Here is a 72089-nt window from a genome sequence, read left to right as displayed (position 1 = left end):
TTTTACACAATTGCACCGCACTGAAATGTGTGTGTGTCTGTGTGTGTTTGCCTCCACATAAGTGCAGGCCAAGTTAGGCACAAGGTTTATTAATATAGAAGCCCTTAGCTCCCTTAAAAGGGGTTATGTCATTGTGCCACACTGTGTAGGGGTGGGATTTTGCTGCTTGTCGGGTTTGTCGGGGTTATTTACATCAAAGGGGTACAAGGGCTTGTACCTCGTCGGAACATCCACCATTTAAATACTGGTAGAACAGGCACAGGGATGCAACATTTCGTCTATGGGACAGAGGCTGAAGCTTAGATGACAGTTCAGGACCTAACAGGTTAGCGACTCTCTTTAGAACCCTGTCCAGGAATGAGAGACTAGTAACAGACGCACAGCCCAAATGTGACAATAATACTCCATACATGGGCGAATGGTGGCCTTGTAGAGAGTAACTTTCTAGCATGTTAAAAAGAGCCCACCTTCTTCACAGCAGCTTTGGTAATTTTCTCGATGTATCTGTTCCAACTCATGTTCCCTGTGAATGTTAAGCCTAGGAGTTTGAATGAAGTACTTTCAAGTAATGTATCATTAGCCATAACTATTGGCGGTTGAGAAGGTTTCTTGTCGAAGGAAACGAGCTTAAACTTGGCAGCATTTTTGTCCTCGTTTCAATACTTATTGGAAGTCTTTTTCTAGTATTTCTGCCATTTCGTTAGATTGAAAGAAAACAAAGGTAATCGCATCTCTACTAAAAAGTCACTGTGTGTGTGTGTGTGTGTGTGTGTGTGTGTGTGTGTGTGTGTGTGTGTGTGTGTGTGTGTGTGTGAAACGGCTGAACCTATCTTTTGCAGATTTTACACAAAGGTGATTTATATGTTTGCCAGTGTTCTTGGATATGTTTTGTATTCATCTGATAAGTATTGAAAATCGAAAAATTCTGATCTTAAAAATAGTCTCATTCTCTTATAGATAAAAAAAAAAAAAAGAATTTTTACAGGGGAATATTTTACGTTACACCGGTAAAGGGAAATTAAAAAAAAATCGCAGCAAATCATTTCTTCTTAAAAAAAAAAAAATTATTTATTGTTATCTGGAGATATAGCTTAGTAGTAGTTCATTCGACTACAGGTCGAATGATCCTCTGTTCAACATCATTTTATTTTTATTTTTAATATTAATGAGTTCAATTTACGGTAAAAGAAGAGGTACCATTTAAAATTGGTGCAAATCATTTCTTCGTTTGCCTATTTTAAAACTAAACATTAATCAGAAGTGACTTTTCCAGGGCATTCATCGTCAAGCCCAAATATCAGCTGACGTAGCAAACATAGATGGAATTTGATGAACGACATTATCGTTTTTTTTTTTTTTTTTTTTTTTTTAATTAGTCCACCGGGCAAATTATTCCTCGTAATATATAATAATCAATAGAGGATTGATTCTATACGCAACATACGCAATTTGCATGAATTAAAATATCATGTTTAGGCGTATTGTACGACCGGACAACGCCGGGTGACCAGCTAGTCTTTTTGTAATCCCTCGAAGTTGCGTTGATTCCAGTGTCCTAAGTTCTCGTATGAAATTAAAAATGATTTAATCTTAGTAAAATGGAGTTATCTCCCTTTGATCAATGGCGAGTTATAGAAAACCTTCCATCTTTGTTTTTCAACAAAAAAATTATTTCCTTTGCTTTCTTAACATTACACAAAATGAACTAGGAAAAAAAGGCCACTGATTAAAATTAAAAAAAAAAAAACAAAAGCAACTAAGGGAAACAACTTTTTTTACTTATTGAGTTACTTCCCTTGTACGTTAAATACAGAAGTTGTCAATTTTATTGAGAAAGTTTGTTACCTCCCCATAATTACACAGTCAGATACAAAATCGGTATTTAAAGTAGAGATACACAGCTGCCCCAAAAAAGGGATGGCCTGGATTATGGAGGAAATAGGCGCTTGAGTCAAAAAGGTGGCTAATAAGCATATTTTAAAGATAGAAGCTGAAAACGTACGCAATCTATTTAGACGAATAAATTGAACTTGAGGATTCTGGAGATCTTGTTTTTAAGGTTCCAGTTTGGGAGGAGAAATTTTGGTAAACATTTTTAGTGAATACTGATTTTAGGTTTATATACAAATATCAGAGCATGAAAGGGAAATATTATATGATAAAGCCAAGTAAAATACTGAATTTACAAGCATAAATTCACAAGGGGTAGGGGTGGGAGATCAGATATGCAGTTTAGGTTATAAAGATAGCCTCTAACGCTTGCATGACGAAAAGGGACAACTTTTAGATTACACCGTTGTGACGTCACTTAAATAAACGTAAATGATTGATTCATTATTTTCATTTTTTTTTTTTCATATTTTTTTTTTTCACTTAATGGTAACTAACAATATATTTTATTTCTAAACGCTGTTATTAAACATTAGCCAAATTTATAAATTTTAAAAATAATGCTTTATATTTTGCAACCCGTTATTTGATAAATAAAAAAATAGATAAATAAGAAAATGTCCACTTCCTTTTCTTAATTTATTGATTATTGATTACTCAATCCACAATATTGATTTTCATTTTAAGGGCCAAAAAAAAAAAAAAAAAAAAACTTGTGGTTGGTCAGCTAACCACTCCTATGTTTGTAAGCAAAAACATCTTATTGGCTGAAATCCGACATTCCTGGAAATATGCTACGATGTGTGCTAAAAATAGCAATGATCGTTTTAAAAAAAATAGCAATGATCGTTTTAAATAAATAAAACACAAAACTTCATCTTTCACAATCTAAACAAAAGCTAGGACTATTATTTCGAACAGAAATTAAAATAAATACAGTTAATAAACACCAAAGACACATTTAACTGTAAGTAATATGGTGTGTTATTAATCATAGCCTTTTGTTGTTTAGTGACACCATCACTGGCTGTGAAGCCTGTATTACGAATGGCTTTCCATAAAGCTAGTGGCTTTCACAGTAAATATAGAGTTCAGCTCAAAAGCTAGGAGCACTCCCATCTCATCAATTCAGCATTGTTGCCGTGGGGATCATGGGTGGCAGAACGCGATGCACACTCTACACTCTAATGCTGTCTGCCTCATAAAACTCCCTCTTACAACCTGCCACACTAGTGACTCCATCTTACCCCTGCAGCGTCTCCAGCTCACTCCTATGGCTCTAGTGCTTCCAGTCACTGGCTACCTGCTCCAGTGCCTACTGACATCCAGTTACCTGTTCCAGTGCCCAATGACGTCCAATCACCCGTTTCAGCATCCACTGACATACAGCTACCTGCTTCAGTGCCCACTGATGTCTGGCCACTGGCGTTTAGCCACCTACTACAGTGTCCGCTGATGTTTAGCTATTTACTACAGTGCCTACTAACGTCTAAATACCTGTACCAGTTGTCACTGACGTCCAGCGACCAGTTCTTACCCCAAGGACACACAGGTCGCAACCTTGCGAAATGCCCGTTCTCACTTCAGCTGATTCTGAATCCATTGCCATACATTTGACATTTTTCTTAGTAAAAAATAAAATACGATATCCTATTGCCTTAAACCGAACATCTGTGTTTGTTATGCTACTTTGCTATTGCCGTTAATTCTCGGCTTTATTAGTCGATTGGCATCTTCACACACATCCTGGACCTCTGCAACAAATTAAAAACAAATAAAATGTAGTAAAAAAAAAAATGAAAATCAATATCTCCTATATAATAAAATGACTGCAGAAATTCCCCTCTGCACCAAAGTATCATAGGTTTGCAACAAGAGATGTCACATACAAATTCAATAAATCTACGCTAATAGTCACTATCTTATGTAGCTTTCAACCACCATTTTAGACATATTGAGTCATGATAAAAAAATGTTACATTGCATCAGTGATGGGATTCAGCTGGTTCACATTGGTTCATGCAAACCGGTGCTCAAAATATTATGAGTTCGTCGAACCGGTTGTTAAATATTTAGGAGCTAAATATATTATATATATTAGCTCCTAAATATTTGCATCTTTTATATCAAGATTTCTCCTAAAAAAACACTATGTGTAGATTGGTGATGTTTCACACTGTCACATTTCATATATATTTATATATTGAAGAGTTTAGCTCCCAAATATTTGCGCCTTTTATATTAAAATTTCTCATAAAAAAATACCAACACAAATTAAACATACTACCTGTACATTGGTGATGTTTCACACCATCCCATTTATATATTGAAGACTTTAGCTTCCAAATATTTGCGCCTTTTATATTAAGATTTCTCCTAAAAAAAATACAAACGCAAATTTAATACACTACGTGTAGATTGGTGCTGTTTCAAACCGTCACATTTCATATGTACTTATATATTGAAGAGTTTAGCCTCCAAACATTTGCATCTTTTATATTAAGCTTTCTTCTTAAAAAAATACAAAAAAAAAAAACAATTAGCGAAATACGAAAGTGTATTTGTTAATTATTTTATCACGATGACGATCATAATAACATTGGCATTTTTTTAAATTATTATGCCGGAAAAGAAAAAAATACAGAAGTTTAATATGGCTCTATTGAAGATGTTAACTCGTGACTAAATTGAAGAGGTTAGCTCCCAAATAGTTGCGTTTTCTTTTAATTGTTATGCCGAAAAAGAAACAAATATGATACTTTATTGAACAAAATAAGGCAAACTTATTTTTTTGCCAACAATCTTATTTCTGCAACATATTTCTTTTTATAAAATTCCTTTATTTTTTTCAGAACAAATTATATTAAAAAATATGCTATTATTTGGAAGCTATACACTTCAATATGTAAATATATATGTAAAGCATCGGTACTTTGCCACGGTACATTCATTTTGGTCACGAGTGCAAGTGTGCACTATATTACTAGGCCAGCAGTGGCTCCCACTAACAACCGCAATTAAATTAGGTTTTTTTTTTTCATAAAATAAAGTTTTATTTTTATGAATTACTGAAGTAAAGTGTAACGCTACGTAACATTACACAATTCTACAAGCCTGCAGTCCTGTGGTAAAAAGAGACTTGCGTGTGTACCGCATGCAAAGATAGCCATGTTGATAGCGTTTTTTTTTTTTTGTGATTTTTAGGTTCAAACGCTGCTTGTAAATTTCTTAATTTTTTGTCATTAACTGCAAAGAATTTTATAAGACTTGAAAATTTATGTTCTTTTTTTTTTTTTTTTTTTTTTTTTTTTTTGCATGCTGTGTTTTTTAGGTTCAAACGCTGCTTGTAAATTTCTTAATTTTTTTTCTTTTGTTAACTGGAAAGAAGTTTATATAAAATAATTTTATAAAAGAAACAGTAGGTTCTTTAGAATGCATTGTAGAATAACATATTTTGGATTAAGTTATTGCATTGAAGCATGTGAAGCTTCCTCCCTGGCGATTTCACAGATTTCGATGACAATAAAAATATAGGAGTGTGAAATATCCGCATTGCTCATCATTCAATCCAGGGAGAAGATATCATTTTTTGAATAGACAGACAGGAATTTAATACGTTTATGAATCTGGTAAGAACGGTGTAACTTGTGTATAAATGTAAACAGTGTGGAATGGGGGGGGGAGTAAGAGGACTGGTCGAAGAGGCGGTGAAAATCTAGCTACTTCTTATTTAGGTTACTACGATGATCAACATGGTGCTCCTCAGAATATAAGTAATGTTATAATAATACGAAATAATGTGTATGTAAATGCGTTCTATAGGTAAATAAGGTAATGGCTAATGGTGTAAATGTGATCCTGTGAAGCAATCCCTCGCAAGTTATCTCAGTGTGGCAGGACCCGTGAATCGATTTGGTTGGTCTTAACTTCGCGATCGGGTGGATACGTCGCCTCTTTGTCGATCTGTCATGCTGGAAGGAATCAATCTCATGCACACAAAAGAAAGACAAACTCAATTCTCTATTCTACAGGTTAATTCTACGGATTAAATTCACGATAAGATATACAACATATATACTTATATACATTTATTGAAATTGTCAGACTGACTTCCTCATCTTAGTTGTTATAGTCACAATGTTTCGGCCGTTTTGCCCTCCGGCCTTCATCAGGTGTTTTGTATCGAACTGGGGAACCGTTTGTTAGGAGTCTCGAACACAACCCTTTATTATTATTTTGGGGGTACTGTGTTCGGACTCCAGCTAGGCTCTGGGACATAGTTGCTGATTCTCTGTTTGGAATGTTACTTTTCACTGCCTTCGTTTAGGATCGGGAAGATAGGCTGGCTATAAGAACCCTACAGAGTGACAGCAGTATAATAATTCTGCCAGCAGACAAAGGCAATGCTACTGTGGTGATGGACATGTCGGAGTACTCTAAAAAAATGGCAGGCCTAATCGCAGATGGTAGCTATGGTAAAATAAAGAAGGACCCAACTATGAAAACCGAAAGAAAGCTGTTACAAATCCTTACCAAAAACAAGAAACACATCGCTCCAATGAGATATAGACAGCTGGTCCAGCATTACAGTAAGCTACCACATATGTACGGTATCACCAAGATACACAAAGATGGTATTCCACTCAGACCCATAGTGAGCTGCCGAGGCTCAGCATGCCACCCACTGAGCAAGTACCTTGTGGATATAATAAACCCATTAGCAGGCAAGTCAGCAACACATGTAAAGAATTCTGCCCACTTCACGGAACTGATCAAGGGAGCACCCATCAGTACAAACCAAATGGTAAGCCTAGATGTAGTTAGCCTGTTTACTAAAGTCCCAACTAGTGAGGCACTAGCAGTAATTCAAGACAAACTAGCTGCGGACCTCTCCATAGAAGAGCGCACATGTGTACCATTGCCAAACTTAATGGAAATGCTGACATTCTGCATAGAAACAACCTACTTCAGAATGGGTACTGACCTATATCAACAAGAGGAGGGGCTAGCTATGGGCTCGCCATTATCACCAGTGATGGCGAACATATACATGGAATACTTCGAAGACATGGCCTTAGGTTCAGCTCCCTTAAAGCCCACCATGTGGCTAAGATACGTTGATGACACCTTCATACTCTGGCCCCATCAGGAAGACATCCAGGCTCTCCTAGAACATGTGAACTCAATAAGACCATCGATACAATTCACAATGGAGAAAGAAAAAGATAACCAACTGGCCTTCCTTGAAATACTCATATCACGCACAGAGCATGGGTTTAAGACATCCGTATATTGCAAGCCTACCTTACCGTCAACTCCCATCACCCATACAGTATCAAACATGGAATCGCACGCTGCCTACAACATCGAGCAGAGACAATAAGTAGCGACACCATAACATACCACCAAGAAATGGTCAGGTTGAAGAATATGCTCCATTGTAACAACTACCCCGATAGCATACTATCCACCAGACGTGTTAATAGTATAAGAGAGGAGAATGAAACTCAAAAACCACCAACGGTCTGCCTACCATACATACGAGGCATCTCCGAAAAGATTCAGAGAATATGTGCCCCCTACAACATCAGAACGGTATTCAAGAGCGAATCAACACTCAGACGACATCTGGTACAGGTGAAGCCCCGCATGGAGGAGAACATGACCAAGAACTGCATATACTCCATCCCATGCAGTTGCAGAAAGGTTTACAAGGGTGAAACATGCCACCCCCTTAAAGTAAGGGTGGAAGAACACCGAAAAGCGGTAACTAAAGGGGAGACGGAAAAATCGGGTATAGCCAACCATGTCTGGATGGAGAGGGGGGACCATCGCCCCCTATGGGATGAAGTAAAAATAATAAACAGAGACCCACTGGAAAGTGAGAAAACTTAAAGAAACAGCTCACATGCTCGGACATAACAACCTACTGAGCGAACCAAGCGTATAGCTGAATGCAATTTGGACACCTCTAAGAGAAAGAGAAAACCTTGAATAACAACATAGGTGAACAATAAGTGCACTCTTGGCCTTCGGGACAAGATCAAAGTGTAGTATCTGTTCCGGCAGATACTGCAAGCTATGACTAGCTATGACTAGCAAAGACCAGATGTGGGGGCAACCCCACATGCCTGACCTTTAACCAGCTCCCATTTCCCACCTCTCGGGAGCTGGTCCCCTTTTCCCCTTCCCCCCTCCCTTCACTCCTCACATTAAAAATCGGCCTTGTGCCTAATTTGCTCGGTGGGGGAGCAAATAAATACCATCTGTTCCGGCAGATACTGCAAGCTATGACTAGCTATGACTAGCAAAGACCAGATGTGGGGGCAACCCCACATGCCTGACCATTAACCAGCTCCCATTTCCCACCTCTCGGGAGCTGGTCCCCTTTTTCCCTTCCCCCTCCCTTCACTCCTCACATTAAAAATCGGCCTTGTGCCTAATTTGCTCGGTGGGGGAGCAAATAAATACCATCTGTTCCGGCAGATACTGCAAGCTATGACTAGCTAGGACTAGCTATGACTAGCAAAGACCAGGTGTGGGGGTAACCCCACATGCCTGACCTTTAACCAGCTCCCATTTCCCACCTCTCGGGAGCTGGTCCCCTTTTTCCCTTCCCCCTCCCTTCACTCCTCACATTAAAAATCGGCCTTGTGCCTAATTTGCTCGGTGGGGGAGCAAATAAATACCATCTGTTCCGGCAGATGCTGCACTTAAGATAATTTGTACCAGTCAATGGAGGGGAAACCCTCTATACCGGGACAATTATTATTTTTGGTAACCAGAGTGCCCCCTTTTTGCCTACTTTTAGGGGAGCTGGTTTTTACCTCACATTAAAAATAGCCTTGTGCCTAATTTGCTCAGTGGGGGAGCAAATAAATACCATCTGTTCCGGCAGATGCTGCACTTAAGATAATTTGTACCAGTCAATGGAGGGGAAACCCTCTATACTGGGACAATTATTATTTTTGGTAACCAGAGTGCCCCCTTTTTGCCTACTTTTAGGGGAGCTGGTTTTTACCTCACATTAAAAACGGCCTTGTGCCTAATTTGCTCAGTGGGGGAGCAAATAAATACCATCTGTTCCGGCAGATGCTGCAAGCTATGACTAGCTAAGACCAGATGTGGGGGCAACCCCACATGCCTGACCTTTAACCAGCTTCCATTTCCCACCTCTCGGGAGCTGGTCCCCTTTTTCCCTTCCCCCTCCCTTCACTCCTCACATTAAAAATTGGCCTTGTGCCTAATTTGCTCGGTGGGGGAGCAAATAAATACCATCTGTTCCGGCAGATGCTGCACTTCTATTTCTTGTTCTCTTTCGGTGGAGGAGAAATCCTTCACGACTGAGACAATTTTTATTTTTGTACCTTTTCTCCACGTTAAAAAACGACCCTGGTGTCTAACTATCCTGTGGGGAGGCATAGTAAATAGGAACAACATAGGTTTAACATTAACAAAAATCAACTAAGAATTGTCCTAGTGACATATGGTCGAGTGGTCCTAGACATTGTATCAAACTTTACAGTTACCCAAAGGTGCTGAGTTCAATCCTGAACGAAGGCAGTGAAAAGTAACATTCAAAACAGAGAATCAGCAACTATGTCCCAGAGCCTAGCTGGAGTCCGAACACAGTACCCCCGTAATAATAATAAAGGGTTGTGTTCAAGACTCCTAACAAACGGTTCCCCAGTTCGATACAAAACGTTGTGACTATAACAACCAAGATGAGGAAGTCAGTCCGACAATTTCAATAAATGAAAACACCTCATCTCAAAAATACAGACCATTACTTATATTCAATGTTGACTTTGACAGACTCTGTTGAGTCACAAATAGATTAATTTTTCTCTTGACAGTGGAATGATGCGGGAAGAGAGGGAGTGACAACTCTTCGATTGTGCTCGATTCTCTCAAAACCTCAGCTCGATTCTGCAGGTTTCACCAATCACAACTAGTTACATCACCTCAGGTCCCATCTTCCCCGATTGCACCTGTGGATTGTAGACACCATTCTTACGACTGAAAGGTTAAGCCCGTAACTTTGTCGGGCGAGTAACTGCACCCAAACGCCAAACAACCCTGTCATCGCTCGTTGGCATCAAAACGAAATTGTATTCATTATATCTCTCAAAGTGACATTAAGTCGTCGCTTTCATAAAACAATGAAATTTATAAATCCAATCTTTCTCTTAGTTGAGAAAAAAAACACCGAATATATATCAACCTATGTCACGGTAATATATATTGAGCGAGTTTCTAATAGTATTTTGTCTAGTTTTATATTTATAGCACCTTTTCCCAAACTTACCGTGTTAAAGAGAGAGTCGGGTGCCGTTTTGAATTTTCCAATACATCGGTAAACACAGTATGTTTTTCGAGCTGAATAAACATTTTACATTAAATAAAAACACTGAAAACATATTCAGTAAGGTAGAAAAGTAACTTATCTTGCCTTTGATAACATTTATTTGTTATATATTTGTTTTTTGACAACTTTTTCGAATCTATGTGTACAGTAATACAAACCCGGAAATTCCTTTAACAACGAACGAAAACAAACAAAAAAAAAACGATACAACAACAAAGACACTAAAAGCAAAAAGTGGAACAACCAGAAAGACTCCTTACTCGGTAGTAAGTGGTGTTCAAAATTGGCTCCTGATATTAAGGACTTCCTGTTTTTGTTCAAAAAAAAAAAAAAAAAAAAAAAAAAAAAAGTATCAAACGTATGTTAAAGAAAACCAGGAAAAGTTTTGCACTATTTTTTTATATTTCAAATAGGCACCGCCAAAAATGGCCGAAAAATCAAGTTGTTTTTTTAAAACGAAATTACATTTATTAAAATCCATTATTTCTGAGTAACTTTTTTTTCCAGAAAGATAAAACTCTGAATTTTATCATATAGAAAACAGAATAATGTAAAACTTTTTCTACTATTTTTAATTAAATTTTAAATGTTAAACTTTCCCAAAAGGTTAACAATTGACATTTTTTTGTCTTGCACAAAAACCGTACATAAATATTTTTAAAAAAAATAAAGAAAAAAAAAGAAAAAAAAAGAAAAAAAAAAGGTTTTTGAAATAATTTATTTATTTGTTGTCTAAGATTTAGGATGATTTTCTATGAGAATATGCAAAAATATTATAAGTACCTGGATTTCAAATAATTCCACTTATTCATATAGGCAACCAGTTACTTCGCGTCGATCTAGAGTCTAGATCGACAATGTTTACGTTTGTATTTGATAAAAAGCAAACTATGGAAGACCAAACAGGCCAAAAAAACTTATTTTTCAGTGACGAAAATTTCAATGTATTATTAACGCTGAGGTTGGCCAGTACCAGATGGGTGACCATTTGTATGAGTTCGGTTTTTAATGTGTATGTGTGTGGGGGCTAGGCTCCCCAAAATGGGGGGGGGGGGCAATTTAAAGCAGAATAAAAAAAAATTATTTCAGCGCGTTTGGTCCACCGTAGTCGAAAGGCGGCAAACGTTTTCAAACGGGATCGAAAAAAATGATGCTATTTTTAACACAAAGGGCACAATATTTATCGAATTTTTTTTGTATCGATTATTCAAAGCATGCCCTGTTTAATAACGGTCATGCATTATTTGGCTCGCTAAAAAAAAATTGTTAATTTATTTATCAAAAATTTTAAAATGGCTTTTTTCGTATAAATATAAAATTTTTATTTTTTATTTTTTTTTTTTTTTTGCTTAACTTAAATTAATTCTTTTACTTAACATATTCACCGAATTTCACACTTCCAAACTCAAAAGCGGGATAATTAAACACAATCGAAGTTCTGATATCCAGACGTCAAAATAAGGTATGCAAACAATTTTTTTTTTTTTTTAATCTATAATTCTGTCCCTTACAACAACACAATATGTTGTGTTCAGTTTCAGATGATTATTTTAAGCATATTTAGAACCCCCTCCAAACAAGGGGGGGGGGGGTGTAAGCAAAAAAAAAAATATATATATATATATATATATATATATATAAATATCGTTTATGAAAAATAAGTACACTGTTATAAAGTTCATTCTTCTCTTAATAATCGCTGAAAATTTCATATTGATCGGATAATTACCTGATTTTTGGTAGATTTTTAAAAAGACGGTCCGTCAAAAAGTACTTACCTGCCCCCCCCCCCAGTTTTGGCGGTGCCTAATTTCAAATAATTGGTATTTTTTTACGACCTGCCCCAGCGTAGTATAAACACCCCCAACCAGTTACCACCCATGTTAAGAACGGCTTTCGGATTAAACATTAAAGACTCTCCAACCTCCACATGTTACGAACGGCTTCCAAGGTTGGGGGTGTTTATTCCGAAAGCCGTTTTTCAAAATAGCTCTCAGCTATTAACCACAGTAGTCCGACTTTTCGGCATATCTCGTCGGTATATGACGTCACTTTCTAATTATTACGAAGGCCATGACTGGGCGCTAAAATCAAAAGGGGGGGGGCGAGACAAACATTCACAGCGGTTAGTAACGAAACTAAACAAGTATGTCTACCTTAATTTAAAACACACGTGCGGGTCACTTCCTGTTAAAAACCAGATTTGCGCATGTTCACTTATTAACTTCCGTTTTCGATATTTTTTTTTAAGTTTCGTTCTAATGGCTTTAGCAACAAGGAAATCTCGAGGCATGTTTGGATTTATCTCCGATGTGATGTAGACCTGATTTTTTTTTTTTGACATTTAAAGAATCTAAAAGAAAACAAATCTGTGTTTAATCGTATAAGACCAGAAAAAATGCCCGTTCAGGTTCGAACCATAAACTTACGACTGATAAAATGGAGCCAAACGAGGGTATCTTCCTTCACGACTCGTCGAGACACGAGAAACTTCGACAGAGGACATTGCACCGTAAGAATAAAAAAAAATGGTTTTATCCTTGTTTTTCTTCTGAGATAATCCACATGTAGATAATCTTAATCTGATCTTTAATCCTTTGCTTTGCGATTAGAATTGTAGATTTAGAATTTAATCATTTTTTTAATGATTATTTAAACACCGAATCTTTTAGGGCGGTCCCCCTCCTGGATAGAAAAACAAAAAAAAACTTGCGAATTTCTTGCGTAACCTTTGAAAGGTCACTTTAGTAAAAAGCGAAAAAAAACAAACTTTTAAAATTTGAAAAGACGAGTTAATTAATAAATTAGTAAAATCATATTAAATTAATTTTAAATCGTTGATCGGTATTTGAAAATTTTAATTTAAATCTAATACGAGTGAGTGTCAAAAAAAACAAAAACAAAGTAAGATTAAATGACTAACTTATTTGTTCAAGGTGTGATTAATAAATATATATAATGACAAAAGTGCAGAATAGTTAACAGGCAAGAAATCATAATGAACAAACAACAAATAATTTATACCAAATACAGTAAAATTTAAGAGCATTTTTAACAAAACAAAATGGGGTGAACAAATAATTGCTATCAAAGACGAGATATTCCTCTACCTACCTGAATAAGATTTTTTTTTTGTTTTTTTTTTTTGTGATTTAGCTTATTTTAAAGCATTTATTTGTTTAAAACAAAAGTAATGTCGGGTGCTTAAAACCGAAAATGACGATTTCGTTACAGACATTTTGACGCTTGATATGCGCTGAAAACCTTTGAAAATCTAAAAAAAAAAAAAAAAAAATTAAAAAAAACACGCATTAATAAATTAGGTGAATGGGCATTGCATTGGGGGGGGGGACCACCCGAAGAAGTTGAATACGGGGAGGTTGAAAATAAGAAAATGCCTTTCGGAATAAACACTCTTTAATTATTTGATGGACCTGTATTTTTTATTTTTATTTATTTATTTTTCAAAAAAATTTTCAGCGGATTATCAAAAAAAAAAAATAATGAAAAAAAAAATTCTATATTTAAAGATTTTTAGGGGATGCTATGCTCGCTCAGTTTATAAGACAACGTTCTAGTAAGTCGGTCCTCCCCCCTCATATTGGAACCAGTCAAATACGAAATCGGGAGAGATAGTTTTGATGTGCCTTTTCTTTTTCTTTTTTTTTTTTTTTTTTTTTTTTTTCTCAAAATTTTTGGAATTTAATGAATTATTTTCTGTGGGTATTCGGGTCTGTTTGGAACGGATATCACATTTAAAAGTGTTGCCAAGTAGTTTTCATGATATTAAGACCGTTATTATCCTATGTATTCCGTGTTGTTTTCACTGACTGCCATGTTTGTTTTTGCGCGCGCAACACAAAATTTATATTACATGGCAAAAAATTATATATATATATTAGATTAACTGCCCTAAAACGTTAGAATTATTGGAAATAGGGGGAATCATTTTTTTATGTTAAATTTATGCGCAAAACAAATTTCCGCTTTAAATTCTGGAATATGTTTTGACATTTTCTATTTTAAAACCATCTTTTTTTTTTCTTTATAAACAATGAATGGCATTTTTACAATAGCCAACAGAACGAGAATAAATAGTTAAAAAATAATATACAACAAATAAATGTTACCAAATGCAAGATAAGTTACTCTTCTACCTACCGGGATAATTTTTATTTATTTATTTTTTTTTTTTTTTTGGTAAATTTTTACTTTCTTTCCACCTTACCACTCACTTTTAAAATGACGACTTGCATATGTTTTCGGGTATGCTGAAAACGAATATCTAATACAGGTTTCGGACAGACAAGTAGTTTTCTTGATATTAAGACATTTTCTTCCAATGGAGTTTGCCATTCTTAACATGGGGAGGAGAGATGTTTTGTAACAAGCGTGTATACTAGTACTTTTCAGTTGGGAAAAACATGGACGTCAGTGAAAGCATAATTTATAACATTAGATAAAAAAAGTCTTAATATCCAGAAAACTAGTTGTCTGCACCAAATTTAAATGCAGGGAATCTTTCTGTCAAACTTTAGAAATCTGCACAGAATTTCGAGTGAAACTCTTTATTTAATCCACAAGAGTAGCATGCTCTCCTTCCGTCAGTCATGATTGGATAGAAGTCCTAAGTAATTCCCAGTTGTCTTTTGAGTGTCGCCCAGCACTGAGGATTGAGCCATCAACCTCTAGAAGAGTGTAACTTTACAACTGAATTTTACCAAGTACTTTATTCACTAGGCCATGGGTCTATAATGAATGAGAGCATGCTACTCCTGTAGGTTTCATTCAAAATTTTGTGCAGATTCTGGCGTTCGACAAGATACACCTGAAAAAGGTCAGATTACATCAGCTGAAACGCTGTGTGAATAGTAGAAATTGCTCTGAATTCTCAACCCAAACCTGAAGAACCAGAACGACAAGATATTATAAGAAGGCTGACTGGGAAGCCATCAGGGATCTCATCAGAGATGCCCCATGGGCAAATATCTTTTCTCTTCCCGCTGAACAGTGTGCAAATGAGACCACTGAATGATTCAAAACAGCAATTGAAACATATGTTCCCACACAAAAATTCTATAGCAAACCTCACTCACCCCAATGGTTAACTTCTATTTGTGCAGCTGCCATTACTCAAAGGCAGTATACCGCAGATTTAACCGACATAAGTCTAGTACGAACAGACAGAAGTTTATAGAAGCTAGAATAATTGTAAGAAAAAAAATAGTGACAGCTAAGAAAGAATATACCAAAAACACCAGAAAACGCATCGAAGCACAGAAATTAGGAACCCGTGATTTCTGGAAAATCTTCAACAGTGTAGTAAATAATGGGCAATCAACAATTCCCCTACTATTCAACAATCATGAGATTGTTTGCACAGCAACCGAGAAGGCAAACCATTCCCTCCCTGACTTTTCTTTGCAAACAGATGCCACACTAGATGATCTGAAAATCACCCGTTTTCAGGTGCATGATATCATAAAAAACCTAGACACCTCATAAGTATGTGGACCCGATCTCATCCAGACTGTACTATTAAAAAAATGCTCCACTGAGGTTGGTCCAGTCCTCTCCAAACTTTACAATAAATGCCTTAACAAATCTTGCTTTCTTGACTGCTGGAAAACAGCTTCTGTGGTACCAGTTTTCAAGAATTCTGGCGAAAGAACTGACCCATTAAATTATTGCCCCATTAGCTTCCTCCTGCTTTTCACCAAGATATTTGAGTCCATAATTAACCAAGCTCTAGTCCCTCATCTTACAGCTGCTAAACTCCTGACCGACCAACAATATGGATTTAGGCAAGTCCGTTCTACAGCAGATATCCTAACTGTAATCTCTGAATGTATATACCATACACTGGACAAAACAGGGGAGGGTAGAGCGGTAGTCCTAGATATATCTAAGGCTTTTGACGGGGTATGGCATGATGTTCTTCTCAGGAAAATCAGATCATACGATATCACTGGACGAATACTTAACATAATTAACTCCTACTTAAATAAGAGAAGAATCCAGGTTGTCCTCGATGGTCGTACTTCTAAACAATATGATAAAAATGTGGGTGTACCTCAGGGGTCTATCCTTGGACCTTTATTATTCCTAATATTCATAAATGACCTCCCTGATAAAATTGTCCTTGAGATGGGTATATTTGCTGATGACCCCACGCTCTATAAAAGGCACAAGGGGAAAACAAATGAACATATATCGAAGGAAATGGCAGAAACACTACAGGAAGACTTCCAATCTGTAGTTGAATAGGGATAAAAATGGATGGTCACATTCAATGCTGCCAAAACTAAGCTGGTTTATTTCAATAATTACAAGAAACCTTCTCAACCACCAATAACTATGACTAAAGATACATTAACTGAAAGTACTTCTTTCAAACTCCTCGGCTTAACGTTCACAGGGAACATGAGCTGGAACAAGTACATTGAGAGCATTGCCAAAGCCATTTCGAAGGTGGGCTCTCTCTACCATGCTAGAGAGTTACTTATGCCTGAAAGTATCCTGTATCTCTACAAGGCCACCATTCGCCCATGTATGGAGTACTGTTGTCACATTTGGGCTGGTGCATTTGCTTCTAGTCTCTCATTCCTGGACAGGGTTCAAAAGAGAATAGCCAACCTGATAAGTCCTGAACTGTCATCTAGACTTCAACCTCTGTCCCATCAACGAAATGTTGCATCCCTCTGCCTATTTTATAAGTATTTTAATGGTGGATGCTCCGACAAACTACAAGCCCTTGTACCCCCTCAACATAGATACCACCGACAAGCAGCAAAGTTCCACCCCTACTCAGTAGAGATCCCCAGATGTAAGAAAGCCTTCTACTCTAATAGTTTCTTCCCCAGAACTTCTAGACTTTCGAACTCCTTTCCGGGTTCTTGCTTTCCCAACTGTACTGACATGCAGAAGTGCAAGTGTAACGTGAATTGACATCTTGCTGCCCAACTCACTACATAGTACCCATGTAGCTTATGTCCCTGATAGTAGCTCCCTACATCAAAGTGGCACAGTGCTTTGTTTGGGAGTGAAAATGGAATAAAACAAAAAAAAAAATTTCAATAACACTCAAGATGAAAACAGTAGTTCAAATAATACAAATATGTAATTTGATTTGTCAAAAAATACTGCAGGACTGCTTTCCAAGCGACTACAACATGGTCCTTCTATAATATAAATCTCACCTGTCTGTTTAAATGTTTGTATGTCTGCCTAAAACTTTTGACAGAGGCGACGAATTTTCACAAGATCAGTATCGTTTTGAAGCTTGACCCTTCAGACAACAAATATTTAAAATTGGCTAAAAACATTAATTCCTTCACCCTCAACTGGTCAATTTTCTTGCTGATATTTTTTGCAAGGGGTCGATTTTTTTGCTGATATTTTTTGCAAGTCATTCAAACCTCACGTCAACGACGTTGCATAAAAGGCATCATTTCGACAGCCGGTGACGTCACAATCGCGGTGGGTGCATCGATAAGACCGTTTGTTTTTTTGTTTTTTTCACCTCCTTTTCTTGTGTCGCGTTACGGGTTCGAGCCTGCTTACTACTCCTAGTTTTTTGGGGATTGTGTTCGTAATTTTCCTCATACACACCTCCACTTTCTTTTCCACCTTCACGTCAACGGTTCGAGCCTGCCTGCCGACTAGTGTTGTAACAATTAATCAGAATTGGAAAAATCAGAATATTTGAGGAAATCGGTATTGGAATCGGAAAAATTTGTACCGATTTTCCGATGCCAAAACGATTCTTTTAATTGTTTTTTTTTGTATTTTTTAATTAATTTTTTGTTTAAAGCTAAATCTTCCATTGCTGGTAATAATAATAATGATAATAAAATAATAAATATTTATTGATTTTAAAACCACCAGTGAAGCTAAAATTGATAGAGCTTCCCCCACAAGCATATTTTTACATTTAGGAAAATATCTGCACATTTAACTTGTTTTTTATGGTAATCAGAGAAAAAATACAACTATATAGTTAAATATTTAGAGATTTGTAAAGAATCGGAATTGGTAATTTAGTACGAAATCGGTAATTGTATCGGAATCTGGAAAATATTGGAATCGTCCCATCACTACTGCCTACTACAACTTTTTATTTTTTTTCTTTATTTTTTATTTTATTTTATTTTTTTTTTTTTGCTTAACACACACCTCCAAACACTCGAGCAACCAGGCTAGTTTCAAATATAATGTAAAAAATATACTTGTTAAGCCATCCTCTTGGATAAGCAATTACTCTTAACCTGCCCATCCCCTCCTTCAATTCGGCCCCAAAAATCAACGACCCATTCCTGTAATGATTCGGCCCCTGTTGTTTTTGCAGTAGTTAAGTTCTGTGCAGTTCTAGGAGGTGCACCCTTCCAGTCTTTACCTTCTCTCTTTGAGAACGGGTTAGTTTACAGTTAATCGCCTGATGCGCTCTCATCTGTTAGGGTATCTGGTGATACCAGTCCAGGCTGTCTGAAGATACTGGCTCACTGACTAAAAATGCACTAAACGTTTCTTTTCCCTTTGCAAAACTCAGTCATGTTCTGCAAAGTCAAAAACAACAGCAATTTCTCTCAAACCAAACACCATGAATAAATATTTGAAGGTATAAAGAATTTGAAGCATGAAATTTTTTTCCAAAATTACTGGATTCAGCATTAAATAACTCGAAAAGGTTGACCTACTGTAAAACAAAACAACCAAACCAAACACCATGAGTAAATATTTGAAGTTATAAATAGATGAGCTTCAACTCTTTAGTCAATGTTCTTTATTGGACCAATGATTACAGCACCTGGAAATACATAAAATAGAAGAACAACATTATGTATGCCCCTCCCCCAGTCTTTAAGACGTAAAGACGAGTATGAGTGTTGTAAGATTTCCAGGTAATCAGTTAAGCTCAATACGAATGGTCCATCTGGGCATGAGAACTTAATAAAATGTCCTGGTACATAAAGTAGATTTTACAATTTAAGTCTGTTTTCAAACTACTCTCAGTCTGGCAGGTGGGCGGGAGAGGCGGGTTGACCGACATAGAGGCAACGCATCCACTGGCTCCTGTGCAGTGTCTGGGTCAGGCAAAGACACCGGGCACTCCTGTAGGCCGGGGGCGTTGTGCGGCATCAGACCATAGGGATCTTCTGTTTGTGATCGACTGCTGTTTTCTCCGTAGTCGCGGGGGCTGGCTGAACAAATGCTGGGTCGGGGTTGGGAGGCATGACAGTGGTATCTGCTGTGTGTTCCTTTTGCTCGGGAGGCTTGGAAAGTGTGTTACTGAGTGGTGTTGGTTGGTTTGGCTGTGGCTGTTCGGCTGCACTGCTGGGGCTGTGGAACGCAGGCGTTGGTCCGGGTAGCCTCTGGAGTGGGGAGCGTTCAATCACTGGTATGTATTTCCGCAGGAATTTCCGGTTTCGCGGCGTAATGCGGCCAGAGCCGTCGATGTGAACAACGTATTAGTCGAATTGTCGGACATCCACGACAATGTCAGTTTTGTCCCATTTCTTGGGGTTAGGTCCCGTTTGGTTCTGGATCCTCACACAGTCACCAACGACTAGCGGTGGCAGGGGACGAGTGTGTTCTGTGAGCCGCTCGGAGATGCGCATCTGGCGGTTGCGGAAGGCTTCCTCTCTTGATGCCAGAGTTTCACGCCAGGTACTGTGTGGTTGGTACTTGTGATGAGGAAGAAGTCAAGCGGCCCGATAGCAAGGGGCTGTAATCATAGATGAGCTTCAAGTCTTTAGTCAGTGTTCTTTATTGGACCAATGATTACAGCACCTGGAAATGCATAAAATAGAAGAACAACATCATGTAATAAATAACCTCAAAAGGGTTGATATGCCATAAAAATAAAACAATTATATTCATCCTCGTCCTCTTCACTCGTACATAAACAGGTTGCTACAGACAAATTTATCTTTTAGTTGACCTTTGACAACTAAATATTTTCGTTTACTAGCCAAATAGAAATGTTATTAGCCAAACCCACGTGATTTTTGGAATATGACATCTTTGGTCCATGACGAGTACATAAATCAATGATTTTTCTTTATCTTTTTCTAAATACGTGTTTTTCTAAAATATACACCAAATTTTATGTTATTTATTTTATTCAAATTACTTCAAATGTTCTTTTTTTTTTTTTAACCGCCTTTGTTAAAAAAATGAGTATATTGTTCTTCCTATTTACCTGTTTCCCTTCGAGGACAAAGTTAGACACAAGGTCGGTTTTAAATGAGCTTTAGGAGATTGTCAGTGAAAAAAAAAAAACACAATCGTCAAAAGATGATCGTCTTATTTCTAGTCGCCACTTGGAAAAATCACTTACAAATGCGACTGTTTCACTCACAATGTAAAGCCCTGATAAAGCCGACATACATAGCTAGTTTCCCCCTCCTTGTATTTCCCACATAATCAGCAACCTTTGCTCTATCAGCTTCCTGATTTGGTTTATCTGTATACTTATAAAAAAATCTATGCATTAAATATTAGAGACCCTACGTCAATAGCGATTTAAGTCAGCTAGTATAAAGTTTTATAACGGTTGCACTGAATACAGGTCAAGATGATCCATATATCAATTTTACCTGGTTTAGGTATGAAATAGCACATTTGTTGGTCTGTCATCACTAAACCCGCATATTAAAAAGACACACCTTATTTGTTTCATATGAGTCAGATGATTCTGTTGTTGGCATTTGTTTTGCTGATATCTTTCTAGTTAGAATCATACTTGCATGAGGTACCATGTGAAGTTCGCTGAAAGTGTTTCAGGTTGTCAGTCTGTGGTTTTAACCACTTCGGCACCGTAACCTCCCAGGACGCATTTTAAGAAACCTGTTTATTTCTATGAATTTGGTTCTTTTATAAAATAAGGGTCCCTGATTGAAAACATTAGGATACCATTGGTTTATCTATAATAAACCTATCTATAATAAACCTTCTCTACCACCAATAGCAATGGCCAAAGACTCTTTATCTGAAAGTACGTCTTTTAAACTCCTCGGCCTAACGTTCACAGGAAACATGAGTTGGAACAATTACATTGAAAGTATTGCCAGGACCGCTGCGAAGAAGGTAGGCTCTCTCTACCGTGCTAGAAAGCTACTAACACCCAAAAGTATTCTGTACCTCTATAATGCCATCATTCACCCATGTATGGAGTATTGTTGTCATATTTGGGCTGGTGCATCTGCTACTAGTCTCTCGCTCCTGGACAAGGTTCAAAAGAGAGTCGCCAACCTGATAGGTCCTGAACTGTCATCTAAGCTTCAGTCTGTCGCATGGACGAAATGTTGCATCCCTCTGCCTGTTCTACAAGTATTTTAATGATGAATGCTCTGACGAACTTGTACCCCCTCGACATAAATACCCCCAACAGACCCGACAAGCAGCTAAATCCCACCCTTTCACAGTAGAGATCCCTAGATGTAAGAGAGTCTTCTACTCCAGTAGTTTCTTCCCCAGAACTGCTAGACTTTGGAATTCCCTTCCGGGACCCTGCTTCCCCAACTGTACTGACATGCAGAAGTTCAAGTGTAATGTGAACCGACGTCTTGCTGCCCAACTCCCTACATAGTACCCCCGTAGCTTATGTCCCTGATAGTAGCCCCCTACATCAAAAGTGGCAATGTGCCTTGTTTGGGGTTAAAATGTAATAAATGTAATAAAAACAAAATATAAAAGCAAAAATGTATTTGTGTATGTATGCAATTTTTTCGTATGTCCACGCTGGTTCTTAGAACTTTTTATATGCTCCCTAGATTATAATATCTACGATTTACAAAAGGAGGTCATAAATATCTTTTATTTCAGCGACTTTTATCTTACAAAATTCGCGCTGCATTGTGATTTCATTTTCTCCATGGCGTATTGTTTGACTTAGAAAACCACATGTTCATGTTCGTTTAACCACCTGCTTTTTTAAACATTGAATTTCATCCTTCCTCACTTCTCTGCCCAGGTAGCAGCATGGTAAGTTGTCAGGCTATTCGCCTCAAGGCTTTGGGTTTGAGCCTACCTCCCTACCAAATTTTTTTTTCTTTTCTTTTACACCTGGTCAACGCCGGGCGCCCCTGCTAGTACGCTTATAAAGGAGTTGGGGTCATCTATAATATAAAAAGTGTGTGTCTGCCAAAAACTTTTGACAGGTGCGACAAAATTGGTATCGTTTTAAAGCTCGAGGCCTCAGACAACAAATATTGAAAAATTGGTCAAAAACATTAATTCTTTGACCGTCAACTGGGTCATTTTTTACAAAGAGGGGTCACTTTTTTTGTCGACATTTTTGCAAGTCATTCAAACCTTGCATCAACGACGTCACATAAAAGACGTTATTTTGACCGCCCGTGACATCTCAATCGTGGTGGGCGCATCGATAAGACCGTTTGATTTTTTTTCACCTCCTTTCGCTCCTGCACGTTATTGGTGTGAGCCTGCCTACTACTCCTAATTTGTTTTTGCTCAACCAACACTCTTACACACACCTCTACATACTCGGTCAATGCCAGGCACCCAGGCTAGTTAATTTATAAAGGGGAGTATCGCTGGCATTTAAATATTCATTCAAAAAATATCATAAACTCCTTTATAATAAAAAAAAAAATAGATAAAATAAAATGCAACACTGAAGAACAATATCAACGAATAGCAATCAACTCGAACTACCTTGTTTACATGTATGAAAAAAATTTTATTTACAATAATGATCATCCATATATATAAAAGTGAAAATGTGTGTGTGTATGTATGTATGTATGTATGTTCGCTTTTTGTGTATGTCTGCAAAAGGCTTATTTCCAAGGCTTTCTCGAGGGGTCGCTCATTCTTAAAACTTTTTATATCGCGTCTAAATGATAATATCTACGACTTAACAACAGGGGTCGCCTTTCTATTTAATTTGTCTGACTTTTACCAGGCCACCGTGTCTTCGAAAAGTGGAAAGCGGGGGAAACAGTAACTGGCTTGCAGCGCAAAACTAGGTCAAACATCACGCCACTTCCTCGCACCTGTATATTTCATTTTAAATCAAACCTGTATCCTTGAGTTGGAAATTAATGTGTGAAAAAAAAAAAAAAAAACGGCGACGTTAACCATTAGGTCACCGCGACATACAACATACACAGGTTTGAATCTATTTATTTAACTATAAAAACAGGCGTGCGCAATAAAAGTTAACTCTGCTGCTTCCATTTGACCTAATTAAGAAGGTCAAATATAAGTCACGCAGCGTTTGGGTTTGTTTAACGAAATTTGGCTTTTTTTCCCCCCAACAGATGTTGGGGAGGGGAAAGCAGCTCCCAATTGTCCAGATTGAATAGCAACTGTCTGATATACAAGATTGATCAAAGCTGGTTGCTTCTGGACGTTTTTCCCGGCGCAATGCCGATAATATGTACGTTTGAGTTTAGTTTCACTTTATTTATACTAAAAAGCCCAATCAACACACGAGAAGCCAAAATAGCAATAATTTTGTAAAAATCGACGTAAATAAATCTAGACGCTACATGCGTTTCAAATCCTACATATTATTATCTACGGCCTATATAAACAGTTCTTAGCAATAGTAAACCCCCCCCCCGGAGCGTGTGCGAGAAAAGCCTTTTGAAGACATACACGAAATGGTAACACACATTTTGCCTTTTATATATATAGACTAGCGAGGGGTACCCGGCGTTGTCCGGGTGTTTGTAGGTGTGTGTGAAGAAAAACAGGTGCCCGTGAAAAAAAAAAGCCTTGACGACGCGCAGTTGGAAAATAGTAAAGTGTGAAAAAAAAACAGGTGCGCGTTTTTCATTGACGTGACGGCGATAGCTATTCAGCAGTTAGCATTTCGTGCAGGACAGTTTTTAATAAGGTCAATGTTTTTAAAAACCCGCTCCCTCGTCTCGAAATGAAAGCTACCGTCTGATATAACGAAGTCGACATTAACCAAACGTTACTTAGCTCTCTAGAGACCACTGGCTCTGGGCCTGTGATTAGAGTCGAGTTTCGCTTTTTGCTTATACCGAAAACCAAATGTAACGCGTGCCGATGCAGGAAACGTGGAATAATTAACGTTTGAAAGTCAATAAAATTAAATAGACAGGCGAGCTCCGTGGTTAAGTGCGAGATATTACAATTTATAAATGATATAAAAAGTTTTAAGAAGTTGTGAAGCGAGCGAGCGATTCTCTGAAAGAAGCCTTTTGTGGACATCGAGGAAAAGCGTACATAGATACATACATTTTCGCTTTTATATTTATAGATGACAGTTTGAAATAAATCCGGTGTCAGGCTAAAAGAGAAAAACACGGAAGAAAATTGTTTATGGTAACTGGATAAGGCAGAAATCCGTGGTAAGGGTAGTCCGTCCACGTGCATTAATTCTGATGCGTGTGAATCCATTATAGAACCTTTTTACATTTTACGATGGAGCGAGGAGCAAATAAAAAAAGTCGCTAACTGATTTGTTTTTCCCGCAAAACAGTATTTATAGTTAGGATTACAACATTCTGAAAAGTTCTGGCCTGTTTACAGCATCCATATGTGCAAAGAAAAAAATTAGTCCGCCTAGTATTTACACAGGCTGGTGATATAGAACACCTTGAGCACTACGCTGTTTGTTTTAGGTGGGTGAAAACGGCGTTCTTCTTAAACTCACTATAGAGATCCCTAGATGTAAAAGATCTTTCTACTCCAGTAGTTTCTTCCCCAGAACCACTAGACTTTGGAATTCCATTCCAGGTCCCTGCTTCCCCAACTGTACTGACATGCAGAAGTTCAAGTGCAACGTGAACCAACATCTTGCTGCCCAAATCCCTACATAGTACCCCAGTAGTTGTTGCCCCTGATAGTAGCCCCCTACACCAAAGTAGCAATGCGCCTTGTTTGGAGTGAAAATGTAATAAAAAAAAAAAAAAAAAATTTTTAAATTGACACGTTAAAAATAATTCTGATTTAGTTATCTCCCTTTCACTGTGGTCCTGGATATGACCTAAAACTATATCCGATGGTGAGGCCCCCACCTTGCGGGCTTTGGGGAGTGTGGAGCCACCCTTTAATTGCCATTGCTCCCAGGTCCACTCTGACCCGGAGTGGTAGTACCTGTTAGGGTCCCAACTATGGGTTAAATAGAATCTGACGTTAAAAAAAAAAAAAATCCATTAAAAATCGTTCCTCAAAATAAGTAGATCCGGCATTAAATAACCTGAAAAAGGTTGATATGCCGTAAAACAGAAACAACCAACCAACCAACCCTTTCACTGTTCAGAAACAGTGGATTCGTCTGCATGATGACAATTTATTACAAGGTCATATAAAAAGCGACATTTTTATTTTGGATTTTTTTATTCAATAATATGGATATGAAAGTACAAGACACTGTGTATTCCTGCAATCTTTTTTTTTTTTTTTTTTTTTTCTTTTTTTTTTTGTTACATAGGCGTCGCCACTTATCAAGGCCGATAGGCCACTCAAGGATAAGGGTTAAAGAGTGTACAGTAGTCAAAAGGACAATATAGTAATCGATAGTAATGGAAGTTCGGTAAATTTGTTAACTTAAGTGGAACGGCTCATCAGAAACTTGTTCACGTTGGACTTGAAGACAACCATATTAGACAGCTGGAAAGCAGGAAAACAGAAGACAATTCCACAGGCGTGCAGTTCTAAGAAAGAAGCTTTGATCATGGAATCTATGTTTAGGTTTAGGCACAGATAAAGAGTGGGGGAAAATTATTGATAATGTTTTTAGCTAGTCTAGTGTTTCTTGTGAAAGTTTGGCGAGGGGGGGACCATAGATTGAAGCTCAGTCGAACACTTTCCATGAAAATAACGATAAAGCAGAGACAAACTCACAACATCTCTTCTGTGAGATAGAGGTTGCAGCGAAGAGAAAAGGACATCTCCCACCAGGCCACGAAGTCTATTTTGAACCCTATCAAGGCAGGACAAGTCTTTCCTAGCAGCTCCTGCCCATATGTGGCAACAGTATTCCATCCTTGGACGTATCTGGCTCTTATATAGATAGAGAATTGCATCAGCAGTGAGATATCTACTGGTTTGATAGAAGGATCCGACCATTTTTCCAGCGGCCTTGGCAACAGATTTGATGTACGTGTTCCATTTAAGATCAGGAGTAAAGGTCAAGCCCAGAAGCTTGTCAAAACATGAGGCCTCCCCAAGACAAGACCCATTCATTTCAACTGATGCCAGATGGGGATCAGAGCGTTGATGATGCAAAGATATAAGCTTGGTTTTAGATGCATTAAAAGTAACCAGCCACTCCTTTCCCCATTGTACAACGTGATCAAGATCAGAGGAGAGAGAACCGGAGTGAACTTGGTCGTTTACTGTCTTAGATGTGCTACCATAGATGGTAGTGTCATCAGCAAAAATGTCTACAAATGATGTAAGGATGTGATTTGGAAGATCATTAATGTAGATCAGGAAAAGAGTTGGGCCCAGGATGGACCCCTGAGGGACTCCAGCATTAATACTGTGAGCTTCTGATTTTTGCCCATCAACTACTACTCTTATGAACCTATCAGAGAGAAATGATTTAATAATTGAGAAGACATTTCCAGCTATACCATAGCTGGAGATTTTCCTCATACATGTGGTCCCACGTGTATATCGTCTCTTTGTAGTCATGGTAATCAATATATCTGTTGAAACAGAAACTTAATAAAAAAAAAACATTTCCAAATTGGAAAGACAAATACGGAATCTGTGCTCAATGTCATGAGTATGCACAGTAGAATAGGTATTGTTTGTTATTGATTGCTTCGTAAATCAATAATTGAATGGAAGACATATTTGCAAGGAAAACAAGGTCATGGTACAGATAAAGATTCACGCACTAGGAAAGTTGAATGACAACTCATGTTTTTTTTAACGATTTCTTTTGTTTTGTTTTTTTTTGTTTTTTTTTACAAAGAGTCACCACTTATCAAGGCCCATAGGCCACTCGAGGATAAGGGTCAATGAGTATACGGTAGTCAATGGGACAATATTGTAGTAATCATTAGTAGTGGAAATTTGGTAAGTTGGATTATTTAAGGGGAACGGCTCATGAAGAACTTGTTTACATTGGACTTGAAGACGACCATATTGTAGTCAGTTGGAAAGCAGGGAACTGGAAGAGGGTTCCACAGGTGTGCAGTTCAAAGAAAGAAGCTTTGTTCAGTGGTTTTAGCTAGACAAGTGTTTTTTGTGAAAGTTTGGCAAAGGATGACCATATATTAGAGCTCATATGAGCACTTGCCATAAAAATAACGATAAAGCAGAGACAGGCTTGCAACGTTTCTTTTGTGGGAAAGAGGTTGTAGGAAAGAGAAAAAGGCATCCCCTACTAGTTGATTGGTTGTTTTACGGCATATCAACCCTTTTTAGGTCATTTAATGCCGAATTCAGTGATTTTGAAGAAAAAGTTTTTAATAGAAATTTTTTTTTTTTTTCCAAGTCAGTTTCTATTTAACCCATAGTTGGGACTCTAACAGGTACTAACACGCATCCCCTACTAGGCCACAAAGTCTATTTTGAACTCTGTTATGGCAGGATAAGCTGCTTCTAGCAGTTCCTGCCCAGATTTGGCAACAGTACTCCATCCTTGGACGTACTTGGCTCTTATACAGGTAGAGAAATTACATCGGCAGTGAAATAAAAACTTTTCACACACGCGACGGATCCTCACGAGATTGGTATCGTTTTCAAGCTCGATCTTTCGGACGACAAATATTAAATAATTGGCCAAAAACAGTCATTCCTTCACCCTCAACTGGGCATTTTTGTACAAGGAGGGGTCACTTTTTGTAGACATTTTTGCAAAGTCATCATACGCGCTTGCAATGACTAGCCTTAATTTGAACGGTAACGAAGTCGTATGTCATGGTGGCCTCGGGGGTTAAATGGTTGGCTTTTTTTCACCTTCTTTTCCTCCTTTGCATTACAGGTTTGAGCCTGCTTGTTTACTCTTTTTTTTTTTTTTTTTTTGACGCTTATGTAATGGTTTTTTTTTTCTTCTTTTAAAACAAAAACCGAATTATTTTACTGTTCGCTTAAACTTTTTTTTTTTTTTTTTTTTTTTTTTTTTTCACACCTCTCTCCACCCAGGCAGCATCTATTTTTTTTTTTTATTTTGACTCCTTACTGCACCACCCCTTCACACCCGCGCAATGCTGGGTACCCCCGCTAGTTTTTAAATGCACAGCGTTGTATGTGAGATATAGGCACACTGAGTAAGTGTCATGATGACCCAAATCTGCAAAACAGAATCATTCCCTGGGGTGAATCAAAGATGGCTGACATGTGAGGTTAAAACAAAATGAAACATCAGATCAGTTAGACATAACGGTGATACGAGTCGGGATGTCGAATGATGTCACTTTTTCTTTTTTTTTTTTTTTTTTTGTGTCCTAAAGCTGAATGAAAAAATAGGTTTTCAAATTAATTGTCTGGACGTTCTTCTGGGGCTCATTGCCGATACGAGGTGGAGCGATAAGTTTGTCACCCTAAAGAAAACACATGACAGCTTTATTTTAAAACTTTTATCGAAAAAAATCAATTCCGGTAACTTGATTAAGTAGTAGAATTAGCATCTATTCAGTGTAGCTGCCTTCAGCCTCAATCACAGCCTCAATATGGGTCCGGAACTGTGAGCATGCGTTTACCACAGGCGCCGGAGCTTGGAGAATACTCAGCGGATGGCTGGCTTTGGTGTTGTGGGAGATTATATTAGTGATGTTCTCGACGTATGACCAAACAAAAGTAGTCCAGCGGGTTTAGGTCAGGAGAGGAGGGAGGGGCCAGTGAGAGAAGGGTACAAAGTCATAGCATTCCTTTTGAAGCCAAGCCTGGGTCTCTTTGGACTTGTGGGCCGGCGCCGAGTCCTGCTGCCACACCTAGGGTCTGTCAGCGGCCACCTGATTGCACCAGGGGATCACCACACTCTTTAGCACATTCAGGTACATTATGGTGTTGACTTGCAAGTTGACTTCAAAGATGTGAGGTGGCATGATGTGACCCTCACTTAAAACCACACCAAAGACCATAGCCGTGGCCGAAAACTTTGTTTTCATCATCCTGGGCACATCCCTATTATTTGTGACAATCCAGTGATGCATTTTGAGGGTGCTGGCAACGGTCCTGTTGTCATAACTTGGATCAGCAGAGAGCATGAATTGTACACCAACGCATCTCCGTTCTCACTCGTTGAACATTGTGTCACTTTCAGACATGATAGAAGGCTCCTATCGCTCTTGGGATTTGTACAAAACTGGCCAACTAGTAGATAGTCTGCAACAAAAAAAGAAAACCAGTTTTCATCAAACGGAAATGGAATCATATCGTCTTTGCTAGAGCGACAATTTTATTATTCCACCCTGTAATGCTGTAAGAAATTTTTATAATTACCAAACATGAAATGTTACTTTAGTGTTAGCATGCAGACACATTATTTTTTATTTATTATTATTTTTTTTTTTTATTATTTTTTTATGTATTTTTTATTTTTTATGTATTTTTTTATTTATTTTTTATGTATTTTTTATTTATTTTTTTTTGTTTTTTTTATTTTTTTATGTTTTTTTTATTTATTTTTTATTTTTTATGTATTTTTTATTTTTTTATTTATTTTTTATATATTTTTTTTATTTATTTTTTTTATTTTTTATGTATTTTTTATTTTATTTTTTTTATGTATCTTTTATGTATTTTTTATTTTTTTATTCTTTTTTATGTATTTTTTATTTATTTTATGTATTTTTTTATTTTATTTTTTTTATGTATTTTTTATTTTTTTTATGTATTTTTAATTTTTTTATTTTTTTTTATGTATTTTTTATTTTTTTGAATCTTTTGAGATGAGGCTTCATAATTTATACATTTATTCTTTTTGCAGACTGTTATCCTCATCTTCATAGTTTTTGTTGTTTCACCATGCTTCTTCCAACTATTCTACTGGCCTTCTTCAGGTTGGCTGAAACCTAGTGAAACAACAACAACAACCACCATAAGTATGAAAATAACAGTGCACAAAAAGAATGATTACACAAAGGGTTGAAAAAAAAATACCATTCCGTACAGACCCGACAGTGGAAGACCAAATAAGAATACAAAATTTGATTTAATAAGATCATAAAATTCAACCATGATCGCTCTTTGAGGCCCGTAGGGCAATGGATAGAGACGTTGATAAATACTGTATGAAGATAGTGATTTGAATCCTACCCGAGCAGGTCAAAGGTTTAGTTGGCCAAAATGTGGTGAGACAACAATTATGGAAGGCAGTAATTACTGGGGATACGGTTACAAGATTCTGTATTTCTATTCTGTCGCGGTTAACCACCTGAAGAAGGCCATAGGACGAGTTGGCCGAAACGTTGGTGAAGCCACAACACAATAACAAGATGAGGATAACAGTCCGCAAAAAAGAATGAATACATGTAGTCGCATATGAAGTTGTTAATATGTAAGGCCCCAACATGTTGTGGACTCCATCGCAAGGAACATAGGAAACGAATAACTTAGTGAAACAACCAACATTTATTTACAGGTCTTTTCCTGTCACCTTCGGCCACCGTGCGTAACACGTCTATCTCTGTCCTTCTCTGACGTGATCTCCCAAATACCTTTCAAATATCATACCCTTTTCTGACGTGATTTCGGGTCTGCATGCACTTTCTTCTTCTAATATTCTCTTCTTCCTTGCTGTGACGTTATTTCGCACACAGCTCGGTCATTTGCATACAGCTGCCATGCGCACATCTACGCTCTGTCACATTACTTCAAAGATCTGTCCGCATGTCACCCAACGATTTAAGTGAGAAGATAAGTTAACTAATTAATCAGTTAAGAGAATGGTATTCTCTCTTCTGTGTGAGTCGATTCCCTTAAAAAATAAACCGTGTTCTAAACTATTAAATAAATTACAATTACACACACACACACGCATCTACATACATACATACATACTAGCAGTTTAGCCTGGCTTGCTCAGGCCCTTTATGTGCATATATATTAAAAAGTTTGAATCGTGTTCAGGTAACCTACATCTAAAATTTCAAGTGTTTAAACCCAAAATTGGCGGAGGAGTTTGGTAGAGTCTGCAATGGTCGATTCTTTCAACTTTAACCTCTTGGCAGCCAAATTTGCACCAAAAAACTCATTAAAAAAGCTTGCTTTATGTAAAATTTCAAATGTTTAGACCCAAAATTGGCTGAGTAATTTGGTAGAGACTGCAGAGGTCAATTTTTTTTTAACTTTGACCCCTTAACATTTATTGTTTTGGGCTCAAATCAAATTAAAAAGTTTGATCCATGTTCAAGCAACCTACATCTAAAATTTCAAGTGTTTAGACCCTAAATTGGCAGAGGAGTTTGGTAGAGTTTTCAAAGATGAAATCATTGAACTTTGACCCCTTAACAGCCAAATGTCTGGCTGAAAACTGATTAAAAGGATTTTCTTAAATCTCAGTATCCCTTATGTCAAATCTCGAGTCTGCAGACTGAAAATTGACAGAGTAATTTGTTAGGGAAATGTACACACACACACACACAAACAATTTCACTTCTGCTAGGTAGCCATAATTTAATATATGGTTTTGTTTTTAAATTCCCAAAACCGTGTTCCATGTTAAACAACTGATGATCCTCAAAAACGTAGGACTATTGTTAGTTCGAGAAAGCAGGTATGTTCGGCGGTTGCAGAAGATTAAATGACTGACAAAATAATTTTCCAATGAAGGACTAAAAAAATTTTTATATAGTTTTTCAGGTTAAAAAGCTTTTAAGATTATGGATTTAGTCATTTCTTTTTTTGTTTTTTGTTTTTTTTTGTTTTGTATGGTGCAGAACTCAAATTTACATATGTTAAGGCCTAAAACTGCACCGTTTGTTCATTGTCACCAGGATTTGACATCCCCTGGGGACTTTTGGGGCTAAATGGGGGGGTGGGGCAATGCTGAACTTTTTGTTTCGTTCATTTGTTTTTTTTTTATTATTAGCGCAACCTAAAAATTGCAATTAATACTCGTTGAATGTTCTTATAACGTGAAATTTAAATATTTCGATGATTTTATGAAATTTTTTTTATATAATTACTTTGTTAAATTACTCCATCTGATTAATAAATGCAATTTCTGGGTTTCCCTAATTATAACTTTTCATGTTTCATAGTTTTTTATTAAACCTTGGTACCTTTTGCCACATTTTGGTTGTAATTAAATACTTACAAATGTACAAAGCAAAATGAAAAACGAATGAAACTAAATGATACAAAAAGTTTTGTTTCGTTTTCATACAAAAAAAAAAAATGAAAATAAATTAGTAAATATTTTAAATTAATCCAATCCTGCAAAATTCCTCATATAGGTAAACTTTGAGACGTTGTTGTGAAATGTCAGGCAAAAATCGATTCGCAAGCAGTAAATAATTCCCTCATTAACAGGCAAATTATCTGTAATATAAATCTCACCTGTCTGTTTAAATATATGTATGTTTGTATGTCTATCATTTTGGGGTAGAGAGGGCTCCCGTAAGCCGTGGTGAAGGCAACCTTTCTAGGAGAAGCAAATCTCTGATTTAAAAAACCATTAAGCGGAAGACCAGTACCCGCATTAAGCTGGTCTGCAGTTTAATTTGTTGCTGGCTATCTTGCTCTTGCTTGTTGCTGGATCTCAACATTTTGAACCGAGAGAGAGAGACTTAGATGTCGTACAAAGCTAAGACTCTGTAACATCATATTTGTATAGATACTCCCTCAGACATTTGGGCTCATGGATTTTAAATGCCTGAGGGAGTAGCACTCGTCTGACAAGGCGTTGCAATCATCATCATGTCTATCATTGTACGGCAAAATCACACAGACACACCGGTTCTCATCAGATCACCGAAGTTAAGCAACGTTGAGCCTGGTCAGTACCAGATGGGTGACCATTTAGGAAGGCTAGGCACTGTATGTGCTTTCCGCTTATCTCAGCATTGTTTCCAGTTGTCTTGAACCTCCACTTGCCACTGGTATTCAACAATGTCGACTCAGGCAGGAGAGGCGGGGTTGGAGATTGCATAACTCTTGCCACAAAAAATTAACGCACAGACACCCTTACAGTGGATATCCATTGTCTGTCAAAACTGAAGGAAGCCATTTGCATTTGTATATCTGCCTAAAACTTTCAACAGAAGTGACTGATTTTCATGAGATCGGTATCGTTTTGAAGCTTGAACCTTCAGACGACAAATATCGAAAAATTGGCTAAAACATTAATTCCTTGACTCTCAACTGGGTATTTTTTTATAGGGAGGGGTTGCTTTTTTCGCTGATATTTTCGAAATTCATCTTCTCTTTTCGATCGTGTAGCCTTAACCTTTGCCACTTCCGGTTTGGTGATGGGCGCAACAGCAAAGACAGCATGTTTTTGTTTTTTTTGTTTTTTTCACATTGTTTTCTTCCTTCACGATACGGGTTCGAGCCTGCCTGTCTACTGCCACATTTTTTTTGCTCCACACACACCTCCAAACACCTGGGTAATGCTGGGCATCCAGGCTAGCTTACGATAAAGTAAATGCTTGCCTGCCTATCTATGGTTGCCCTACTGGCACTTTAAATTAAAGGAAAAAAAATTCTGTTGACTTCTAAGGTTGGGGGGGGGGGATTTCTTCCTTAGCCCAATATCATAGCATCCACTTTTGTCGACTTATGTTCAAATTACCAAAAGAATACATTCTAGGCCTTTGTACATTGACTATTTGCATCCTTGTTAAAAAATTTTTTTTTTTTTCTATTTTCAGGCATTGAGTCTTCGAACAAGTGACCATATTGGTCAGCTGGCACCAGTGACTCCGCCATTTGTAGAATTAGTTAACTGCAGCAATCCGTTTCTAACTGAAGCCCTACCCCCACCCAAGGATGCCTTGAAGCATTTGTTTGATCCTTGTTGGGGTCAAGTGTCAACTTGTTCTTTGTCTGACCCCACATTGCCATTGGCCTCAGTGCTCTCTCCTCAGTCATTGGTTTCTTCACAGTCCTGTAGCTCGCTACATATATCAGACTTTAATAGTAGCCTTGCAAAATTAGTAGACCCCGTACAACACAGTGTATTTATGGCAAAAGATATTGACTCTATCGTTGCCTTTTCTCCTCTGAGGGATGAGACAGCAAACTCGTTAAATCTGTCAGAGGACAGAAAGCCAGAAACTTCAACTGTGATGAAGGTACCGATCCCATCGGGTGCCACCAGAAGCCAGTCTGTGAAATCAACACCAACATGGAACCATTCAGAATCGAAACGACACTTGATGATTTTTAGGTGTAATGGGCCTACATCTTCGCAATTAACTTGCAGCTCGTCTTCAAAATCCAAGGGTTCCACGCCCACACCTCCAGGAGATCGACCATCTGAAGAACAGTTGTTTAAAATGAAAGAAAAGCTTATACAAGTCGTAAGTATTCTTATCCAATACTAACACGCGCGCGCACACACACACACACATACACACACACACCAGGGTTTATACAGACTTGAAAAGTCCTTGAACTTTTGCTTTTGCCTTAAAAAGGCCTTATTTCTATTATTACGAGTGTTCGGACAATTAATCGGAATCGGGAATTGGAAAAATCGGAAGATTTTGGGGGTATCGGAATCGGAAAAATCGATACCCATTTTCCAATGCACAAAACGATTCTTTTAATTGTCTTTTTTTATTTGATTTTTTTTTTAAAGTAAAATCTTCCATTGCTGGTAATAATGACAAAATAATAAATATTTATTGATTTTATAATACCAGTAAAGCTAAAATCGATAGATCATCCTCCACAAGTGTATTTTGACGTTTAGGAAAATATCTGCATATTTAACATGTGTTTTTACAAAAATCAGGGAAAATAACAATCTTATAGTTAAATAAGATAGAGATTTATAAAGAATCGAAATCTGTAATTGTATCGGAATCAGGGAAAAATATTGGAATGGTAACATCACTAATTATTACCTTGAAAAATCTTTGAAAATCTGGAAAATAATGCGGGTGTACCTCGGATCTATCCTTGGACCTTTATTATTCCTAATATTCATAAATGACCTCCCTGATAAAATTGTCTCTGAGATGGCTATATTTGCTAATGACACCACGCTCTTTAACAGGCACGAGGGGAATACAAATGAACACATATCTAAGGAAATGGCAGAAACACTACAGGAAGACTTCCAATCTGTAGTTGAATAGGGATAAAAATGGATGGTCACATTCAATGCTGCCAAAACTAAGCTGGTTTATTTCAATAATTACAAGAAACCTTCTCAACCACCAATAACTATGACTAAAGATACATTAACTGGAAGTACTTCTTTCAAACTCCTCGGCTTAACGTTCACAGGGAACATGAGCTGGAACAAGTACATTGAGAGCATTGCCAAAGCCATTGCGAAGGTGGGCTCTCTCTACCATGCTAGAAAGTTACTTATGCCTGAAAGTATCCTGTATCCCTACAAGGCCACCATTCGCCCATGTATGGAGTACTGTTGTCACATTTGGGCTGGTGCATTTGCTACTAGTCTCTCGCTCCTGAACGAGGTTCAAAAGAGTCGTCAACCTTATAGGTCATAAACTGTCATCCAAGTTTCAGCCTCTGCCCTATCAATGAAATGTTGCATCTCTCTGCCTGTTCTACAAGTACTTTAACGATGAATGCTCCGACAAACTACAGGCTCTAGTACCCCTTAGACGTAAATACCCCCAACAAGCAGCAAAATCCCACCCCTACACAGTAGAAATCCTTAGACGTAAGAAAGCCTTCTACTCTAATAGTTTCTTCCCCAAAACTGCTAGACTTTGGAACTCCTTTCCCGGTTCCTGCTTTCCCTGTACTAACATGCAGAAATAAAGTGTAATGTGAACAGACATCTTGCTGCTCAACTCCCTACATAGTATCCCTGCAACTTATATACTCGATAGTAGCCCTTACATCAAAGTGGGACTGCCTTGTTTGTGCCGAAGATGGAATAAAAAAAGAATGTCTTGCAAATGACCTGAAAAGACCTTGAAAATTGTATTCTCTATGTCCAGTAAAACTTTGTGTCAAAAAAGATAAAATCGAAATAAATAATATTAAATTATTATTTAAGTATTAATAAAAATAGCATTAAAATGTTGAAATTACATAGTATTGTGGATATAAAAGTTACATCCCTTTATCACAAAACTACCTTGGGTAGTTCTGTGCTAAAATAGCACAATAGAAATACTGAAGAACAATAAAAGTGATGGAACTGATTTGCCTTGTCACCGCTTCCCGTAGTGCTACGCTGGAAGTTAGGAAGTACGTTAGCTGACTATAACCCTCGAAAATCACCCAGACTTGTTCTGCTCACTCACCGACTCAGCGCCTTAAGAGACTGACCCTCGGACTTAAGGTTGAAATCACTGAACTCGAAAGTCGCCCAGACTTTTACTAGACATGAATATTAAGAGCTTACATCAAAGACGTTAATAATCAGAGTTGTATAATCTTTAACATAAAACACTCGTCTATCTAAAACCACTATCGGCGATTTTCCCCCACTCTTTCTCTGTGCCTGAACCTAAACATAGATTCCATGAGCAAGGCTTCTTTCTTGAAGCTGCATGCCTGTGGAGCTCTCTTCTATTTTCCAGCTTTCCAGCTGACTACAATTTGATAGTCTTCAAGTCCAACGTAAACAAATTCTTGATGAACCGTCCCATTAAGAGGTCCAATTTGCCAGATTACTAACAAGCATTATGATATTATCTCATTGACTACTGGACACTCATTAACCCTTATCCTCGAGTGGCCTCTGGGCCTCGATAAGCAATGACTCCTATGTAAACAAAAAAAAAAAAAAATGAATGAATAATTGTTGGTATTTTAATTTAAAAAAAACAGTTCTCAAAGCGTTATCCTGTTTTCTTTTGACTTAGAAATGGCCTTTGCTCCCCAAAAATACACACTTTGGCAACCAATGCTGAACGATTTGCCCTCTTGATCTTTCAATAATGTGAAGAGTGGTGAGCAACTGCCAAGTACCGCCTTGCCAAATACATCAATCAATCGAGAGACAAAAAAAAAAAAGGAGTCTAGTTATTACTTGTCCAATGTTCCTTGCAACCTACTCTGCTACAATGTGTTGGGTCCCGAGTGTAAATATGTGTAACATTACAAAAAAAAAAATAAAGAGATCAACTGGAACTTAGAATGGCTGAATTTGGTGACGTTAATCACTGACAATTGTAGAAGAAAGGGTATATTTGTTTTTTTAAATGAAAACTTTTAATTGTGCTCATTTATTTTGGATTTTTGAGTTGAGAATTAGTAATTGGGATCATGATTATGAGAACTAGTAATTGGGATCATAATTATGAGAATTAGTAATTGGGATCATGATTATGAAAATTGGTAATTGGGATCATGATTATGAGAACTAGTAATTGGGATCATGATTATGAGAATTAGTAATTGGGATCATGATTATGAGAATTAGTAATTGGGATCATGATTATGAGAATTGGTAATTGGGATCATGATTATGAGAATTAGTAATTGGGATCATGATTATGAGAATTGGTAATTGGGATCATGATTATGAGAATTGGTAATTGGGATCATGATTATGAGAATTGGTAATTGGGATCATGATTATGAGAATTGGTAATTGGGATCATGTTTATGAGAATTGGTAATTGGGATCATGATTATGAGAATTGGTAATTGGGATCATGATTATGAGAATTGGTAATTGGGATCATGATTATGAGAATTGGTAATTGGGATCATGATTATGAGAATTGGTAATTGGGATCATGATTATGAGAATTGGTAATTGGGATCATGATTATGAGAATTGGTAATTGGGATCATGATTATGAGAATTGGTAATTGGGATCATGATTATGAGAATTGGTAATTGGGATCATGATTATGAGAATTGGTAATTGGGATCATGATTATGAGAATTGGTAATTGGGATCATGATTATGAGAATTGGTAATTGGGATCATGATTATGAGAATTGGTAATTGGGATCATGATTATGAGAATTGGTAATTGGGATCATGATTATGAGAATTGGTAATTGGAATCATGATTATGAGAATTGGTAATTGGGATCATGATTATGAGAATTGGTAATTGGGATCATGATTATGAGAATTGGTAATTGGGATCATGATTATGAGAATTGGTAATTGGGATCATGATTATGAGAATTGGTAATTGGGATCATGATTATGAGAATTGGTAATTGGGATCATGATTATGAGAATTGGTAATTGGGATCATGATTATGAGAATTGGTAATTGGGATCATGATTATGAGAATTGGTAATTGGGATCATGATTATGAGAATTGGTAATTGGGATCATGATTATGAGAATTGGTAATTGGGATCATGATTATGAGAATTGGTAATTGGGATCATGATTATGAGAATTGGTAATTGGGATCATGATTATGAGAATTGGTAATTGGGATCATGATTATGAGAATTGGTAATTGGGATCATGATTATGAGAATTGGTAATTGGGATCATGATTATGAGAATTGGTAATTGGGATCATGATTATGAGAATTGGTAATTGGGATCATGATTATAAGAATTGGTAATTGGGATCATGATTATGAGAATTGGTTATTGGGATCATGATTATGAGAATTGGTAATTGGGATCATGATTATGAGAATTGGTAATTGGGATCATGATTATGAGAATTGGTAATTGGGATCATGATTATGAGAATTGGTAATTGGGATCATGATTATGAGAATTGGTAATTGGGATCATGATTATGAGAATTGGTAATTGGGATCATGATTATGAGAATTGTGTTAAACAAGTAATTTCAGAATCTATTCTTAGGTATTAACATCTTTCCCTGGTGAGGTACAGACCACTAGGATTCTACTATATTCTTTTTTATTTGTTTATGAAAATATTTAATCTGTTTAGTGTTGGTGCTGCATGTACTGTTACTTAATTGAAATGTAAAAGTTTATGTGTTATAATAAAACTGTCTGTAAAGTAGACGTATGTTAATTTTTTATTCAGTGAGAATAGAACAAAGGTTTTTCCAGTATGTTTAAGGGTTATTATCTAGGGGAAATTCTACTAAAAAATCCCGTAAGAGATTTCTGTGATGTTCATCAAAAAAACAAGCAGCCACACGTTTGTGCTTTGTGTAGCTGTACTAACGATAGATAAATCAACACTCACATCAGAAATGTCCTTCTGTCCTACGGGCTGAGAAGAAAGAAAAATCAAAAACATCCAAGATGGTGCCCATGATCTTTTAAAGCCCTCGATCTCGCACAGTTCTCGCATGGTCACATGACACACCTGCTAATGAGGCATGCCGGATACAATAAAACCAGGTCGCTGGGAAGAGTTGGGACAGCGTTCAGACCTGCATACCATGAACAGTGCTCTGCGTCTCGTCAGACTTTTTGATACAATGTGTGTCATGAAATTTACTTTGCATCTCGTTAAACTTTTTCTTGTTTTGCTACAAGGTCAAAGTGTAGTATTTTAAATGATTGGGTTCTAAGTACGACGTCCCCTAGTACGAAAGGGTGAATGCGGTATTATGGTGAAAGAGGATACTAGCTAAGAGAATCTTTTGTTACGTTCTAGAGTGACAAGGATGAATAACGACCCTCATTCTTCACTCCTGTTTTGAGTTGGCCTTGTGCCTAAATTTTTTGTTCATATTTAATTTATATTGTATTTATTTTTAACCATAATAAAAGATTTAATACCTCAAAGTGTAGTATCTGTTCTTCAGATGCTACACTTCAATTTCTTGTTCTCTCTCAGTGGAAGAGAAATCCTTCATGACTGAGATAATTTTTATTTTTGTTCCTTTTTACCACGTTAAAAAGAAACAACCCTGGTGTCTAACTCTGTCCCATGGGTGGGCAAAATAAATAGGAACTTGTTTTGAGAATTCAACTGTTCCTGTCGTTGTGCGTTAAACCCTATTCTCCTTCCCACCAACTCCACGGCAGTCTATTGTGATTTTCTTTATCTTTATTATAGGTGCCTCTATTTTTCCGAAAGCCTCATGATTACCGAATGTACAATCAAAATCTGGAGTTTCATAATAATTTTTGGGGAAAAGAATCTGTGACCAGGTAAGAATAAAATTCAGTCTTTTTTTAATTTTTTTTTTCTTCACTTGCTGTCTCTCAGCTATATAAAATTTATGATCCTGAAAAAAAAAATAATTGATTATGCCAGAATATAGAATGTAAAGAAGTCATCAAAAAGCTGAGGGTGGGGGTGAGGGAGCAAAAACCCCAATCAATCAAAAGAAAAAAAAAATGTGTAGTTCCTGTGTGTAACATTTAAAAAAAAAAAAAAAAAAAAACATACAAAATATACAAATGTAGGTAGCAAACAAAGCAATCTCCAAAACTTCAGCAACTTCACATAGTAAAGAAGTCATCAAAAATCATCAAAAAGCTGAAGGATGCAGGAAAAAAGACAAAAAACACCAATTAATCCAAAAAAAAAAAAAAAAAAAAAATTGTGTGGGTCCTGTGTGTAACGTTAAAAAAAAAAAAAAAAAACGTACAAAATATACAAATACAATATTAATTATCCCTTTGAGTGTTATTAGAAAAATAAGCAAGCAAGAAGCTTGGAAACAATATGTCTATAAATACCAACACACCCATGAAGAAAGAATGGGACGTGACAAGAAAAATGGTTACCCGCTTTCTCCAGCTTTCAAACTCAACGTTACTTTTATTAAAAATGTCAACTTCTTCTCAAATGACACAATATAATTATTAAATCGGAAAGGAACTCTGAAGGTTATGACAATGCCTAGGTGTATACATAGACGTATATATTGAAGTACTTCTGCAGCCGCTTCCAAGGTTGCTTTGTTTATTTTATTCCATATTTATTCAGGGGGCGGCGAGTAGTTTTCTTCTAATATGTGGTTACTTAGTGCAGTACAGGGGCCACATAAAGAGGTTGGAAGCAATACAACAGCGCCACCTAAGAAAAATTATGAAAATTAAATGTTATACAAAATGCTGAAGTACTCAACAGAAGTCATACTTGCCACCACACAACTATGATGGACTGGATCTGTGTCCAAAATGGAAAACAATCGCACCCAAAATATTATTATACAAAAGGGGGGGGGGGCTCCTTCAGTCTTTGACAAACTATGGATCACCAGAAACATATTATTGAAGCTTTTTTGCTCAAAAAGCATCACAAATAATAATAATCAAGCAGACTCACTTAATATCGGTAAGGTCGGTGGAGTTTTGTCCAGAATGTGTCCTGTCATACCTGAAACCGTGAAATAATGATTAGATCGCATAATCCACAAAACAAAAAAAAAAGATGATCATTAAATTATGTAAAATTATCTTTATACAACTTGAAAAATAATGATGCTTTATTTATATACAAGATTGATTTAAGTGTTTGATTACAACAACACATTGTTAAATGTTTGGTAATTTGCAATGAAAAATAGCATTGCATCATATGCCTGCACGTGAAATTTTTGTGGCGAGAGGTTCGCAATCTCCAACCGCACCTCTCCTGAGTCGGCATCGTTAAATACCAGTGACAAGTGAAGTATGTATTGTATGAAGAATTGGAAAATGAGTAAAGAAAGACTGGTGGGCAGAAACTCCGCTACAAGGATATGATAAAAAAGGCAATAAATATGAACACAAAAAATTGGGAAGAGCTAGCAGCAGACCCAAGTCGCTGGTACAGTAGCCTTCACAAAGAAAAGGCAGACTTTGCAGTTCCCTTCCTGCTACCTGCTTGCCGACTACGCTGATATGCGTAGGTGTGGGTGTAACGTGAACCAGCATCTTGTTAATCTTTTTTAGGCATGGTCCTAAATAGTAGCCCCTTACGTCCAAGTGGTGATATACCTCGTTAGGAATTAACATGAGTAAGAAATGGAAGCAAAAATAAAGGCCAGGTTTGAACAAAAACATTACCAAAGGCAACAACCCTGGTAACTACTTGTGGAAAAACTTTCCACATTGGACATGGAATGCTACAACAGCATAGGATAAAGCACTGAAACCCTGACTAATCATCTTCAGCTATGAAGGACTCGATGATGATGATGATGATGATGGTGGTGGTGGTGGTGGTGGTGGTGGTGGTGGTGGTGGTGGTGGTGGTGGTGGTGGTGGTGGTGGTGGTGGTGGTGGTGGTGATGAAGAAGAAGAAGAAGGGGGGAAATAAATCCATCATGGAATTATCTCCCTTAGACAACTTTTATTATAGACGGGGGGGGGGGGGTGAGTGTTGGTGAAAAAAAAAGTTTTGGTAGGCTTGAACCCAAATCCTTGAGGCGAAGGTGGAAAAAAGGCGTGATGACTTACCTCGACGCTACAAAGGCAGTGGAATGAGAGGAGATGGAATTAAACAATTAAAAAGTTATGTGAGAGGTGTGTGAATTTAATGAGGTCAAACATCACGCCATAAGCGAAATGAAATCCCGCACTTAACTTTGGCTGCGAAATCGAAAAAAAAAAAAACTAACGTAAGGCAAACGAACGATGTTAAATATAAAAATAAAAAAAAACAAAAACGAACGTGTGAAAAATGGCTTAAATAAACCTGTTTCGATATTAAAATTTAAGAAATCGGTGGGTACCGGGTGTTTTTGGGTGTGTGGTCAGGGTGGATAAGCGAAGTAAAAAAACAAAAACAGAAAAACGAACGTTGCGTGAAAAATGGCTTAAATAACACTGGTTGAATATTTAAATTAAAAAAATCAAAAAAAAAAAAAAAAGAAGAAAAAGATATCTCACACCACGATTCGAACCCAAAACGTTTAGATAACGAATCAACGCTCTAACCAACTGAGCTAACGCAACGTACATGAAATTTGTTCAGTTTTTCAACTATTTAAAGTAAATAAGTTCATGACATCATCTGACGCATGCGTAGAACCGGTCGTCATCACGAGAGGACCATTTTTGTTGACACACACACCCACCCCCTGTTGAAAATTATCGATTTGGGGGTGAAAAAATGAACGTTTTTGGCCAATTTTTCAAGCGAATGATGGAGCTTCAATATGATACCAAGTTTGTGAATTTTTGTCGTGTCTGTCTAAAGTTTTTAGCGGACACACAAACAAACAAGCATACATACACACATTTTCAGTTTTATATTTATAGATGGATGTAAATACAGCGCAAGGGCACGTCAGACATTAACACTTTAATGTACAATTATAAGCGAAACAAGCAGCAACATTAATTAAGCAAGAAGCTTGAAAACATTAAAAAAAAAAAAAATGGAATATGACAAGAAAAATGAATGCAATAATGATGCCCACTATTTGTACATGTTTTCCAGTTTTCAAACTCTGCGTTATACTAAGATTGCCCTGGGGTAAAATATGCTGACAGATTTAAAAAAAAAAAAATCATTGGTTTAACATCTGTTTTACCTGCTGGCATGTGTTGAACAGCATTAAGAAATTGACTTCCAAACCAGCCTATCTTTGACCAGGTCTTTATTCATCCTTCTTTGTCTTAATCACTTCCTCCCATCTTTTTCTTAGCCTTCCACTGCCAGCTGCTGACTCTGCTTGAAACGGCACCAGATTGTAACAACAATGAGGAGTACTTGGTTAGAGGTCTTTTTGTAAGAGCTGAGAGGGAAGGCATACCTGGGATTTGGGTGTGGCTGGTTTCTTCATTCTTTGAGGATGACAGCGTCATGCTGGCGTTCCTCTGGCTGGAATCATCTTCAGGCACCGTTTCGACATTTAAGCATTCAAGGTAGATCAATATCGCAACACACTTTTAATATAAATATATAAATTTGAACTAGTTTATTATACACATTATATATCACAATTTTTTACAATTGAAAATTACAACATTTAAGCTAACTACCTAGCTATTCCTAACTAGTGCCCCTTCCCCTCTATCTCTTTTACAGAGAGCAAAAAAAAAATACACTTGCTCATCTCATGGCTTCCAGCGATTAAGAGAAAGGGAATTGTGAAATTGAATTGTGGTCCTTTTTTTTTCTTTTTTTTTTTTTTTTTTTACCGCTCCGCACGACCAAATCACACCCCAGCTATGGTTAGGATAGAGGGGAGGGACAACACAATAACAACGACCAATGACACTAGCAAATATTCCATGAGCGATGTTTCTGACAAAGATGGAAGAATTGCTAGGTGCTTGTTAAGATATAGCCGACAAAGCAATTTTTAAATACACCGTCCGTTTTAAGTAAAAACAATGTTATGTACTTAATTGCCATGTCGAAAATAGTAATATATCCAAAAATTACGAAAATTAATCTAGTAAAACAACTGCTTTTGTGTTTTTAGTAAAAATAAAGTCTATCGTTACCGACAACAAATATTGCAACCATGACACAAGTTATCTAAAATATTTCTTTCGGGGTTATGCCCCCTGTGTGTTTTTTTTACCCAGTTTTCAGTAAAAATTACTTATAACTGTAAACAACTTTCTACTTGAAGAAAATTGATGAAATTTTGTTTTCAAGTTCATTAAACTAATTAGGGTAATTAAATTTAATTTTTAACGGCTTCAAATTATCGTGACAATTATCGGATGAGTTTCTACCACTATTTTGTATAATGTTTTTATTTTTAAGTCATTGTCGAGACTTCAAGAAACATTGCGGCCATTTTTTTCTTATTCTCCTGTAACGCTTGACTCTACTTGTTTTTTGAATAGAATAAACATTTACAAAACCAAAAAATTTCTCAAGGTAGGTAGAAGAGTAACTTGCCTTTGGTAACATTTATTTATTATATATTTGTTTTTTGGCCACTTTTTCATACCTCTGTGAATTGTAAAACAAACCCAATAAAAGTTAATCTTTTACTTAACTGGATAAGTGGTTTGTATGTTTTAACTCATTTAAAAGCATAGTCATTGTCGGTCATTCTTTTTCAAAGAATTTATTTTTTTTTAATATTCTTTTCCTTTCCATAATTAAAAACTTATGTTTTCTAAATAACAAAAATAAAATGAATACTTTATGTCCGTAAGTTATTTGATGAACGTTTTATTTACAGATTTTTTTTTTGTGCGTCTCAGCACATATGAAATCTCATGTTTCATCACTACTTCTATCGACTCGCGCATAGAAAGATTTTATCCAATTCTTTTTAAATTTTAGGACAAATGAAATTAATACACTCGCTATTAAATAGCATTCGAACACAGTTTCTATCTCTACTTATCTGCGTGTTACGAAACATTAACTTTGAGATGTTTTATTTGCAACTCGAAAACGAAGGACAGCGACAAAAAAAAAAACAATGTTCATTGTAAGTTATTCTTTTTCAAATAATTTTTTTTTTTTAAATATTCTTTTCCTATCCATAATTAAAAACTTGTTTTCTAAACAAAAATAAAATTGCTGTTCATAGGTTAATTGATGAACACGTGTTAACAGATTTTTTTGCGTGCGCCACTACACACAAAAATTTTCAAGCTTATATGCACTTGTCACTATATCAAGCGACTCGAGCATAAAAAGTTTTTATCCAATTCTTTTCAAATTTTAGGACAAAAGAAATTAATATTTTCACTAAAACATCATTCAAACACACTTTCTATCTTTACTTTGTACTATTCTAACTTTTGACAGGAAAGACGTACGTGTTGTGTTAAAATTCCGTTGCAAAGACAATTCTTTTCCCTAATTAGCTAAAACAACTAAAAACGTTGTCTGTGTGTATAACTTTTATACTGAGTATTTATGTGAACACACCGAGACTGCTTATTTGCAAAACATCATCTACTGCCAGCTGGCATATTTCATTGTTAATGGTCGGATTTAAATAGCGATTTCTTCGAATATACAAATCGCAACAGAAATATTAAAGTACCATTTTAAAGTAAATTTTATTGTGAATCTGGAATAGGGCCGACCACTTCCCTAGATGAGTTCATAATTAACGGATACTCTAACTTAACGGCTAAATCTGACCCCCAAGATCGCCATGGGCATGGAATATGTGCCTACATTAAAGATGGCTTCCCGTGTGGCAGGGATATCTCTAGAGAAGATCCTAATTTACCCTATATGTGCTTCTGGGTTGCACTTGCTTACACCACTGCATTTATATTTCCCCTCTATCAGCCCCATAACAGCGGAGTTACTATCTTTAAGAGTATATCTGAGAAAATAGACCACATCCTGTCTGCACATACCTCGGCTAACATCCACATCTGTGGTAACTTCAACGTCCATAACATGGAATGGCTGACCCATTCAAATAAGACAGACGATGAGGGGAGGTTTTGTCATGATTTTGCCATTGCTTATGACCTCATTCAGATTGTTCGCGAACCCACCCGTGTGCCCGATACTACTGGTCAATATGCAAGCCTCCTAGACCTTTTTCTCTCAACTTCCCCTGAGCTATGTTCATGTTCCGTTCATTCTCCTCTAGGATCCTCCGACCACTCCGTCGTATCAGTTAAGATAAAAAAGAAATATATAATAAGTCCCCAGACGTACCCCTCCACCGTACTGTATACCGATACTCTATGGCTGACTGGGATAGCTTCCGTACATTTATATCTGATCTACCTCTGCATTCCATGTTTAAAAAGGATGTGTCCTCTATAGTATCAGATCTGACCGAATGGTTAATTCTAGGCATAGACCAATTCATACCATCTAAAAAATTCCAACAAAAACCTAACAGCTAGCCATGGTTCTCCCCAGAATGTGCTGCTGCTATCGCGCACAGAAATCACTTTTTCCATAACTACCAACGCAATAGATGCACTGAGACTAAAGCTGCTTTCAGGAACGCCAGCAACCACTGTAAAAGAGTAATAAAAAATGCAAGAGAGCTATATGCCCAGTCTGTTAAATCCAAAGTAGCTGATCAGCGGCTTGGTTCCCACCAGTTTTGGCAAATAACAAATAGGATCCTGAACAGAAGTGTGCATTCTATCCCAACCATTATCAATGGACCAGAGGTCATCTCGTCAGCGTCAGACAAGGCCAAACTATTTGCCAAGAACTTTGCAGCTAATTCTACCCTATGCGACAAAGGCCATCAACTCCCCATATTTCCTCCTATAACACAGAACACGCTGGGTAACATACAAATATCTGTGCATGAGGTCACCAAGCTAATCAAGAACCTTGATTCCAGTAAAGCAACTTGACAGAGTACAAAATAGACTTCATGGCTTAGTGAGGGATGCCCTTTTCTCTACCCTGCAACCTCTCTCCCACAGAAGAGACGTTGCGAGCCTATCCTTGTTTTATCGTTATTTCCATGGCAGGTGCTGGTCTGAACTCCAATCTCTGGTCCCCCCTCACCAATCTTTCACGAAAAACACCCATCTAGCTGAATCCACTGTGAAAAATTTTCCCCACTCTATATCTGTGCCTAAATCAAAACGTGGATTCCATGAACAAAGCTTCTTTCTTAGAACTGCACGCCTGTGGAACTCTGTTCCGTCTGGCTGCTTCCCACCTAACTACAACTTGGATGTCTTCAAGTCCAACGTAAACAAATTCCTAATGAACCGCCCCCTTAAGTAAACACTTCATCAAATCTCCACACTAACGTACTTTACTTGCAATAACCCTTATCCCTGAGTGGCTTCCGGGCCTTGATAAGTGGTGACCACCGTGTAAAAAAAAAAAAAAAAAAAAGAATCCAGTTATATAAGTTTTATTTTGATGGAGGTAGGAGAAATGTACTTATTACTGATTTAAAAACTATGAGTGTCACATTAAGTAGGAGTTTGTGCCTTGTCTGAACGTTATGGTGTCTGGTATTGCTAATTTCATTAGACTTGATTTTGACAATAATGTGTCGAATGTTGTGTTCCAAGTGGTCTGTTGTGTCATTAGCATTACAATGCTAATCTTCAAAGTTTGAATTATTGTGGACTTATCTGCCACCACTCTTTTTTTTTTTTTTTTCAACATGGTGTCACAAGACAGTTATTTTTGTTTCCACATAATATTTGATTTTCTTAATTAAAAATAAAACTACTTGATAATTTTATGTGATTTTTGGAATATGATATTTTTGGTCTGTGACAGATACATCTTAAAGATTTTTCTGTAAATTTTTTTTTTTTAATTAGGTTGCAACGATTTTTCATTTTCATTCCAATCATGAACGGGGCTATTATTATACGAGACTTTCAAAACTTTTGGCTGCACCCGTTTCTCCTTCCTATAATCTATTTCTTTATTTCTTATTTCCAATCAGGGGTCTTCCAGCATACATGATGGAAATCTCGAAGGCTCGTATTTTGTCGCATATAAAATTTACTCACCTACAAATGAACATCATCAAGATAACAATGCACCCCGAAGACGGGTCCATTCGAGTCCATTGGAGGGTCACTGGTTTGTCCCAGCTGAAAACGCTGCAGTTCTGGAAGTTTCTGCCTTGGACGTATCGCAATTCTCTCAAAAAGGAATCACAGTGAGTATTTTTGGAGTCGAAAAAAAAATGGTGCTTGTCCAGAATTCTCCCTATACTAAAAACAAAAATAAAAAATATATGTTGTACATATTTGTGATGGAAAGAAAATATTGTACAGCAAAAATCATGTAAACTGATCAAGTAATTTTAAATTTACTAGCGGGACCTGTGGAAATTCCACAGGGGACTTTTTCATATGTAATATACTGATGTTGGCATTCTGTAAATGTTCAGCGTAGATGGAGATGTTCTGATATTTTTGTAGCTCTTTTGTTAAAACTGCAAAAGTATTTATCTAAGCTAGCAGAGACACCCTGCATAGCCCAGTCATAAAGTACGCTTAAATATGATATTTTAATTCTTGCAGATTTCGTATATATTATTATAGAGTTAATATTCTATCGATTTTTATATATTATAAAGTTGCGATTTCAAAAATAAAAATATCCATATGACTTGTGTACATTAGCTTAAACCAAAACTTATGTAAAAAAAAAAATATATATATATATATAACTTGAGTTCCTTCAGCTATAATCGAAACCAAAACTTATGAAGAATTTTTGGTAAAATTATTCATTACAAGAAATGGAAGTCCATAATAATTAAACGACAGTCACTTGTATGTAAATGTTACACACAAATGAATAACACACGCTATCCTATCAATATATAGATAAAGAAAATAATTAATAAGCAAATTTGAGATTTTTTTAATCCCTATCCCTATGTTAAGAATGGCCTTCTGAAATTTTCCAAGTTTCAATTTTTTGAAGTTCTGTCCTTTGTTCCTTTAGACTGTTTTCAAAATGGCATCATGAGACAGTCTCTCCTTGGTTAGCCATAAAATTTGATTTTCTTATTTAAAAATAAAACTAATTATCCAATTTATATGATTCTTGGAATATGACATTTTCTTTTCATCACAGATTCGCACATGATAACTCATGTTAAAAATTGGCTTCTAAAATTTTACAAGTTTAAAATATTTGGAGTTTTCTCCCTTGTTCCTTCAAATGGCGTCACAGTACAGGCTATTCCCAGTTAGCCGTAAAGTTTGGATTTTCTTTTTAAAAAATAAAACTTCAGGGTGGAATGGTAAAACTATCGCCATAGAAAAAAACGGCATGATTCCATTTCCATTTACTGAAAATCGTTTTTCTTTTTTGTTGCAAACCATCTACTAGTTAGTCAATTGTGTACAAATCCCAAGAACAATAGAAGCCTTCTATCATACTGAAAGTGACACAATGAACAAGATCAGAGATGCGCCGCTGTACAACTCATGCTCTCTGCCAATCCAAGTTATGACAGCAAGTTCATTGCTGGCACCCTCAAAATGCATAGCTGGATTGCCACAAATAACAGGGATGTTCCCAGTGTGATGAAAACAAAGTTTTCGGCCATGGTTATAGTCTTTGGTGTAGATTCAAGTGAAGGCCACATCATGCTACCTCACATCTTCGAAGTCAGCTTTAAAGTTAACACCAAACTGTACACGAATGTGCTAAAGAGTGTGGTGATCCCCTGGTGCAATCAGGTGGCCACTGGAAGGCCCTAGGTGTGGCAGCAGGACTCTGCACCGGCCCACAAGTCCAAAGAAACCCAGGCTTGGCTTCAGAAGCAGTGCTACGACTTTGTACCCTTCTCTCACCGATCCAACTCCTCGTCCGACCTGAACCCACTGGACTACTTTGTTTGATCATACGTTGAGAACATCACCAACATGACCTCCCACAACACCAAAGCCAGTCTGATCGCTGCCATCTGCTGAGTATTTGTCAAGTTCCCGCCAGCGCTTGTACAAAAAGCATGCTCCCAGTTCCAGACCCGTATCGAGGCAGTGATTGAGGCTGAAGACAGCTACATTGAATAGATGTCGGCTCTGTTACATAATTAAGTTACCTGAATTGATTTTTTTTCAATAAAAGTTTTAAAATAAAGTGTTTTTTTTTTTTTTTTTTTTTTTTTTTTTTTTTTTTTTTTTTTTTTTTTTAGAGCAAGAATTTTATTGTTCTACGCTGTACTTTTGGAATACGATATTTTTTTTTTTTTTTAATATCGGGAAAATTCTGGGCAAGCACCAACTGAACTTGTGTTTCCGAATTTTTGAGATGACAATTGAGAATCTAGAGGACTATTCTCATCTTCAGTGTTATTTTCACGTTTCAGTCAACGTAACCTATGACCTTCAGGTGTCTTTTGTCAAACTCAAAATTTTCTGTTGAATTCGACAAATCTATATGGAATTTCGAACGTAATCCTTCATTTAATTCACAGAAGGTAACATGCTCTTGTTCTGTCAGCCATGACAAGGTAAATGTCTGAAGTAATTCACAGTTGTATTCTTCGTATCACCTGCACTAAGGATTGAACCTTCAACCTCGGTAAGAGTGTCACTTAGGACTGATTATTTGGTGTATATGTGCAATACTAGTAATACCATTACAAATTATTTACGGCTTCTACTCAGTCATGACTGACAGAACTTGAATGATCTACTCATGTGTATTAGATAAAGGATATTCTTGTAAAATTTGACCTGGATCCTTGGGATTTTCTGTCAATCATGGTTTGGGCTCGACTGGCAATTGCTGGATTAAGCCGAGCGTTGTTGAAATGCTAAATCAACATTTTTTTTTTTTTTTTTATATAAAAAATGTACTTTTTAAATTATTTTTTGGTGATGGAGGGAGTTATTTTTTTTGTTTTAATATCTGTTAATAAAAAATAATTTGTAAATTTTATTGAAAAAAATCTTTTCTGTACTTTCATCTAATAATTTTGTTTTCATAAAAATCATTCATCTTTTCTTATAAAAAAACAACTTCTGTTTACAAAAGAGAAACAAAAAAACTGTACTTTCACCTAACGATTTATGGTTAAAAAAGCATTTATCTTTTCTTTTTTTTTTTTTTTTTTTTTTTTGAAAAAAAAAATTGCAAAATAAAAATAATAAAAGTAAATAAACAATACAAAATGCAACTTTTCTTGAAAAAAATATATATTCAGTAAATTTACAGTAGATTTCATTATTTTTTATTTATTGTATTTCTATTTTTTTCTGGTCTGTTTGTTTGGAAATTTGTTTGCATCTGTTACTTTGCCCGGCTTAATCTGATGATTGTCGGTCGAGCCCGAACCATAATTGACAGAAAATCCTGAGGATCCAGGTCAAATTCTTCAAAATTACAAATAAAGAGTTCAGTTCGGAATTCTATACAGATAAGATGCACTTGAAGAAGGTTGAAGGGTTCATTGGATGAAACGCTGTAAAAATAACATCCAAAGCTGGCTCAGCTTGAATAGGTTTTGTCCGTACCAGTCTGAGATACATCTCAGACAATCAGTCCGATAGTGACTTTTTTTCTGTCAGACTGAAGAAGGGTTCTGTTTAGTTCTAGAAAATACTCCCACCCTCCCAGGCTTTACCTACTCTTTGGAAGGGTTTAGTTTATTGCTAATACTGATTGGGTTGCTCAGGCATCTTTTCTTGGCCAGAGCACTCTGATGTGATTTTTGAAAACCCTTAAATTGTTGGAATAAAATAGAAATAATGCATCCATTTTTTTTTTTTTATTATTATTAAAGAAAAATTGATTTGATTTTTTTTTTTCTTAAAAAAAAAAAATTTGATTTTTTTTTCTTGAGAAAAAATTTGATTTATTTGTTTTTGTTTTTTTTTTTAACAAGAAAAATTTGATTTCTGCAAAATATTCTTATCCTTAGATTTTGTTTGTTTTTCCAGGTCTTTTGACGGGATTTCCACATTATTTATTGGCTGTGATGAATTAATCTACAAACACAGATTGGATCGGGTGAGACGGAATTTTTCTATAAATATTTTTTACTCTTTAATTTTTAACATTTTAATACAATACGAGATGTTGCAGACAACAGTAAAAAAAGATATCTACATCTTACCATTGGATACCTGGTCAATCATACAACTGAAAGATCAGCAACAGTTAACTTGCTGGACACAATTTGAAAATTAAATGTGGAAGTGTATTAAAGATTGATATGATGTCACATGACGCAAGGAGAGAGGGTGATAGCAAGCAGAGTTCATTCAAATGAATGGCTCTCGTCTTCAGGAGACCTCAAGTTTTGACAAGCTTCTGGCCTTGACCTTTACTCCTGATCTTAAATGGAACACGTACTTCAAATCTGTTGCCAAGGCCGCTGGAAAAATGGTGGGATCTTTCTATCGATCTGGTAAATATCTCACTACTGATGCTATTCTCTATCTATATAAGAGCCAGGTACGTCCAAGGATGGAATATTGTTGCCACATCTGGGCAGGAGCTGCTAGAAAGTACTTGTCCTGCCTTGATAGAGTTCAAAATAGACTTCGTAGCCTCATAGGAGATGTCCTTTTCTCTTCCTTGCAACCTCTATCTCACAGAAGAGATGTTGCGAGTTTGTCTCTGATGTATCGTTATTTTCATGGAAGGTGTTCGACTGAGCTTCAATCTATGGTCCCCCGCCTTGCCAAACTTTCACAAGAAACACTCGTCTAGCTGTACACACTATCAATAATTGCCCCCCACTCTTTATCTGTGCCTAAACCTAAACGTAGATTCCATGAACAAATCTTCTTTCTTAGAACTGCACGCCTGTGGAATTGTCTTCCGTTTTCCTGCTTTCCGGCTGACTACAATATGGTTGTGTTCAAGTCTAACGTAAATAAGTTCTTGATGAGCCGTTCTATATAAGTTATCAAATTTACCAAATTTTCATTACTAATGATTACTATATTGTCCAATGTCTACTGTACACTCTTTAACCCTTATCCTTGAGTGGCCTCTTGGCCTTGATAAGTGGTGATGCCTATGTAAAAAAAAAAAAAAAAAAAAATTTGGAAACGTAATAAAATGAGCTTGGAAGATATTAGGCTGGCAACTATGTTACTAGGGAATGCTGGCTTCTTAAATATCACTTCCTGGCCCTTGTCGCATCATCCCGTCATGGGAAGGAGATAAATAACGAGTAATGAACGTATGTAACATCCCAATTCCAACCACCATCAAAGGACCGTAACTGATCTCCTTAGCATCTGATAAAGCTAAAATTTTCACAAAAAAACTTTGCATCAATTTCCACCTTTTTGCCATCAGAGCCATTTACTGATTACTAGCAAGGTGACCCAACGTTGCCCGGGATTGAATGATGATACTGCTAATGTTTCACACTCACATATTTTTATGCTCATCAAAATCGGTGAAATCGCCCATTTTATTTAATCAAATCGATTGATTGCCTGCTCTAGTTGGGGACCCATCATAGTGCACCGGGAGGAAGCTTCACAAGCCTCTCGCTATGACTTATTTCGCAATACATTGTAGTATGCATTGCACTGTAGACAACATAATATTGATTTTATTTTTATATATAATGGCTGTAAAAATTGAATCTTTCTTGCACTTGGATCACTGAGTATATTTGTCAGGTAGTTTTTAAAATTCATTTTCAGGAGTTCAGTTGCTTCTATAATTACTGAAGTGATGAAGATCTTCCTAAGATTCCAATTTCTTTTCACGTCATGCATAAGACATTTGGTATTTCATTGCATCTATGTACGAAAAAATGCTGTAATTCTATCGAGGATTTGTATCCTGATAGTAAAGGTGCTCGATGGCGGCAATTGTAGTCACGGTTTTGAGTCTCTCTTAGTTTAGCCACGCTGAGGGGCCATATGACGTCGGGATGCACATTCGTGGTGAATTAAATTTTACAAATAAAAATATAGACACTTTCAGAAATAGGGGCCGACATACAGATTAAAAGATGCGACTCCTAGCATTTAGGAAAATGCTTCACAATAGATATCTGAATTTGTTCATTTGACTTCCAATCTCTGTTGTAGGTATTCATTTGAACGTGAAATCATAAAAATTAGTCATCTCATAAGATGTATAGCAATAACATACTGAATTTTCAAGCGTCTACAACAATTTTAAATGCGTGTACAAAAATGTCTAGAAACTTATTGAAGGCACCTTGTAGAAATTTCTAGGTTGGTATCTGGGGACGGGTTTAATCCACTGGGAGAGAAGTATTCTTAATCTCCAGACATGCATCGAGGAGAAGGAAAACTCTGATGTAAAAACCTGATGTCTACTGCCTGCTGTGTCTTGTGGCAGCCATTGCACCGACTGAGATTAGCAGTTGTACCAAAATATGTGGTTGGTTCTGCACAAAGCCTTCACCACTATAAACAAATCATCCGTGTGGATTTCCAAGCAACGTTGTTGTTGTGGCAGAAGTTCATAAGCTGAAATCAACTGGAGAGTCCATCATATATATATCTTAGAAAGGTCCTCGTTGACAACATAAAAATTATACAACATGAAAATAATATTAAAAAATTAAAAATTCTTGAAGCATCATATATTAGAACCTTTCGGCCCACTATAAATGATATTGCATTTGAGAAAAACAGTAATGTTTCTAAAATGTCTTGCGTAGTTCGTAGTGGACGGACTTCATTAACAGTGTCCACGAACTTGCTGATTTTACTACTCGAATTTTTAATCGACTTTTCATTGACTCTATATATTTTAATTTATCATCACTTAACGCTATTTACTGTATATTTTAGTTTTCACTTTTAAGTCTCACTTTTACTGCAACACCTGAAGATGATTCATGAACGAATCGAAAGCACTCGTGATAGCAACAACTATGGAACCTTTATTAAAATTTTTGATTTTGATACAAAAAAGATTATACAGAAAATCAAAAAATTAAAAAAAAGAAAGAATCATAAAGCAAAGTGTCTCCGTTGCTTTTAATAATATTTGCTTGAATGAAAAAATGCTGCCTAAATGTACCAATTTCAAATATATATATATATATATATATTTGAAATTGGTATATTTAGGCAGCATTTTTTCATTCAAGCAATATATATATATATATATATATATATATGAACAAATGATTAATAAAACATGTTAAAAGACATCTTGAAAAAGAGTTCAAAACATATTTAATTTTAAAAAAGGAAACACAAGATAAGTGGATAGTCCTTATTCCGCGGAGTTTCAAAGAAATACTCTCCTTCTCATCAGAGGGCAGGAATTAGCAAAATGCAGGATGGAATTTTGCATATAAAAGTATTTAATGAAACTACAAGTAAGTCACAGATCTTACTTGGTTAAAAAAAGGGGGAGGTAAGGGGAACAGGAGGCAAAAGAAAAATGATAAAAATGAGATATGTATATATATATATACTAGCCGATTTACCCGAGCTTTGCTACAGATATATTTGTATTACACAATACTAATTGGCATTCTTTTAATATTAATGTAATTACAGGTTCGAAACCAAAACTTCTGGGTAAACTACATTTCTTGTACCACTGGTAAAAATGTAAACGAAAGTTCTACATTACGTAGAAAAAAAAAACTGTACAGGTCCGTTTTCAGTTTGTGTTGCTCCCAAAAATGTAAATTAGGATTTTTGCGGATAAACTATGCTTAGTTGTGTATATAAAAAGTACCCCATTTTTAATAAAGGAAGGACTTTCACATAAAAAATTAATAAACAAAATATACGGTAAAAATTGAATTACACTTGTAAATCATATCTAAAAAATAGCACGGTTCGTAAACTGCAGAAGTACTAAACAGATAAAAACATCCACATTTTTGTACTTCTGCAATTATTTTTCTTTGGGTGACGCTGAGACATAAAGCGACCTCCTCCCCCCCCCCCCCTGAAAAAAAAAAAAAACATAATTACATCGAAACTCCCCCACACAAATATATATTATCAATTAAATGAATTACCCAGACAGGAAAACATAAGATCTTTCTCAAAAGAAAATCGAAGAAAAAAAAAGTGAAAAAAAAAAAATGCGTAGGAATATATCTGATATAAAAAGCATTACTTTACCTTGTTTCTTTTTCAAAGTATTATGGAAACGATAATAAAATTCAGACAGTACAGTGAATAGTTGAAAAATGATTTTAAAATCGTCCGTAGGAAATAAATTTTAACCTTACAATGAATCGACATTTATAGCCGAGACTTTAATAGAGGGCTAACGATTTAAAATATTTCGTCGAAAAATAAAATCATCCTTAGCCTAATTATCTATTTTTTTTATCAACATTTGTAACTTTTACATTTATAGAAAATAAATAATTAAAACAAATCATTTTATCACCATATCTGTCGATTTGGTTAAAAACTATATCCGTTCATAACCGGAAGTGAAATATCAGTGAAAATTACTTAAAATGTGCCAGTTTAGCAAATAGTACAAAATAACTTGAATTAAAATAATTTAAATAAATTAACTTTAAATAATACTCTTAAATAGAACAATTACATCAATTACATTACTATAATCAGTAATTTTAATTGAGCGAATTATTTAAAAAGATTTTCTTTAATATAATATGCAAATTAGATTAGTTCTATTATGTACATTGCCTTCAATATAGTGTATATATATATTGATCGTGATGTTATTTATTTATATAGAAAATCTTATAGTAAAAAAAATTTATATAGATAACCGTTTTCAGCAGGAAGTTTTGTATATATTAAATCAAATTGTGAACAAACAAACAAACAGACAGGATTACGGATTTATATATATAATAGATTATATATATAAAATATGTATAAATACGTTTGAAGCCAAAAACTACAACGCAAAATTTTTTATAAAATAAACAAGTGTTTATTTTTTAAGAAATATATTTCGGAGTAATCTTCCACTCTATATCATGTCGAAGAAAAAGAGAAAAAAAAGATTGACAAAGGAGTTTTACTCCAAAATATATTTCTTAAAAAATAAACACTCGCTTATTTTATAAAAAATTTCGCGTTGCAGTTTTTGGCTTCCAACGTATTTATGCGTATTTTATTATTCAAATTTCACTCAGCGCTTCTAACGGATATAAACAAAAGAAAAACAAAAAAAACTACCCATATATATATATATATATATATATATATATATATATATATATAATGTGTGTGTGTGTATGTCATTCACAGACACTCGGTCGCTGTAACACAGCTCTTCAGTGTGGCTATATCAGCACTTCACACACAAGCAACAACCATCTAGTTGATAGTCAATAGCTCTATCCACCAGGCCATGGGACAGGGGTTGTTGGGAAAATGATACGGGGTGGAACGATAAATTTGCTGCACTAACGAAAACAGCTTTAAAACTTTTATGAAAAAAAATCAATTCAGGTAACTTGATTATGTAGTAGAGCTGACATCTATTCAATGTAGCCGCCTTGAGCCTCAATCACCGCCTTGATACAGGTCCAGAAATGGGAGCATGCCTTTTCCACAAGCGCCAGCGAGAGTTCAACGAATATCCGGTGGATGACAACGATCAGGCTGACTTTGGTATTGTGAGAGGTCATGTTGGTGATGTCCTCGACATATGACCAAACAAAGTAGTCCAGTGGGTTCAGGTTCAAGGAGAAGGCGGGGTGGCCAATGAAAGAAGGATGTAAAGTTGTAGCACTCCTTTCTGAAGCCAAGCCTGGGTCTCTTTGGATTTGTGGACCGGCGCCAAGCCCTGTTGCCACACCCAGGGTCTGCACTTGATTGCACTAGGGGGTCACCATACTCTTCACATTACACTTTGATGTTGATTTTCGAGCCATCTTCAAAGATGTGAGGTGGCATGATGTGGCCCTCACCTGAAACCACACCAAAGATCATAACTGTAGCCAGAAAATTCTTTGAGCTGTACCCTCAAGCATTAAGCCGTCTGGATTTGCATTTTGAGGGTGCTGGCAGCAATGGTTCTGTTGTGATAACTTGGATCAGTAAAGAGCATGAATTGTACAGCGGCGCAGCGCCAATCTCGCTCGTTGAAAATTGTGTCACTTTCAGACATGATAGAAGACTCCTATTTGTCTTGGGATTTGTACCCAACTGACCAACTAGTAGATAGTCTGCAACAAAAAAAGAACCGCTCTTCATCAAACGGAAATGGAATCATGTTGTCGTTTTTAGGGTGACAATTTTATCATTCCACCCTGTATTTCCTAACTTTCAGTGTAGCACTACCATAAGTGGTGTCAAGGCAAATCATGGAGGCCCCATGTTTTAACAAGCTTCTGGGCTTGACCTTTACTCTTGATCTGAAATGGTACATGTACCTCAAATCCGTTGCCAAAGTCACTGGAAAAATGGTGGGATCCTTCTATTAATCCAATAGATATCTCACTGCTGATGCAATTCTCTATCTATATAAGAGCCAGGTAGATCCAAAAATGGAGTATTGTTGCCACGTCTGGGCAGGAGCTGCTAGAAAGATCTTATCCTGCCTTAATAGAGTTCAAAATTAGATTTTGTAGCCTAGTAGGAGATGCCCTTTTCTCTTCTCTGCAACCATTTTCTCACAGAAGAGACGTTGCGAGCCTGTCTCTGCTTTATTGTTATTTTCATGGCAAGTGCTCGTCTGAGCTCCAATCTATGGTTCCCCCCGCCTTGCCAAAATTTCACCAAAAACACTCGTCTAGCTGAAAACACTATCAATAATTTTCCACACTCTTTTTTTTTCATGCCTAAACCTAAATGTAGATTCCATGAACAAAGTTTCTTTCTTAGAATTGCACACTTGTGAAACTGTCTTCTGTTTGCCTGCTTTCCAGCTGATTACAATATGGTCATCTTCAAGTCCAACGTAAACAAGATCTTGTTGAGCCGTTCCCCTTAAGTAATCCAATTTACCAAATTTCCACTAACAATTCCTATATTGTCCCATTGACTACTGTACACTCTTTAACCCTTATCCTCGAGTGGCCTCTGAGCCTTGATATGTGGTGACTCCTATGTAAAAAAAATTATTTTTTTTAATCAGTTCCTTCACTTTTAATGTTCTTCAGTATTTCTATTGTGAAGCGATTTATTGAAATAAAATATGAGAAAAGGACATTATTTAAAAGTATACAAATAAAAATAACACACAATGTTTTTATATAAACACTGACCACCACTTGACAGTGCTCTATTTGTTTGTTTACAGATTTGCAGGTGTAGCAGGCAATATCATTAATGATGGTGTTATTTATTTACAGAAGATCAGATCAAATCAAATCTTCTCCAACAATCTTAATAAATATGATGCTTTTCTTATTAAATAATTGACCGCTGTGTTGGATTTCATTCTATCAAGCTACACTAAAAATAATATATATAGATAGATATTAGCATGGGTACCCAGCGTTGCCCGGGTCAACAAAAAGTTCCGTTTGGAACACACCTGCTATACTAAGGATATTAATAATTTTCATTGTGCGCAACAATTCATTGTCCACAACAATTTCAAAAATAAAAAAAAAAACGGATAAAAACATGTAAATGTAAACGCTCAAAAAAAAGAAGTATGTGATACCCTCTCCATCAGATATTTTGGCAGAAGGGATACAAAGAGGAGAAGCTATTCTCCAGATATTGAACACTTTTTGTTACCCATGTGTTGGACCCCTCCCTTGTCCCTAAAAAATAAAAAGAAATGAATCAAAATAACTTTTATTTCAATAAAAATAGCAGTGAGTGCCCAACCAACCTACAAAAAAAAAAATTAGCTGCATAGGCGAGCTCGAAACTAAAACACGAAAGAAAGTAAAAGGTAATTTGCAAAAGGTTTTTATCTGCTGTACCACGATGACTGATCACCTCAAAGGCGGAAAAAAGATATTTATAAACAATAACGCATACGTGACATTTAAGACAAGTTTAAGAAAAAAATGGAATTCTTTTCACTGGCTATAAACACACAAATTAAATCCTTTCTGTTCATTTGTAAATGTTTGTTTTTTTTTTTTTACTTGAATATTTAAAAAAAAAAAAAAAAAGAAAGCTAAACACTTTTTTGTCTACACGGAGTTATTTTTTTCAAATTCAGGTGATCGCTCATCCCCCTCTCAGTACAGGCCAATAAGTCTCCTGTGCATCATGAGTAAGTTGCTGGAATCTGTTAAATACAGAAGTAATCAACCATCTCAACAAAAATAACCTTAGTGACACTCAATATGGTTTCCGTTCTGCTAGATCTACAGCAGATGTGTTTACAGTTATATCTCATAGGATTAGCAAATCTCTCAACGGAGACAACCTTTCTAGGGCAATTGCTCTTGACATATCTAAGGCCTTTGATAGGGTATGGCATAATGGTTTACTTCACAAGTTCTCTAGCTATGGTATAGCTGGAAATGTTTTCTCACTTATTAAATCATTTCTTTCTGATAGGTTCATAAGAGTAGTAGTTGAGGGGCAAAAATCAGAAGCTCACAGTATTAATGCTGGAGTCCCTCAGGGGTTCATCCTGGGCCCAACTCTTTTCCTGATCTACATTAATGATCTTCCAAATCACATACTTACATCATTTGTAGACATTTATGCTGATGACACTACCATTTATGGTAGCACATCTAAGACAGTAAACAACCAAGTTCTCTCCGATTCTCTCTCCTCTGATCTTGAGCATGTGGTACAATGGAGAAAGGAATGGCTGGTTACTTTTAATGCATCTAAAACCAAGCTTCTCTATTTACATCATCAACATTTTGATCCACATCTGGCATCAATTGAAATGAATGGCTCTCGTCTTCAGGAGGCCTCAAGTTTTGACAAGCTTCTGGGCTTGACCTTTACTCCTGATCTGAAATGTAACGCGTACATCAAATCTGTTGTCAAGGCCGCTGGAAAAATGGTGAGATCCTTCTATCGATCCAGTAGATATCTCACTGCTGATGCAATTCTCTATCTATATAAGAGCCAGATACGTCCAAGGATGGAATACTGTTGCCACATCTGGGCAGGAGCTGCTAGAAAGGACTTGTCCTGCCTTGATAGAGTTCAAAATAGACTTCATAGTCTCTGAGGAGATGTCCTTTTCTCTTCCCTGCAACCTCTATCTCACAGAAGAGATATTGCAAATTTGTCTTTGATGTATTGTTATTTTCAGGGAAAGTGTTAGACTGAGCTTCAATCTATGGTCCCCCTTCGCCAAACTTTCACAAAAAACATTTGTCTAGCTGAAAACACTATCAATAATTCCCCCCACTCTTTATCTGTGCCTAAATATAAACATAGAGTCCATGAACAAAGCTTCTTTCTTAGAACTGCACGCCTGTGGAATTGTCTTCCGTTTTCCTGCTTTCCAGCTGACTACAATATGGTTGTCTTCAAGTCCAATGTAAACAAGTTCTTGATGAGCCGTTCCATATAAGTTAACAAATTTACCGAACTTCCATTACTAATGATTACTATGTTGTCCAATTTCTACTGTACACTCTTTAACCCTTATCCTCGAGTGGCCTCTTGACCTTGATAATGTGGTGATGCCTGTGTAAAAAAAAAAAAAAAACTTAGTCAATTATTTGGTGAAGAGATTTCGTTTTTTATGTCTAGAAGTTTACAGGAAATAACTCTGAAAAAAATTGATGTCGGAAATAATAATTCCAAATAAATTAAATAAATTATCAATATAAGTGTTATTTAAAGTTGATAAAATAAAAATCCTAAGTAGAACACTTAAAACAATTATCTTGCTATAAACAGTAACTAACATTTAGTAAAATCGATTTCCCTTACTGTTATATGCAAATAACGTGATCTCTTAATTGTATATTTCGCAAGAATCATAATATATATCGAAATAAATGAAATAATAAAGTAATGGACCTTTTGTATATATTAATCAAATTGTGAACAAATAAACAAACAAGAATACAAATTTATATATATATATATATATATATATATATATATATATATATATATATATATATCTAATGAATGAATGACAAAAGTCTATATTCCAAAGTTCATGATGTTCCTTTAATTCAGTTGACATTTACAATTCTTGTCAGTATATGTTTCATAGCGCAAAATCAATCACTTAATTATTATATCAATCAGTGAATCTATTTTGCCCTTAACTCATCAGAAGAAATAGCAACAATCCAAAGCAAATGAAGTGCGTTTTGACATGATTAAAAATCCTAAAGTTGGAAGAGAAGTTGTAAATACCTTAAAATATTCCATTACGTCATTTTGAATTAAAAGAATAAATTGTAAGATGGTCAACATCATGAACTTTGGAATATAGACTTTTGTCATTCATTAATTATATTGCTCTGTAATTACATTGAGCTTCTTAAATAAGGATTGTACTGCTGCGAAGAACGTGGGTTCTCTCTTTCGTGCTAGAAATCTATTAATGCCCGAAAGTATCCTGTACCACTATAAGGCCACCATTCGCCCATGTATGGAGTATTGCTGTTATATTTGGGCTGGTGCATCTGCCACTAGTCTCTCGCTCCTAGACAAGGTTCGCCAATCTGATAGGTCCTGAACTGTCATCTAAACTTCAGCCTCTGTCCCATCGACGAAATGTTGCATCCCTCTGCCTGTTCTACAATACTACTTTGACGGTGAATGCTCTGATGAACTGCAAGCACTTGTGCCCCCTCGACATAAATACCCCCCGACAAGCAGCAAAATCCCACCCCTTCGCGGTAGAGATCCCTAGATGTATGAGAGCCTTTTACTCCAGTAGTTTCTCCCCCAGAACTGCTAGACTTTGGAATTCCCTTCTAGGTCCCTGCTTCCCCAACTGTACTGACATGCAGAACTTCAAGTGTAACGTGAACCAACATCTTGCTGCCCAACTCCCTACATAGTACCCCTGATGCTTATGTACCTGATAGTAGCCCCCTGCAACAAAGTGGCAGCATGCCTTGTTTGGGGTGAAAATGCAATTTTTTTTTTTTTTAAAAGTATATTTTCACAAATATATATGATTGTTAGGATGATGAATCGAGAATCAGAAAAATTTGTGCCTATTTTCCAATGCCAAAACTGATACCTTTAATTATCTTTTTTTATTATTTATTTATTTATTTTATTATTTATCTAAATACTTCTCATCAGAAGAAGAGAAGGGGCATAATTATACAAATATACAAACACTGGCTTAATGACATTTAGAAATGAAATGAGAATGAAGAAATAGGATAATATGGTAAAACATCATTAAAAGTAAGTACAGCATATATGAGTAAATCGGAAGAGTAGGTATAACTTGCATTTAATACATCACATTTAAATCTAGATAAAATGCCTGCACAATTTTACTGTAAAGAACTATCGGATTCAATGTCGTAACTAATACATAAGTGTTTCAATACAGTACTTATCTGATGGCTGAATGTTTTGGTTTCGATTCTAACTAACTAGGTTATATTTTTTTTTTTTTTTAAATCACTACTATATATTTGGTACAATATAATAACCAATAGAGAATTGATTATAATAATAAATACAAAATCTACATAAATAAAAATATCAGATTTAAGCATATTTTACAATCACTCATATATATATAGCGTAGTTATTTTGCAACTGCTCTATATATATATATATATATATATATATATATATATAGTAATTTATAAAATATATATGGCGATTAAGCTACACTGAATATTCTGCGTTTCATCCACTATAGGATTCGTCAGGCTTATGCGCATAAGCCTGACGAATCCTATAGTGGATGAAACGCAGAATATTCAGTGTAGCTTAATCGCCATATATATTTTATAAATTACTAACTAGCTCTACCTGCGTATTGAGCACTTTTGAAGTAAATACTTAAAGTTTACGCATAAATCTATACTTTCGTATATTAAATTTATGTGAGTAAATGAAGTAGTTATATATATATATATATATATATATATATATATATATATATATATATATATTCACTGCAATTTGCAGTAAATGCAGTCAGGAGATTCAGAGTTCCTATCTGTCGCGGTTACCACCTGACGAAGGCCAGAGGAATAGTTGGCCGAAACGTCGTGAAACAACTAATAAAAGATGAGGATAATAGTCCGCAATAAATAAAAATTAATAAATACTTATCTCAATGAATTCCAGTTAAAAATGATATAAGAAAAACCTTATTCCATGGAGTTTTGAAAAATGCAATTCTTCTCATTAGAGGAAAGAGGTTTGCAAAACATACAATAAATTTTGCAGGTTAATGCATTAAAATAAACTACAAATATGGAATGAATCATATTTGTATAAAAAAAAAAAGTTATTAGACAGTTAGTGGCAGTTTATACAGATTCAACGAGATTAAGGAAGCAGGAAATGGGGAGGGAGAAGCGAGAGAAAGGATATGGCATAAATCCAATGAATAATATGGTAAAATCTAGAACAGGATAAATCCAAAATGAGTCCATTGAAAATCCATTGGTAATCCATAAGAAATAGGAAAACAGAATTATAGATGTCAAAGGTAAATTAAAGCTTCCAGAAAAAAACCATCAGATGATGGAGTGAAGTTCCAGTTTTTTATAAAACGTTTTATTTTTATATATATATATATATATATATATATATATATATATATATATATATATATATAAAACGGAGAAGGTAAATGGAAGTGTTAAAATGAAGCTTCACAAAATAGAAATAAAATATTGAAATTAAAAAATGGAGTGCTAAGAAAAAAATGGGGAAAATGAAGAGGACTTAGACTTTGAGGAGACTCCTTGCCACCGAAATTCCAGTGAAGATCAATAGTTGTTGCCAGCGAGAAGTTAATGATAAGCAGCTATTGCAATAGCACAAATGTTCCTATTTGCTTGCCTCCCCCCTGAGGGCAGAGTTAGAGACAAAGTCAGTTTTTAATGTGAGGAAAATCCAGCTTCCAAAAAAAAGGACACCCTGGATAGGAACAAAAATTAAAATTGCCTCAGTCATGAAGGATTTCTCCTCCACTGACCAAGGATAGAAAAGGTGAAGTGTAGCGTCAGAACAGATACTACACTGTGATCTTAATGGAGAGTACTGGAAATCTGACTTGTTGTGACCCAGATTTCAAAGAACACCACCGATTGTTATCAGGGAGTAATCCCTGATAATGACCTGCATGAGGACTAGGCGTATTTTGAAGTATATGTTTAATACAAATTTTATTTAAAAGCACAACAGATACTACACTGTAATCTTAGTCCAAAGGTTAAGATCACAGTATGATATATGTTGTGTTTTTAGTCAGGAGGAGAAATCTTTCTCCACTGGGACAATTTTTTTTTTTTTTTTTTCAAGAAATCCCAGACATTTACTACTATAGACAACAAAACAAAAAAAGTGGTAAAGAAACAACTATATAACAAATAACTGTTACCAAAGGCAAGATTTTTTTTGGGGGGGGTGCATTGTATTTGTTTTTAAAGTGTTTATTTAATGTGAAACATAAGTAGTGCTGAATTGCTAAGTTAATACAACAACAAAATAGCTGACATGAGTGTGTATCTTCTTTGGAGTCTCAATAATCGCTTGAAACTCAAAAATTAAGCAAAATACTGATAGACATCCACCCAATGAATGTCAAGGTAACAATTATCTAGTGGGTGTCTGTCTGTATTTTGTTTGATTATTTTTTTCTTTTTTTTATGCCATCTTGTTTTTTCTAACTTAGCAACTCAGCATTACTTGAGTTTCAAGTAAACTAGCATTGGAAACATTTAATTTATTTTTTGCTTTTGGACATTTTTTTCCCTATGCCATTCAAAATGCCCACACCCTGTGTTTTCCTCAACAAGTAAATCCTGCATTGGGTCTTCTACAAGGTGGTGTAGGTCAGCCATGGAGTTCTGGTTGGCTAAGAATTTGGGGGGGGGGGGTATTATGATTGGATTTAATTAAGGGATCAAGCACCTGCATGTAAACAATTTTGGTTTAATACATACATGTGTGTGTGTGGATATATATATATATATATATATATAGTAATGTGATTGATAATTTTTCTTTCCTGTATTTTAATTAAACTAGTAATTTCACTGTTACATTAAAATACACTCAGCTCTTTAGACTATTGTTCTAATCTCCTTTAAAATATATATATATATATATATATATATATATATATATACACACACACTGAGAAAAGGACATATTATTTACAAAGAGCATCTGTGACCTTTCAACTCGTGTCAAGTGTTTGTTCATTCAGAATTTAATCTTAAAGTGATTGATGGAATGGCTAAATGTAGCTGCCTCTCAAGGGACAATTGAACTATGGTTGACCAGATTGTTTTGTTTATTTTGTTTTTTCTTTTTTTTTACCATTACAAAAAACATGTGTCTTGTGTGGGTTTGTCATCATCAAAATAAAGGGAGGGTCTCCTCTTCAAATTTTCCTTTCTTTACTTTTTTTTAAATTTGTATAACGTTACATTTATTTTATTAATAATTTTTTTTATTTTCTGAAGTTAACACAGAATAAATTGAGACTATTTGTCATTTTCTTTTCTCTCTCTCTCTCTCTCTCTCTCTCTCTCTCTCCTCTCTCTACCTCTCTCTCTCTGTATTTTTTCTCTTTTCTTTTTTCTTTGTTTTCTTTTTCTCCTTTTTACTTTTTTCTTTTTCTCCTCCTACCTCTATATTTCCTTTGTTTTTCTTTTTTCTCTTTCTTAGCTCTGTATTTTTTGTCTTTTTCTCTTTTCCTGTTTTCTCTTTTTTTTTATTTTTGTTTTTATTTTTTTCTCTTTTCTTCTATTTTGTTTGTTTTTTTTTTCTTTTTTCTTTTCCTTTCTTTTCCTTTCTTTTCTCTTTTCCTCTTTTTTCTTTTTTCTCTCTTATTTTTTCTGGTTTCTGTTTTTCTTTTTTTTCTTTTCTTTTGTGCCGTTTTTGTTTGTTTTTTACCCCAAACTATTGCCACTTGGACATAAAGAGCTTCTAATTGGGATCATGTCAAATATGTGTTTTGTGTGGCATTAAGTAATGAGATGTTTGTTCACATTACATTTCAATGTCAATATAGTCAAGGAAACAAAATTCCAAAGTTTAGCAGTCCAATTAAAGTAGACGACTTTCCTGCATCTACAGACCACAACAGTGAAGAAGTGGGATTTTGCTGCTTGTAGTGCTGATTTGAAGTATATATGTCGATGGGGGGCACAAGTGGTATGAGTTCATCAGAGCACATTCCACTAAAGTGCTTGTAGAACAGGCATAAGGATGCAACATGCAGCAATGGGACAAAGATTGGAACTTAGCCGATAGTACAGGCCTTATTAGATTTGAGACGTTTTTTTTGTTTTTTTTTTACCCTATCTGCAAGAGAGAGGATATAGCATAATTACAATTACACACCGGTTCCCGTTAAATCACCAAAGTAAAGCGACATTGCACCTGGCCAATACTAAAATGGGTGACGATTTGGTAATACTAGGTGCTGTATGTGCTCGGTGCCCGGAGAGGGATGGGCATCACCAGGCTATTCTTGCCCAAGACACACTGCATGAAATAATGCAGCATCCCCACGATCCCGGATTGTTAAGGGACGGATCATGAGAGTGAAAGACTAGTAGCAGATGAACCAGCTCAAGTGTGGCAACAATACTTCATGCAGTAGTGGAAAGCTTTCCAGCATCTAGGGACCTCAACATGAAGGGGTAGGATTTTGCTGCTTGTCAGGTTAATCAGGAGTGTGTATGTCGGGGGGGGGCACAAGTACAACAAGTTCATCAAAGCACATTCAATTAAAATACTTTATATAATGGTTACAGGGGTACAATATTGCAGCGGTGGGATAGTGGTTTATGTTTAGAACCTATTCGATTCAAAAAATTTTTATAGACCCTTTTTTTACGGATGAACGACTAGTAGCAAGTGCACCAGCTCAGGTGTTGCAACGATATTTCGTGCATGGGTGAATTGTGGCTTTGTAAAGATATAGGATGATCTCTAAGTACGAGTAATTTTCTAGCACAGTAAAGGTAGTTAACCTTCTTTGCAGCAGCCTTGGCAATGTCCTCAATGTATTTGTTCCAATTTATGTTGTCTCTGAATGTTGGTCCTGGATATGATCTTAAACTATATCTGATGGTGAGTCTCCAGCTTGCGGGCTTTGGGGAATATGGAGCCACCCTTTAATTGCCATTGCTCCCAGGTCCACTCTGACCCGGAGTGGTAGTACCTGTTAGGGTCCTAATTATGGGTTAAATAGAAACCGACTTGAAAACAACAAATATATTCTATTAAAAAATTGTTCTTCAAAATCACTGGATTCGGCATTAAATAACCTGAAAAGGGTTGATATGCCGTAAAACAACCAACCAACTGCAAATGTTAGGTCGGTGGGTTTGAAAGATGGGCTCTCAGGTAGGGTGTTATTTGTCATAGCAATCATTGGTTGAGAAGGTTTTTTTTTTTTTTTTTTTTTTTTTAATGTAGTTGTTAAAGGAAAGAAGTTTAGTCTTAATAGCATTGAATGTTACCATCAATTTATGGTCTTATTCCACTACAGATTGAGACTACTTTTTTTGAGCCATATCCAAGAGGAAGACACTAGTGGTAGATGCACCAACCCAGATGTGGCAACAATACTCCATGCATGGGCGAATTGTGATTTTGTAAAGATGTATGATGCTCTTTGATTTGAGTAATTTTCTAGCACGGTAGAGGGATCCCACCTTCTTTGCAGCAGCCTTGTCAATGTCCTCAATGTATTTGTTCTAATTCATATTGCCTGCGAATGTTAAGCTGAGGAATTTAAGGGATGAGCTCTCAGGTAGGGTCTTATTTGTCATAGCAATCGATGGTTGAGAAGGTTTATTGTAGTTGTTAAAAGAAAGAAGCTTAATCTTAGTAGCATCAAATGTCACCATCCATTTACGACCCCATTCCACTACAAAATAAGGGTCGTTTTCTAAGATTTCTACCATTTCCTAGAATATGTATACATTCGTTTCCCCCCCCCCTCATGTCTATTATAGAGTATGGTGTTATTAGCAAATATATCAACCTCGGATACCATTCTATCAGAGAGGTTATTTATGAATATGAGCAATGATAAAGGTTCAAAGATTGACCCCTGGTTGATTTAAGTGTAAATTTTATTTGTTACATTATAATTGTGAATTGGTATAATCGAGAAATCAAAAACAAAAAAAAAAGGGCTCTCGGGTAAGGTGTTATTTGTCATGGCAAAATATTGAGAAAATATTTTGTAGTCGTTAAAGGAAAGAAGCTTACTCTTAGTAGCATTAAATGTTATAATCTATTTATGACCTCATTCCACTAGACTGAAGGTCATTTTCTAGAGTTTCTGCCATTGTCTTGAATATGTGTACATGTTTTCCTGTTGTGTTTATTATGAAGCATAGTGTCATCATCAAATATAGCCATTTTGGGGGGGGGGGGGTAAATTTTATTTTTCACTTTTTAATTTTTGTTTTTCCTGTTTTTCTATTCTATTTTTTCTATTTTCTTTTTTTTTCTTTTTTTCCTATTTTCCCTTTTTCTATTTTCTATATTTCTTTTTCTAACTTTCTTTTTGTTTCTTTTTATTTTAGTTTATTTTTCACTTTTTAATTTTTGTTTTTTCTGTTTTTCAATTCCATTTTTTCTATTTTCTTCTTTTTTTTTTCCTATTTTCCTTTTTTTTCCTATTTTCTATATTTCTTTTTCTAACTTTTTCTTTTTTCTCTCTCGTTCTTTTTATTTTTCTATTTTTTCCGATCTGTCTTTTATTTGTCTTTATTTTTCTGTTTTCTATGTTTTCCTTTATTTTTTTTTCTTTATATTGGCACAAAGGTAGACATATAAAAATATATGTCTACCTTTTTATATATTTCTTCTGTTTCTCATACCCTTTTTTTTTTTTTTTTCTTTTTCTTTTCCAGTTGATGCCAGAAGAAGAACCGATGTTGGAGAAGAGCCCAAATCTGGCTCTTAAGCTAGGGCTTATGTTTGGTCTCCTGCCTCAGCATGGGGTTCTAGCATTGCCTTTCACAGACCCAATCCCGCCTTCTCTCTAGCTGAGAGAGAGTGAGATTTAAGGCATGAGCTCCCCATCCCCTGGCAGACTATAGATGAATAACAGTCACACCAACCACCACCAATTCTTCGGACTATTATTCTTATTTTGAGTATTATTTGCATCATATTTCAGCCGATGTAACCTCCGACCTTCTTCAGCTGTATATTGTCCAACTCTGGAATCGCAAGAATCCGTACCATATTTCACAATAGGGTTCTTTACAAGCGTACACTCATGTATGCTGCAATTTGCGTGTACGTGTGTAAGAAATCCTGAGTATTACCCATGGACTCATGGCATAGCGGATAAAGTATTAGGTAAAATTCAGCTCTTACTGACACTCTTCTGGAGATTAAAGGTTCGATCTTTGGTGACAACAATACTAAGAATACAATTATGAAGTCCTTAAAACGTCTACCTTGTCATGGCTGACAGAATAAGGGCATGCTATCTCCGTTGATTAAATAAAGGATTCCCTTTGAAATTCTGTGCTGATTCCCGAGTTTGACAGAAAGGTTTGCAAATTCGGTATCCTACATCTGAAGAACATTGGAGTTTACATTGATCAAAACGTTGTGAGAATAAAATTCAAGATTAGAACAGTAGTCTGAAGAATCCAAATAATACGAATTATCGATCCTCATCTCAAAAAAAAAAAAAAAACGCAGATAAGCAAGTGTGGTTGGCATCGAAGGAGAGGCTCGTAGCAGGCAACTTTTCAACTCTGTCACTTTATATAATAAACTGCAAAATAATATTTAATTATGCAAGTTGTAATATCAGAATACGAGAATAGAGTTGTTTTTTGTTTTTTTTGTTTTGTTAAAATTTGTGGCTTAAAGAAAATGTAAATTTTTGTGCCAAATAAACTTTGTCTGTGACAAGATGTAAGTTTTGCGTGATTCAGCTTTTATTAAATCACTAGCCTGGGTGCCCGGCATTGCCCGGGTGTTTCGAGGTGTGTGTAAAAAAAAATTGGTAATAGGCAGGCTCGAAACCATGAATGTGGAGAGAGATGTGTTAACAAAAAAAAAAAATGGGGTAATAGGCAGGCTCGAAACCATGAATGTGGAGAGAGATGTGTTAACAAAAAAAAAAAATTGGTAATAGGCAGGCTCGAAACCATGAATGTGGAGAGAGATGTGTTAACAAAAAAAAAAAATTGGGTAATAGGCAGGCTCGAAACCATGAATGTGGAGAGAGATGTGTTAACAAAAAAAAAATAATTGGTAATAGGCAGGCTCGAAACCATGAATGTGGAGAGAGATGTGTTAACAAAAAAAAAATAATTGGTAATAGGCAGGCTCGAAACCATGAATGTGGAGAGAGATGTGTTAACAAAAAAAAAAAATTGGTAATAGGCAGGCTCGAAACCATGAATGTGGAGAGAGATGTGTTAACAAAAAAAAAATAATTGGTAATAGGCAGGCTCGAAACCATGAATGTGGAGAGAGATGTGTTAACAAAAACAAAAAAATTGGGTAATAGGCAGGCTCGAAACCATGAATGTGGAGAGAGA

General features: G+C 36.0%; 1 protein-coding gene across 1 annotated transcript; it reads left to right on the top strand.

Moving 5' to 3' along the window:
- Positions 1 to 12355: 12355 nt before the first annotated feature.
- On the top strand, positions 12356 to 71456 carry LOC145268725 (uncharacterized). The gene is made up of 6 exons (XM_080124292.1): positions 12356 to 12770; positions 34033 to 34683; positions 40292 to 40386; positions 48501 to 48719; positions 52468 to 52537; positions 70434 to 71456. The coding sequence occupies exons 1-6, from the start codon at positions 12657 to 12659 to the stop codon at positions 70566 to 70568; spliced, it is 1284 nt and encodes a 427-aa protein (XP_079980418.1). The 5' UTR covers positions 12356 to 12656; the 3' UTR covers positions 70569 to 71456.
- Positions 71457 to 72089: the final 633 nt, after the last annotated feature.

Source organism: Euprymna scolopes, chromosome 44, assembly GCF_053919585.1.
Source record: "Euprymna scolopes isolate OS-2025 chromosome 44, ASM5391958v1, whole genome shotgun sequence".
NCBI lineage: Eukaryota > Metazoa > Mollusca > Cephalopoda > Sepiida > Sepiolidae > Euprymna > Euprymna scolopes.
This window is presented reverse-complemented; position numbering and strand designations above follow the sequence as displayed.

Bases quoted from the DNA above. Each gene is read 5' to 3' on its own strand.
- LOC145268725 (XM_080124292.1), top strand. From the start codon at position 12,657: ATGCCCGTTCAGGTTCGAACCATAAACTTACGACTGATAAAATGGAGC. The intron at 12,771-34,032 runs GTAAGAATAAAA...TTCTATTTTCAG, and splicing joins TCGACAGAGGACATTGCACC to GCATTGAGTCTTCGAACAAG. The intron at 48,720-52,467 runs GTGAGTATTTTT...TTGTTTTTCCAG, and splicing joins TCTCTCAAAAAGGAATCACA to GTCTTTTGACGGGATTTCCA.